Below are 72,089 nucleotides of genomic sequence, written 5' to 3' on the forward strand. Positions count from 1 at the left end.
GGAGGATATCGTCTAGGTATCCCACGATCGCGATCCCACGTTGCCATAGAAACGCCAAAACTGGAGCCAATACCTTGATAAAGACTTGGGAGGGCTGGTGCCAGACCAAAAGGAAGAGCCACAAACTGGCAGTGGGCTCCCCCGACTGCAAACCGCAGAATTTTTTGATGCCGAAGGCATATGGGTATGTGCAGGTATGCATCCTGGATGTCTAAGGACGCCAGGGAGTCCCCTTAATGGAGTGCAGCGACTACTGAGCGAACTGATTCCATTCTGAACCTCTGCACTTTTACAAAGTGATTGAGGGCTTTTAGGTCCAAGATTGGACGAACCCCTTCCTTCTTGGGAACCACAAACAGATTTGAGTATAATCCCTGGAAGCGGTCTGATTCCGGAACAACCAACCCACGATTCAGCAGGTCCCTTACTGCCCCCAAGAGGGCCTCCCGGCCAGCCGGGGATACGGGTATGCTGGAGGGGAAGAATCTGTTTGGCGGCCAAGAGAGAAACTCCTATCTTGTAGCCTGTGGAAATCAGATTGCAGACCCATTGGTCGGATAACCGAGAGGACCACCAGGCTGCAAACTCCCGAAGGCGGCCCCCCACCCAAGACATGGGTGGGGGCAAACCTTTATGCGGTAGCACTTTTATTCGCAGGCTTGCAGTTCCAGGGACATTTTTGACCATCCGTGGTCGTCCTATTGGGCTGGGAACGTTTTGTCGAGTCTCCAGGCGGACGAAAAAGCTGTATTGTGAGCAGAAAAAGAGTGCCCTTGCCTACGGCGTGGCTCCTTAGCCTTCCTGGCCTGTGGGAGTAGGGTACTCTTACCACCGGTGGCATTTTTAATAATGTCATCCAAGGAGGCTCCAAAGAGCTGGTCGCCAAGGAAAGGAAGATCAGTCAGGGCTTTTTTGGATGCCTGGTCAGAAGACCAGTATTTTAGCCAAATCAAGTGGCTCAGCACCACAGCTGACACTGAAGCCCTGGATAACAGAGGGAGAGTATCCAGGGCTGCGTCACAGACTTACTTAAGGCCTTGCACTAGTTGGTCTGCTATTTCCACACAGACAGGAGAAGTTTGTTGCCCTCCCAATTCGCGGTGAAAAAGTTTTTCCCACTCAGTCAGTATCTTCGACACAAGTGCGGATGCCAGTACTGGTCGCACGGCTGACCCCACAACCGTAAACAAGGAACGAGCCACTGCCTCGACCTTCTTGTCCTTGGGATCCTTGAATGCAGGAGTCCCCTCAACCGGGATCGTGGTTACTTTATTTAACCTGGATACTGGGGGGTCCACGACCGGAGGAGCCCACCATTTTTTGAGAAGGCTCTCCTCAAAAGGGTAATGCACCGCCATGTATTTGGGGACCGAAAAGGTCCGTTGCGGGTGACCTCATTCCTTGTAAATGAACTTGTCAAAATAAGTCAGATACAGGAACACTTTAGGTGAACGTTCTGGCTTGCGGGACCCATAAGGGACCGGTACATCAGCAGAGGGATCTGCTGGCTCCTGAATCTTCAGGGTATCACGCACAGCTGTGATAAGTGCTCCAACAAGAGCTTTGTCGCGCACGGACCCGGACGGGGACTCATCCTTACTGTCCGAACGGTCCTGGTCAGCGTCGTCTGACAAGACAGCAGGAGTCACCAGCCTCAGCAGGACCAGAGTCTGCGTCAGAGCTCTCCCCAGAGGACGGGGGGGGGGGGCGGGGCAGCTTTAGTGCACCTTTCTTCCCACGCACCGCCTCCATCTTGGCAATGAATGAATTGAGCACCGCTGTCTGGGTGTCCATGGGCACTGAGCAGTCTGCAGGTGACCCAGTTGCATTTGCCTGGATTTTGGGGGAAGAAACACCAGTTTCTGAAGCCATGCTGACCCTACCCGTCTGCCACCCGAAGGGGGACTTAGGACAGTGACAGTCCCACCCTCCTTGCTGCCACTGGCTGAGGGGCTCTTTCACCACCCTGAGGAGTTCTGTGCTATCCCACAAGCAGTGCCTGTAGTCCCTGTGGGCTCCCAAAACAAAAGCTGTGTCCGTGGCAGCCGCTGCAAATAGCGATAAACCGCTCTAAAATGTGCTCAGGCTTCAATAAAATGGCCGCCCAGCTTCCAGTACAAAGACAAAAAAAAACACAGGGAAAATGGCTGTGAGAGCACATGCTGCTGCTAGAGAAACACTGAAAAAACATGTTCAGGCTTCCAGAAAATGGCCCCCAGTGTCCTGTATAGGAGATCACTAGGAAGCCCAGGAAAGCATGCTGCCCTTGCCGACACCAAAAATGGCCGCCAAGCAGCTCCATGAGGTACAGGAAGAAAGCGATGGCAGTGAACACAGCGCTGTACAAGACATCAGAAAAACCTCACAGACACTTTCCAGGGGCATGAAGAACAGGACCCAGGACACCGCTAGGAAGCGCAGCCCCCCAACCCAGGTGAGAGCCCCTGTATAGGCACACACACACACCGCTCAGCAGCCACATGCAGCATCTCCCCAGAGAGGGGGGAGGGAAGATAGGGACAGGGGAGAGAAGAAAGGGAGAGCTGTACTTACCAGTCCTGAAGATCTGGGAGACATTCCAGCACAGACCCACTCACTGATCAGTACAGGGTGGCTGCTGGCCCGGCCTACTGTGACGTAGACATCAGTAGCCTGGTCATATGTATGCCCCGGAGCATAAAAGCTCACCGACCACCTCTGGAGCTGAGGTTTCGTCGTGGCTTGTCGATTGTGTAGCTGCGGCCTGCACACACTCGATGGCCGGACTGGGGAGACTACAAGGATAAGGGTATCCAGCCTGTCACCCAGCCGGCTGTTGATAGTAGATCACAGGATTATTCATCTTGCGCAAAAATCACGCTTCTGCATAAAAAAGCACGGACGATGAGCCCGCAGGGTTCCTAGGTCCTTCTCCTTCACTAGGCAAAATAAAAGTGAGGTCTGTCTGGCAGACTGGAGGGTTGTTGCCCAAGGGACCACCCCCTGGGTGGAACTAAGAGTTCTGAGTGTTGTGTTACAACTAATGCCTAGTAATAGGGCAAACAACCCAGCGGCTAAAGAGGAGCTGTGTCGGTCGGTGAATATAAGAGAAACATTTGTTGCAGACTGTCTCCTTACTGCGCCATGTACCTATTCATTTATATAAATGAGCTGTACTCAGTAGCGTCTAGCTATCCAGCAGCATATGGCTCCCCAGTGAATGTCATAGGAATCAGAAATTATGTTACACAGCGGGCTACAGTCAGAGTGTGGGGCATTAATTACACTACAACTATACTAAAAGATATAGTTGTCTTTTAAAACGTGTGTATCTAGTGCTTCTTCATCAGATGCTCAGAGCAAGTTAAAGGGTAAGCTGCCATTTTTATTTAAGTTATATTAACTGAATAGGAGCCCATATAAAAGTAGTTGTTATCCAAACATAGCTACAGAAGAGGAAATCCATTTAAACCTTAACACCCTCTAATGAAAACCTGACTCTTAACCTAATCCTAACACCCAATCCTCTCCGCCTAAACCTCAGACTTAACTCTTAGCTCTGATGATAAACCTAACTATCCCTTAGACCCCTTTCACACTGGGGCGTTTTTCAGGCTCTTTAGCGTTAAAAAAAGTGCCTGTAAAGCGCTTGAAAGAAGCTGCAACTGCAATACCAATGTAATTGAATGAAAAAAAGAAAAAAGAAAAGAGAACTCTACGTGTGTACCTAGCCTAAAGCCTGGTACACACTGACAGCTTTGATTGGAGCCGCTGTACTGACGATCTGATGTTAGTACAGTGATCTCCCCTGCTGTTCTTTTGTGTTCTGACAGGAGGACGGCCCCCTTGCCAGAACACCCCGCTGATCAGGAGCCGGCTGGCTGCTGGTTTTCCAGGATGCTCGGCCGCCTTCCATCAGACCGTCTGCCTTACACACGGGCTGAAAATTGAACTGGCTGATGTTGCCCGACATGCAGCCAGTGTGTACTAGGCTTAAGATTTTTAGGAACTGGTTAAGAAGGGTTATGTACTTTGCCAAAGATATAGGAGGTTTATTTACTAAAGCTGGAGAGTGCAAAAATCAGGCTCACTTCTGTATAGAAATCAATCAGCTTCAGGTTTTATTGCCAAAGCTTATTTGAACAAGCCGAGGTTAGAAGCTGATTGGTTTCTATGCAGAAGTGAGCCTGATTTTGCATACTCCAGCTTTAGTAAATAAACCCCATAGGCTTTATGATGTGTATACAATAGGAGCAACTTTAACATTTATCATATGTAAATGTAAAAACATTGTCTACTTAACTATAAGAGCCAAAAGAAAAACTCTAGCCGCAAAATCTGAACACTTTTTAGTAGTCTTGATAATTTATCATGCAGGCGCACACAGTAAAAATGTTTTTTATTATTATTTTCTTATGAAAATGTCAGATCTAGGTACATAATGTTCACAATGGAGAAGGTGGTTCTGTAGCCTTTGGAAATTCTGGAGACTTTGGAATGGCCAGTTTTTTCCATCGCCTCAGCACAACTTTGTATTTGTCTGTTGATGTTTTTTCTTTTTGTACTTCCTTTAGCATAGTTCTCATAACTGTTGTAGTTTCAGCTTCACGGTTTTCTTCTACAATTAAATCCAAAATGTCTCCAACTTTAACCTAAAAGGCAGATGTGTTTTAAGGAAGAATCATCTAAAAAAAACACAAAAGATCTGAGATCTGTTCCAAAAAAAAAAAAAAAAAACTGATTTGTTTTGCAATCTTTAACCATAAAGTTTTGTTTTGGGCTAAAGGACATATGTAAATGAACCTTTGGCACAGTACTCACAGACAAATCTTAAATATACAGATATATCTTAAAAATCTGCTTAACCCCCCCCATAGAAAAATTGTTTCTACTAGTGTTAAATTAAGCACTCCCATACAGATATCTCCTCAATATTTTTAGACTGAAGGGACAATGATTTGGGGACGAGAATAATATGTACACATAATGTACAGTTAAAATGTCTGATTGGAAACGAACCATTGCGCCTCATACATCTTTACATACACTGTCTGATAGCTCTGTCTGAGTAACTACAGTTTTTAACATTTGTGTTTGGTTAGAACTCAGAGGTACAAGTTTATTACCCCCAGGAGGCCTTAATCGACTTTCATTTTCGGGACCATTTTACAATAAATAATATCAACCCGACCACCTATTTTCTAGTCATATAACCCCATACAAAGAAGTCCTACCGCTCTACTTTTCTTCCACAGCTTTTCTCCATTCAGACGAAGCTTGCCACTGTAAAATGCGTCTTCCACTTTGCTTATATATATAAAAAAAATTAAGAGTCCACGTCATTTATACTTGTTAGATTTTACTTAAAGTGTAAAGTTCACCTTTACAGAAAAATCTGTAAGGTGAACTTACACAGGTCCCCCTCCTCATGACCCTCCGCCCCCCCCCCCCACCTAGACCGCGGCAATCTCCGGTTCTAAACCCACGCCAGGAGACCGGGGCTTAGAAATCCTCTCTGCAGCCATGCTTCTTCTACATAGCTGACAGGGCGGGCTATTGCTGATTGGTCGGCGCCGCCCATGTGACACCACTGACAAATTAAATTGCTCCAAAATCTCAATCCTGACGAGGGACATTTTGGACATTCAGCTCAGAAGATTTCTAAGCTCTGGACTCCTGATGCGTATATACCAGGGCTTACAACCGGAGATTGCTGTGGCAGTCCGGTTTAGCAGGACTGGGAGGGGGGGGGGGGGGGCAAGGAGGGGGACCTGTGTAAGTTTACCTTACAGATTTTTCTGTAAAGGTGAACTTACCCTTTAAAATGAAGATACATTGCAGAAACAAAAACAATATTATCTACTTTTGTAACTTAAAGGTAAAACATATGATAAACCTAACACTAGTAACAATTACACTGTTCTGTATAAATAATATTTTTGCTAAAAAGAACACAAGAACATATAACAATCAGCCATAACATTATGACCGCACACCATAACGCGTCGAGGCATGGACTCCACCAGTGCTCTGAATGCATGTTGTGGCATCTGCCACCAGTAGCGGACCCTTTAACCACTTCCTGCCCGCAATGTACTGTGTGAAGGTGTAGGCAAAACAATGTACTTGTATGTCACAGCCCAGGCTTAGGGTGCGTGAATGCACACCTCCTGAACGGTGGTTGTACACAGAGGAAGCCTGTCAGCAAGTCCCTGCCAATGACTCACGGCAAGGACTTGCCGATTGGCTGTGCACATTCACAACACAGAGCTCTGTACAGAGAGAGTGATCTCCGTGTTGAGAAACTTTGAGTCCCATTAGTAAAAACAACACAGTTTACACACATTACACAGAGTTAGGCACACATTTAACCCCTTGATCGCCCTAGAGGGGCAGGAGTCAAAGGGACCATTCTTGTGCTGGGAGGATCTGAGAAGAAGTTGATTATATCTCGGCTCTCCAAACCCCTAGGGGAAAATAAAGAGCAGCTAACCCATGCAGTGCGGGCACAGCATCACTTCATGGGAAAATAATAATAATAATCACCTGGCGTTCAGCTTGAAGTCCTGCAAGTTGTGGGGTCTCCATGGATTTTTCCCACACATCTCACAAATGCTTGATTGAATTCAGGTCAGGAGGTCAAAACCTCAAACTCGTTGTGTTCCTCAAACTATTCTTGAATTGATCAGAACATCTTCTTCCATTGCTCTGTGGGCCAGTTCTGATGCTCACATGCCATTGTACTCTTTTGGCTGTGAGCACGGATCAGCATGGGTGCCATGACTGGTTTGTGGCTACGCAGCCCTATACACAAACTGTACCGCACAAGTATGTTACCCCAATATTTAATATTCCTGATTTGTTCCTGTTGTACCATGTACTCGTATGAAAAAAAATATCCTGTTCTCTTTGTATTACTTCCTTTGTGAGAAATCCCTGGAGATCCTGCCAGTCCCACTGCTTTCCTATTTCAAACTGACCACACTAAGCACGAGAGCCCACTCATCCAAAATAAGTCTAAATATAATTTTTTTATCTCACACACACACACACACACACACGTTTTGCCTTTCGTTTCAATTTTAAACTGAAGGGTTTGTTTTACAAGGTGAGGGTTCATATATGGTTTAACCGATTCCGGATTAGGTCGATCGGATTAGCCCACACCCGATCGGATTATCCGATAGACTGATTCCGTCTGACCTAGTCTGCCAGAAAGTCCGGTTATGTGTACGCGGCATTACCCATCTTTTCTGCTTTGAACACATCAAGTTCAAGAACAACAAGTTCATTTGCTGCCTAATATATCCCACCCACTTTCAGATGCCATGGTAAAAATAATGTTATTCACTTTACCGGTCAGTGGTCATAAAAAAGGTATGGCCGATTGTTGTGCATTATCAAACTAAAAAAAAAAAATGTTTTCTAAATTCACATATTACAGACAAAGTGCACTCACGGTTCATTCAGATATACTCTGTGACAAACCTGTGTTGCATAAAGGCAGCCAAATTGGACCTGCACTATTGTTTTTGATGCAGCTCCTCACAATGTATGGTAGCATGCTAGCCTTCATTGGGGTGCCTTTCAGAAGCACAACACAGCAATCTACATGAGCTCCTAAAACTAAACTCCAGACAGGTAAAAAAACAAGTATAGTATGTATATCAGTGCAATTAGCGGTTTTCCTTGAGTTCAGGGCATTTATATAGCGGCAACAGTTTGCGCATCGCTTTACAAAACAAAGGCAGACTTTATGGTTACAATGCAATTTGGTACAAGAGGAATCAAAATAAACATTTCCTCCCCTATGTGTAAAATGCTACTTAATACCGGTAGCAGGCAACACAATGTACCATGCCCAGAAGAACATCCTTTGTGCTGTCCGTGACCCTTTCCGGAACTGAAAAAGTTTGTAGTGTAATTGTCAATTATTGTCTGGGCAGCTACTGTGAGGTAGGCCTCCAGAGCGAACTTAAAGTGACCCATTGCTATAAACGGATATATTGAAGGGTCACTTGACCACCAACCTCCCCAGCTGCATGTACTCACCTATTCTTGCTCTGGCACTCACCAGATAAATAATGACAATTCATATATCTTCCAATTTTTTTTACATTCTGTGATTTAACAGAACCAAATCTGTCTGAAAGCTGATCTGTAGCCACTTAAATGCAGAATTTACATTCTGATGTCCCATTATAATGTAAAAAGTTAACTACTTTTTCCAGGAATCTTCCAGGACAGCTAACAGAGATAGGCTCCTCCCACCTAGCACAGGAAACAGATGATCCGCATTATAAAAGTGGAATGAGCATTTATTCCTAAAGTTGGTATCAAGGATGCAGTTTTGTATGCCTCTGCAATAGCGGACTTCATCCACCTTGCGATTGTATTTTTAGTTGCCCTTTTACCCTTGTTTGAACCCACAAACAAGCTGATGGAACATCGCCATTCCTTGGTGCTCTCTATGTAGGGTATAAAGCATCTCCTGACATCTATTTTATTAAATGCAACCTCCTTGTCATTTTTAGGATCTCCACAAAATGAAGGTATCACAATCTCTTCTGATCTATGGAAGTTAGACAGTATTTTGGGGAGAAACGCCGGGTCCAGAGAGAGGATAAATTTTGTCTTGCAAAATGATCCAGAATGGCTCAACTACTGAGCACGCCTGTATCTCACTAACGCTCCTAGCAGAGACTAGAGCCACTAAAAATCACAGTTTTCAAGGTTAGGAGCTTTATGGGCAGTTCCTCTAGTGGCTCAATGGTGATTTGCAAAGAATTTGCAACACTGTGGATAAGTCCCAGGAAGGGAACCTCCTCGACTTGGGGACCTGCTTACGACTAATGGATGTATGAAATCTCTTGACAAAGGGCTCTGCTGCTAGCCTTTGATTTAAAAAGCTAGACAGAGCCGATACCTTCGCCTTGAGGGTACTGACCGCAAGATTTAGTTCTGCTCCAACTTGGAGGAAATCTAGGTCCGCCGGGATCTTGGCTCCTGAAAAGGTTATTGAGCATGTTGCCAGGCCCCAAATGTTTTCCAGATTTTATTTTAAATTGCGTTAGTGGACAGTTTCCGGCTGCTAAGGATGGTATTGATTACATTTGTTGATAGCCCTCTGCGCTCTAACAGCTCCCTCTCAGGAGGCAGGCCATCAGAAAAAGAGAGCTCATGTCTGGATGATTCACCTTTCCCTGATATGAGGTCTGTCCTGTAAGGCAGTCTCCAAGGCTCAGTGATGCCGAGTCCTCGTAGTCCTGAGAACCAAGAACTCCTTGGCCAGAATGGTGCAATCAGGATAACTTTCGTGCTCAACACTCTTATCTTCCAGCTGATCTTTGGAATGAGGGCAAAAAGGTGGAAACGTCCACCAGGCTTGCTTCCCAGGATTGGGATAGGGCATCTAGGCTCGGACTGAGATGACCTCTCTGTAGGGAGAAAAATTGTTCCACCTGCCTGTTCTGCCTTTTAGCAAAAAGGTCCATCTGTGGGAGTCCCCACTTCTGCACTGTTTGAACACTGTTTCGATTCAAGTGCCATTCTGTCTGAGACAAAACCTCCCTGCTTAGGAAATCCGCCATACCCCTTTTAAGTGAATTGAAGACAGGGATAGAAGATTTGCCTGACTTCTTCTGCTATCCTCATAAAGGCCTGCCACTCTCGTACCTTCCTGCTTGTTGATGTAGCTTACATTGGCAATATTGTCCGAAAGGACCTGCACGCGTCTTCCCCTCAGAAAGGATGAACCACCGCTCCAAAGTAGTCCTCGAGGACTGAAGCTCTGTCTCCTATTGATGAGCCCCAGGTGCTGACCATTACACACACCAAGAGCAAACAAGCAGGACAAAACTCTGGATAGCCGCACACTGGAAAAAGACTTGAAATCTCATCTTTAATTAAAACAACGTGGGTCACATCAAAACAAGATAAAAAAAATCCACAGCAAAAGAATAACAGGGTACAGGAAAACCGACGCGTTTCGCACCGTAATCAGTGCTTACTAACGTGTGACCCACATTGTTTTAATTAAAGATGGAATTTCAAGTCTTTTTCCAGTGTGCGGCTATCCAGAGTTTTGTCCTGCTTGTTTGCTCATGGTCTTCCCCTCAGAGTCGGACCAAAGGCTACTAGAGCCTTTAGAACTGCTCTCAGCTCCCTTGCATTGGAGGAAAGGGTGGCTTCCTGCCAGCTCCAGACCCCTTGAGCCATCTGTGTGCCTAAGTGGGTTCCCCACCCCCGATCGCTGGTGTCCGTAGTAACAGAGGGTTTTGTTGGGAACAAATTCGACCTGCAGAGAGATTTGCGGGGATCAACCACCACTTGATTGAGAGTTTTACTTCCGGTGGGATCTCTGTTTGCCTTGGAAGAGATTCCTTCCTTCCATCCCAGAGAGAAAGCATGAACACCTGAAGTGCTTGAGTATGGATTTGGGCCCACTGGTCTCCTGGGATGGCTGCTGTCATCAAACCAAGGACCCTCATTATACCTTGAATTGAGGTAACTGTACATGCGCAGAGGCTGCTCACCTCTGCAATTATTGCTGCCACTTTTTCTTTAGTCAGAAAAAGTTTGTATATAGTTGAGTCTATTAAGTATCCTAGGAATACTATACTTTGAGTAGGTACTAACTGTGACGTCTCCTGATTTACCAGCCACCCCAGCTGCTGAAGGTGTCTAATAGTTCTGCTCAGGTTATGTTTCACTTTGTCTGCTGAGTCTGCAAAGATCAGCAGGTCGCCCAGATAGGGAATTTTGTGAACCCCCTTCGATCTCAGGGTCCACAGAGCTTCTGCCAGAATCTTTGTGAAGATGCATGGTGCTTACGCCAATCCGAAGAGCAGAGCATTGAACTGAAAATAGTGGGTCTTGAACCCATTCTTCACTGCAAACCTGAGATATTGCTTGGACTTCTTTCGAATGGGGACATGAAGATAGGCGTCTCTTAGGTCTAATGAGACCATGAAGACCCCGGGGGTTAACAAATCTCTGGTGGTGTATATTGACTCCATTTTGAAGCGTATCACCTTCTCCTTCAGCATACTTTGTAGGAGGGAAGACATAGCTGTTGATTTTTCCACGTCTTTCGGGAGAATTGTTGGGTGAAATTTTTGAGGGGGGCACCCCACTAGCCCTATCCTCTACCCTGACTTCAGATCGAGGATAAAACTGTTGCTGGAAATAGCCTGCCACTGTGGGAGGAATGACCCCAACCTTCCTCCCACATGGCCGGAGTCACTGGGAGGGTTTGAAAAGGAACCCCTCCTGTACTGCCACCCTCTTTTCTGGTCTTGCGTAGCTGCAAAACCTTTGTTATGCTGCCGTCCATCCCCCTGATGGTTCCTTTCTCCTGACTGCTCTAAGGGACGAAAATTCCTTTTTTTGTTGTTGTTTTTGGGGAAAGGAAACCTTTTTATCGGCCAACCTCTCTAGAACAGATTCTAGCTCTTTACCAAAGGGAAAAATCTCTAGAAAAGAGGAGGGAACAGAGTCTGGTTTTTGACAATGTGTTACCTCCCCAGGACTTCAGCCAGATAGCCCTCTTGGCTTCATTAATCAATGCTGTAGACCTGGCCAAGAACTTTACAGACTCCATGGACGCATCTGCTATATAGGCTACTGCCTTACTTAGAGCTGGAAAAGCATCCAAAATCACTTCCCTGATAGGGAAGCGTCTAGTCTGGGACACTTTTCCCACAACTTTGTATCCCCCTGCTTGAAGGGAAATTTCTTCAGATTTTCTTTGGAAGAAGATGCTCTTCTCTGGATTCTTCCATTCCTAAAGTACTGTCTCTTTTAGGGACATATCCATCGGAAAGGTTCTGGTCTCCTTAGGCTGAAGGCCTGCATATAAAAGGTCATGTACAGACAACTCCTGGTTTTCTGCTTCTTCCAGCTCCAGGGTGTCATAAATAGCGTTTAACAACTCCTCTGTTTCCTCTGAAGTAAAAATAAATCTTTGGACCCTGCTGGGTTTTTCTTCATTAAGCTCCCCTTCAGTACTCCCTGCTGGTGGGCTGCCTATGCCTGAGCCAGGACTATCGGCCTAACACCAGTACTAGTTCCAGAAGTACAGGGTATAGGTTCGGCAAGAGCTTCCTGCTCCCTGGGTTTAAAGGACTGCAAAGTCTGTTTCCTCTCCTTCTTGAGTCCATAAAACCATTGAGGACAGGTCCTGCCTCTCCCTTGATGAGTTTATCTATACAGGCCTGCCATGCATTTTTCTTCCAACCATAAGGAATTTTCTTAGTGCACATTGGGCACCTTTTTCTGGGTGTCTATGTCTTGCTATCTTTGGGCTCATGGGCTTTGTCCTGCAATAATTCAGATGACAAATGCCAGCACAATTATCAAGACACCCAGTGGAACACAATTCTAATCTAATGCCCCATACACACGATCAGAAATTCCGACAGAAAAAACTTGGATGTTTTTTCCAAAGGAATTCCGCTCAAGCATGCGTCAAATTGTTTCCGAGCATGCATAGGAATTTTGCGTGTCGGAATTTGTACAGACGATCGGAATTTTTTCCGACTGAACAATAGAGAACCTGCTCTCAATCTTTTGCTGGCTGGAATTCAGCCAGCAAAAGTCCGATGGAGCATACACATGGTCGGAATTTCTGACCAAAAGCTCACATCCAACTTTTGTTGGAAGAATTTCTGATCGTGTGTATTGGGCTTAAGGTTCTTTAAAGTACCCACATCTGGAGTCTATGCTAGTATGTCCGACACCTGTCCACCATAAGCATAAACAAAACAAGCTCTGTAAAAAACGCACCACTGTGCCCCCACCACAGGAGGATAAGAAAAGGAAAAGAGCCGCCTGCCCCCTATTTTCTTACCCTATGGCCTGATTCAACCGATTGCGCCTCCAGACCTGCTTCCACAGATCCCGGCATCTCCATACTGCTCCTGGAAGCCTTCGGTGCTATCTTCCTATCCAGGCCCCTATTTAAAGAGGTGTGGAGAATATGATAGATAACAATTGTGCTGTGCTAGAGGGCGGTGTTGGATCCACAGCGCCGCCCTCCATCACAGCATGCTTGTTATCTTTTAATTACCTTTGCTAGGACTTCATTTCCCGGTGTCCATTATTCCGTACCCCCAGCGCGGTCCGCAAGCTGAGTATAGAGAAGCCCTGAAGCATGGGGATCTCTGCAAGACAAGCAGCAAAGAGCACCTGGACCAGGCGGTGGCCCGTAACTCTACCAGGACGACACCCTGCAGTGCCATTCCGGATGGACCCCACTGGGCCACCACCTCCACACCTAACCGGTACCTTGCTGAGGCTACAACCACAAATCGGGAGAGGGGGTCCTTTATCTTCACCCCAGACTGCTTTTCCAGGTCTATGGGTGGCCCAAAATGGCTCATACCACAGAAGTATTGCCCCATGTTACACTGGGTATGGATGCCGGGAGGCCCCTGCCACCTAGCACAAAAGCCGAACAAAAAAAAATAAAACATTCTCTGGAGCTCCTGTCTGGCCGGAGGAAACACAAATAGTGAGGGGCTAATGCATGTGTGGTACTTTTTATAATATGGATCATGTGTTTCCTGTGCTAGGTGGGAGGAGCCTATCTCTGTAAGCCGTCCTGGAAGACGACTTAGGAAAAATGGGCATGCTTAGCTCTTCCAAGCATTATAAAGCTTCAGCCTGATAAACCACTGACTTTAGCCAGCTATACATGGAACACAATTTGGCTGGTTTAGAATTTGCATTCAAGTTTTGATCCATGTATGGGCAGGGTGGTTGTACAGAAGTTTATCTACCAATCGACTTTTGTACAACTGCCCTGTTGGAAAAAAAATTCTCGATCAGCTTCACCAGCTATAGCTGGCAGCGCTGATCAGTGTATTCTGACAGTGGGGAAGTTTCCCTGCTGTTAGAATACAAAACGCACAGTGGGAGAATTCTCCCATCCACATCAAATATGATGAAGTCTTTTATAAAAAAAAAAAATTAAAAAAGTAATGTCGGTCAACTTGGTTGCTGGTTTAATGAAAAAAAAAACTTGAATCATTTATGGGCTGCCTTAATTTATGTTGAAGTTGGTTAGCTCTGAAAAAAATAACTCAACATGGCTCAGAATATCTCCCATTACAAAGTGTGTGTCTACTTGTTGATTTACAGTTCTATTTCATATTGGAGCTTTATATGTTTTCTAAATTCATACAATTGAGTTGTTTTTTGTCTTTACATTATATTATCAGAAATGGTGACTTACTTCCGTGACATGTCTAATCCAGCAGTAAAGATGACATCAAAGCGAAAGGATTGCACAGCCTTTTCTACATCTTTATAGTCCTTGGGGATGGTGGGATCTTCCACTGGTTCATCGTCATAGTCGCTATCTTCTGGATCAATCTCTTTTTCATCTTCATCCTCATCCTCATCCGTGGCATCTGGTGTATTCTTTTTTTTACTTTTCTTACTTTTGTGCCGGACATTATTATATAAACAGATAGTTCCTGGGGGTATAGCCAGTAAATTGCCAGAAACCGCATGGAACAAACCATTGACTGTCTGGCTATAGTTTGTTAAATACTGTGACAGGTGTCTTTGATGTGTCCAACATGTACTGCATTGGAAAGTACTGTATGTAAACAAACCAGATTTTTGACAGCTCCGTGAATAAAAATGCAGGTTACTGAAGACCCTTAGGGATAATCTGACTCCAATCATTGCATAGCCTGCATTCAAACTGAGGAAAAAGAAGAAAGGAACAAAGTCAATGTAACCAAGTATTCTATAATGCTGTATATACATATACTTCTTTATCACTGCAGCATAAATCCCAGCGGAAAAACAGTGATCATGCAAACCAGTACTGTAAGAGGTATTATTCTGCAGAAGATTCCATTATAAATGAGGCAAAAGAACAGAATGTGTTGTATGATCACTATTACAGCTTGGTAATGATACTTAGATGATGGCATATCTAATTTATGCACAAAAGGTGGATCGTTATTTGGGACAAATACCAGCACAAAAAGGCAAAACATATTTATTTAAATCACCACACTGACTAGTTCATTCATAGTAATCAAATGTGCATCTGATACAATTACTTAATATAACTGTAAATTCACCAGCACCAATCTAATCATTTTCAACCACAAAAGGAAACAAATTATCAGTAATGATTGGATATGATCAGAAACACTTGTATTAATAATTGTATGGCCATCATAAGGCCTCATGCACACTGGGCGTTTTTACATGCTGCTATTTTGGGCGTCAGATTTTTATTTATTTTTTTAACTGTCTCTAAAATCCCCTGCATGTTATCCTATACGTCAAATGCACAAAGACTTTTAATCAGCAATTTTTTGGCAAGAGTTTACTGGTAGGAAAAAAAAAAAAACCCTCCCCCAGTGCGTTCTGGAGCAACGATGCTTTTGCAGAAAAAAAAGAAAAAAACGCTGACAGCAACTGAAATTCGCCCTTTTTTAGCGGAGGACACCAGTGTCCTTAACAACCAGTGATTAGCTGGTTGTTTAGCAGCAGGCCGGGAAGATGGTCACCACATCCTTAACAACAGATGAGTTATCAGCCATCAGCGGGGTTCCCTGCTGATAGCTGAATGTAAAAAAACAACATTGGCGGAAATAAATGGGGGGGGGGGGGGGGGAATGGCGCAAGGGTCTGCCAACAATCTATACCAGGCCCTTTGAGTTTGGTATAGATTTTAAGGGGAACCTCATGTCAAAAAATTTTTTTTTTTTAAAAATGGCATGGGGTCTCCCCAAAATCGATACCAAAACCTTATCTGAGCAAGCAGCCTGGCAGGCCAGGGAGGGGGGGGGGGGTGAGCCCCCCAAACCATACCAGGCCACATGCCCTCAACATGTGAGGTGCGCTTCTTTCCCAAAACCCTGGCCGGTGGTTGTGGGAGTCTGTGTTAACAAGAGGGCTCCCAGATCCTGGCCCTTCCCATGTGAAATCAATAGGTATTACTACTACCCCTACTGAGTAAAAAAAAAAAAACTAAATGAAAACACCACGCAAGTTTTTGATAAGTTCTCTAAAAAAAAAATATATATATATATATATATATATATGTATACGCAGATGACTTATTATTATATATAACAAATCCATAGGTGACAATACCAAATCTAATCCAGGAATTTCATCGTTTTGCTATATTGAGTAACTTTAAAGTAAACTGTGAGAAATTAGTAGCATTAGATATTAGGGGTGCACCGAATGGGTTTTTTGGTGCCGAAACCGATACCGAAAATGAAAAATACACTAGGCCGAAAACCGAAACCGATACCGAAACAGCACCGATACCGAAAATGACTGTTTTTAAAAAATATTTTTATACAGGAGGTGGTCAGAGACTGGGGACATGGTGCAGGAGGTGGTCAGAGACTGGGGACATGGTGCAGGAGGTGGTCAGAGACTGGGGACATGGTGCAGGAGGTGGTCAGAGACTGGGGACATGGTACAGGAGATGGTCAGAGACTGGGGACATGGTACAGGAGGTGGTCAGAGACTGGGGACATGGTGCAGGAGGTGGTCAGAGACTGGGGACATGGTGCAGGAGGTGGTCAGAGACTGGGGACATGGTGCAGGAGGTGGTCAGAGACTGGGGACATGGTACAGGAGGTGGTCAGAGACTGGGGACATGGTACAGGAGGTGGTCAGAGACTGGGGACATGGTACAGGAGGTGGTCAGAGACTGGGGACATGGTACAGGAGGTGGCCAGAGACTGGGGACATGGTACAGGAGATGGTCAGAGACTGGGGACATGGTACAGGAGGTGGTCAGAGACTGGGGACATGGTACAGGAGGTGGTCAGAGACTGGGGACATGGTACAGGAGGTGGTCAGAGACTGGGGACATGGTACAGGAGGTGGTCAGAGACTGGGGACATGGTACAGGAGGTGGTCAGAGACTGGGGACGTGGTACAGGAGGTGGTCAGAGACTGGGGACATGGTACAGGAGGTGGTCAGAGACTGGGGACGTGGTACAGGAGGTGGTCAGAGACTGGGGACGTGGTACAGGAGGTGGTCAGAGACTGGGGACGTGGTACAGGAGGTGGTCAGAGACTGCGAACGTGGTACAGGAGGTGGTCAGAGACAGAGGACGTGGTACAGGAGGCATCCCCCATATTGCAGCCAGTGTGTCCCCCATATTGCAGCCAGTGTCCCCCCCATTTTGCAGCCAGTGTGTCCCCCATTTTGCAGCTAGCGTGTCCCTCATTGCAGCCAGCGTGTGTAGGGAAGAGAGCCGCCTCCGCCGCCTGTTTGATCACAGCGCCGGGAACATCACAGCTTTCATTTCAATAGCTGTGTGTTCCCGGCCGCACGCCGTCACACGCAGCCCCTCCCCCTTGTCCGGGCACTTAGATAGACAGATCATCCGCAGGATTGGACGGATGATCTGTCCATCAAAGTGCCCGGACAAGGGGGAGGGGCTGCGTGTGACGGCGTGCGGCCGGGAACACACAGCTATTGAAATGAAAGCTGTGATGTTCCCGGCGCTGTGATCAAACAAGCGGCGGAGGCAGCTCTCCTGCGCTATACACCCCCCATGATGGGCGTCACCAGGGGCGGAGCTCCGCCCCCACCCAGGCCACGCCCCATTTTCGGCTCCATTATCGGCCGTTTTTCTCTTTCGGCAAATTGCCGAAAAGGGCATTTTCGGCCGATATGTTTCGGCGGCCGAAATTTCGGTGCATCACTATTAGATATCACATTATCTGATTAAAAAAAAATAAAATAAAAAAAAATGATTAATTTTAACTGGTAAAGAAATGCTATCTAATATCTTGGAATAGATATTCCTAGAGATTTTGGGAAACTTCAAGAACTTAATTACCTTCCAATAATGCAAAAAAATAATAAAGACACTCCAACAATATGATAAGGCAGTATTTTCCTGGATGGGTAGGATAAACATTGTAAAAATGGATATATTGCCAAAAGTTTTATACATATTTCAGCCTATTCAAATATTCTGAACCAACTACGCAACGCCATTGGGATTTTTATATGGGCGCGTAAACCTGCTCGAATTAGAAGAGACATAAGTAGGTTAAAAAAGGATGATAGTTTAGCTCTCCCAGATCTTTCGATATATCTTAGGTCAGCATTTATATGTAGGATTGTGCACTGGTTCCACAACACAGATTGTAAGCAATGGGTGAAATTGGAGGAAGATGTCACAGCCCTAAAATTGAAATCATTACCATGGATAACTAGAGAACATCAGCCTGCTAGAGGGGATATGCCTTCTTTGGTTGTTTCCACATTGAAAGTTTGGAGCGGATTAAGGAAGAGAGGGACAGGGTCTACATATATAGGTCCAATGACCCCACTCTTCAGTAATCCAGAGTTTCAACCAGCAATGGAAGCCTCTTCTTAAAATGGCAGAGTAAAGACCACGTAAGGGTGGCCCAGACATTAGTGGGGAATAGACTCCCCCCACTGGACTTCCTGGGTCTGGAAAACAAGACCAACTGGATGCAATATCTGCAACTTCAAAAAGGTATATACAATCTTTGATGAAAAAAGCAATATTAGATAAACCTTTGACAGAGCTGGAACAAATTCTTTTAAAAGAACAAAGACCAACCCATGTCCTATCTATTATATATAAATACCTGATCTCAAAAACTAAGGAGCAGGAACTAACTTATATAATGAGGTTGGAAGAGGAGCATGGGAAGACTTTCCCCAGAGCAAAATGGGGAAAAGCCCCAATCAAGGATCAGAGCCCCACGGAGGACCCCTTGCCCAGGTAAACACATCGCACTACAGCCCAGTCATGTAGCATCCCTCACGGGGGGGGGGGGGGGAGGGAAAACAGAGACAGGGAGAGAAGAAAGAGAGAAGAGGGACCCCCTAATCGACCTCCTAGGGAATGCCCAGCTGCTCTGTCCTACCGAGACAGGGAGAGCTGTACTTACCATCCGGACGAGCTTGAGGCATCTCATCACAGACCCACACCCAAGCAGTAGGGGGTGGCTGTGAGCCACGGCGCACTGTGACAGACATCCGTAGTCCGGTCATATGTGTGCCCCGGAGCATTGCGCTCACCGGCCTCCCTCGGAGCCAGAGGGGCATGTCGTGGCCGACCCATCGCGTAGCTAGGGCCTGCACTCGCTCAATGGCCAGGCTGGGGGACTACAAGGATCTATATTATCCAGCCTGTCACCCAGCTGGCTGTTGATAGAAGATCACAGGATCTTAAAATCTTGCGCAAAAGGCAAACATCCAGAAAAAATCCCCAGGACCGATGGTCCCGGCAGAGAGCCTAAGTCCTTCTTCACTAGGTAGAAAAGAACTGAGCTGCAGGAAGCAGGCTGAGGGGTTATTGCCAGAGGGAGAGCCCCATGGGCAGAACTGTACAGTTGTTTTTCACATGTATTACATGTTCTGCCTAGTCCTCTCCTGAAGGTGGCGCAATAACCCTACGGTCAAGATTAATGGAGCTGTGTCCATTAATGAACGAAAGAGAAAAAAAGTTTTGCCCTTAGTTGTACTCTTTTGGCCCTAAGATAGCTCACAGGAGTGCAGTTCATTCTGTATTCAGCCGACAGCAGGCTAAAGTCAGCTGACATCACTCAATCATTCCAGACTCTGGGGGGTTCCTTGCTTTAATGTTGGGATCCAACCAGATGCCCGGACTGGCAAATGGATCAACCTCTCAAAGCGCTGTTGAGACCCTGAGCCTGCACATCTCACCCCCTCTACAGCCTATTGCTTCAATGAGCACTGGAGGGGCACAGCAGAGAGCCACTGACTGACAGTTACTGGCTCACCGAGAACTGAGCAGTCAATGGTCTTTGATCACTCAGTTCCCTGTCTTAGAGGTGGTGGGGGACAGATGCTGCAGCCAACTAGGGAAGCATGTGTTTGTTTATTGTTTTAACCCGAACTTCTTTTATGCATGTTTTGAAAATCTCAACTGGAACTGTTCAGCTGTGCCATAGATGGATTAAAAATCAGATGGTTCAGCAGGAACCCACTGAATTTTTTTAATCTCTGTCTGTTTGCATTTGAGGGGAGTTGATTCCTAAGTGAAAATGTCCAAATTGGGCCCAAAGTGTCAATATTTTTTGTGGCCACCATTATTTTACAGCACTGACTTAACCCTCTTAGGCATGGAGTTCACTAGAGCTTCACAGGTTGCCACTGGAGTCCTCTTCCACTCCTCCATGACAACAACACGGAGCTGGTGGATGTTAGAGACCTTGCGCTCCTCCGCCTTCCATTTGAGGATGCCCCCACAGATGCTCAATAGGGTTTAGGTCTGAAGACATGCTTGGCCAGTCCATCACCTTTACCCTCAGATTCTTTAGCAAGGCGGTGGTCGTCTTGGAGGCATGTTTGAGGTCCGTATGTTGGAATACTGCCCTGTGGCCCAGTCTCCAAAGGGATGAGATCATGCTCTGCTTCAGTATGTCACAGTACATGTTGGCATTCATGGTTCCCTCAAACTGTATCTCCCCAGTACAGGCAGCCCCAGAACATGACACTCCCACGACCATGCTTGACTGTAGGCAAGACACACTTGTCTTTGTACTCCTCACCTGGTTGCCGCCACACATGCTTGACACCATCTGAACCAAATAAGTTTATCTTGGTCTCATCAGACCTCAGGATATGGTTCCAGTAATCCATGTCCTTAGTCTGCTTGTCTTCAGCAGACAAGTGGTTGCACACTGACAGGCTGACCCCCCACCCCTTTAACATCTGCAGAAACGAGGGCAGCACTCATACGTCTATTTCCCAAAGACAACCTCTGGATATGATGCTGAGCACGTGCACTCAACTTCTTTGGTCGATCATGGCAAGGCCTGTCCTAAAAGAAACCCGTCCTGTTACACCGCTGTATGGTCTTGGCCACCATGCTGCAGCTCAGTTTCAGGGTCTTAGCAATCTTCTTATACCCTAGGCCATCTTAATGTAGAGCAACAATTCTTTTTTTTCAGATCCTCCACCTGAGGTGCCATGTTCAACTTCCAGTGACCAGTATGAGAAAGTGAGAGTGATAACACCAAATTTAAACACAACTGCTCCCTTTTCACACCTGAGACTTTGTAACACTGAGTCACATGACATCGTGGAGGGAAAATGGCTAATTTGGCCCAGTTTGGACATTTTTACTTAGGTGTATACTCACTTTTGTTGCCAGCGATTTAGACATGACTGTGTAGAGTTATTTTGAGGGAACAGCAAATTTACACTGTTAGACAAGCTGTACACGCAGTACATTACATTGTAGCAAAGTGTCATTTCTTCAGTGTTGTCACATGAAAAGATATAATAAAATAAAAATGTGAGGGGCGTACTCACATTTATGAGATACTGTATATATGCTATATAGTTTTTTTATTTGATCATTTTTTTCCCCCACAACGTAGAGAGTTACCCTTTAAAGCAGGGCTTGACAAATTTGCTTAGAATCTAGGAGCCAGCTGAAAAAGTTAGGAGCCAGTTATTTAAATCCTCTGCCCAGCGCCCAGAACTGCATGTCTGAGGCATCGGACAATAAGAATTGTTCATGCCTGATGCCAAGAGAAAAAGACAATATTTAAAAATTAAAAAAAAAAAACTTTTGTTTTGTTATAAGATTTTGCAAATACGTTTTTTTTCTCCTTCACTGATGTGCTTTGATAGGCTGCACTAATGGGCACTGATGGGGCGGCATTGAGGTTGGAACTGATGAGCACTGACAGGTGACACTGATGGGCACCAATAGGCAGCACTGAGGTGCCACTAATGGGAACTGGCAAGTGGCACTGATGGGCAGCACTGGCAGGTGGCACTGATGGGCAGCATGGGCAGGTGGCACTAATTGGCATTGGCAGGTGGCACTAACTGGCAGGTGGCACTAACTGTCAGGTGGCACTGGATTGCACTGGCAGGAAGCACTGCTTGGCACTGGCAGGTGGCACTAACTGGCAGGTGGCACTAACTGGCGTTGGCAGGTGGCACTGAAGTGCATTGGATGGCATTGGCAGGTGGAAATGGGTGGCACTGGCAGATGGCATTGGCATGTGGCAGTAACTGGCATTGGCAAGTGGCACTGGATTGCACTGGCAGGTGGCACTGATTGGCACTGGCAGGTAGCACTAACTGGCATTGGCAGGTGGCACTGGATTGCACTGGCAGGTGGCAATGGGTGGCACAGATTGGCAAGTGGCACTGGAAGGTATCACTGGTTGGCACTGGCAGATGGCATTGTCAGGTGGCACTGGATGGCACTGATAGGTGGCACTTACTGGCAAGTTGCACTAACTGGCATTGGCAGGTGGCACTGGATTTGCACTGGCAGGTGGCACTGGAAGGTGGCACTAACTGGCAGGTGGCATTAGCATGTGGCACTAACTGGCATTGGCAGGTGGCAATAACTGGCATTGGCAGGAGGCACTGGGTGGCACTGGCAGATGGCACTGGGTGGCACTGGCAGGTGGCAATGGTTGGCACTGGCAGGTGGCAATGGTTGGCAGGTGGCACTGACAGATGGCATTGGCAGGTGGCACTGGCATTGGCAGTTGGCACTGGATTGCACTGGCAGGTGGCACTGGACGGCACTGATTGGCACTGGCAAATGGCACTGGTTGGCACTGGCAGGTGGCACTAACTAGCAGGTGGCATTGGCAGATGGCCTTGGCAGGTGGCACTGACATTGGCAGGTGGCAATGGTTGTCATGTGGCACTGGCACGGGTTGGCACTGATTGGCAAGTGGCACTGGATTGCACTGGTTGGCACTGGCAAATGGCACTGGTTGGCACTGGCAGGTGGCACTAACTGGCATTGGCAGGTGTCACTAACTGGCATTGGCAGGTGGCACTGGATTGCACTGGCAGGTGGCACTGGATGGCACTGGCATTGGCAGGTGGCACTAACTGGCATTGGCAGGTGGCACTGGATGGCACTGGCAGGTTTCGCAGCCAATAGTGTAACTGTGAAACTGAATGCTCCCTGCAGTGCTGCACTGTGTGAAACTGTATGGAGAGAGAGGAGCTGACAAATTCAGCGTAATGTCAGAGGTGGGCGGGACCCGGCAGCTATCCAGCCAATGATTGGGCTGCTTAAGAAAGGGGAGGGGCCACATACACGTATCGGCCCGCCCAGATCCCATCGGCTGGTGTTGGAAAGCTGGGTCCCGCCCACCCCGACATTCAAACTCAATTTTGACAGCTCCTCTCTACACACAGTTTCACACACTGCGGCGCTGCTCTGCCAATAGTGTGTGGATAAGGGAGGAGGATGTCGGAGGCTGCTGAGCTGCTCTCTTCCTGCTCCATCCCGACTACCAGACAGTGCTGTGTGTCTGGAGGCACCTGTTAGTGACAAAAACCCAGGCGCCAGGACACAATTTCTAGTCGCAAAGGCGACCTGGCGCCTGGAATTTGTAGAGCCCTGCTTTAAAGTATATCTAAAGGAGATCAAATTATCTTGAACAGGATGATGTTAAATTTTTTTTCTCCAGTTAGTGGCAATTGTTAATTAACCCCCTAACTTCCCCAAGGGGTTAACAATTTTGTACAAAGTCGCATTTGTGGTCAGTCACAGTATTTATTAACCGCGGGTTCGCTATTAACCGCTATTACTGCATAAGCTGGCACCAATACTAGGTGTTAGTACTGCATAACTGGCACCAATACTAGGAGCTATTACTGCGTAAATGGGCACCAATACTAGGGGCTATTACTGCGTGAACTGGCACCAATACTAGGGGCTATTACTGCGTGAACTGGCACCAATACTAGGGGCTATTACTGCGTAAACTGGCACCAATACTAGGGGCTATTACTGCGTAAACTGGCACCAATACTAGGGGCTATTACTGCATAAACTGGCACCAATACTAGGGGCTATTACTGCGTAAACTGGCACCAATACTAGGGGCTATTACTGCGTAAACTGGCACCAATACTAGGGGCTATTACTGCGTAAACTGGCACCAATACTAGGGGCTATTACTGCGTAAACTGGCACCAATACTAGGGGCTATTACTGGGTAAACTGGCACCAATACTAGGGGCTATTACTGGGTAAACTGGCACCAATACTAGGGGCTATTACTGGGTAAACTGGCACCAATACTAGGGGCTATTACTGGGTAAACTGGCACCAATACTAGGGGCTATTACCGGGTAAACTGGCACCAATACTAGGGGCTATTACCGGGTAAACTGGCACCAATACTAGGGGCTATTACCGGGTAAACTGGCACCAATACTAGGGGCTATTACCGGGTAAACTGGCACCAATACTAGGGGCTATTACTGGGTAAACTGGCACCAATACTAGGGGCTATTACTGGGTAAACTGGCACCAATACTAGGGGCTATTACTGGGTAAACTGGCACCAATACTAGGGGCTATTACTGGGTAAACTGGCACCAATACTAGGGGCTATTACTGCGTAAACTGGCACCAACAATAGGGACTGTTACTACATAAACTGGCACCAATACTAAGGGTTTGTTCTGCGTAAACTGGCACCAATACTAGGGTCTATTACTATGTAAACTGGCACCAATACTAAGGGTTAGTACTGCTCAAACTGGCATACTAGAGGCCATTTCTGTGTAACAAAGAAAAGATATACCTGTGCTCAAATCCCAATAGCTTGTACATGTATTTGAACTATTAGGTCCTAAAGGGGTGTGACCACATATTAATAATACAAATTCTGGACGGACCCTCTGCACACTGCTACACCCTTTCCAGCAAACTATGCAATGAAAAACGGGGATATTCAGTTCACATGTATTGCAATACATGTTTAAGCTGACCAACTACATCAAAGTAATTCCTCTTCAGACCAGTCCTACACTACCTTGTAACTGCAAGTGCTAAGGTGGACACAATGCCAACATGGGGCATAAAGACCCAAAGTGGGGGAGAGATAGGTTCAGATCTGGTCACTGACCTGCACCAATACTAGGGGCTATTACTGCGTAAATGGGCACCGATACTAGGGACTATTACTGCGTAAACAGGCACCTATACTAGGGACTATTACTGCGTAAACAGGCACCTATACTAGGGGCTATTACTGCGTAAATGGGCACATATACTAGGGGCTATTACTGCGTAAATGGGCACCTATACTAGGGGCTATTACTGCGTAAACTGGCACCAATACTAGGGGCTATTACTGGGTAAACGGGCACCAATACTAGGAGCTATTACTGAGTAAACTGGCACCATTACTAGGGGCTATTGCTGCGTAAATGGGCACCGATACTAGGGGCTAGTACTGCGTGAAAACAAAATGCATCAAAAATGTGCATGCAGACATGCATCTTGAATGCAGTAGTGTGAATGGCTCCTCATGGCGATTGTACAATCAGATTGTAACACATCTGGGCATATTTAGAGAGCACAAGCCCTTCTGAGTGCTCCCTTTAGGATGTCCCCCTGGATGTGTTCCCAGCATAGCAGCCCAGACACCACTGGCAGGATGTCCTAGAGGCGAGTCCTGCCCACATGTCTAGCAGAAAAGAGTGCGTGCATGCTGGTCAGGTCAGTACAAACCATGCCTGTCCATCTACACACATGCGCAGTCTTATCTTCTACTGTCACCTCCTAAGGCAAAAATAGAAGTGCAGACTCCTTCTATAGAAAGTGACAAGTGTCACCCCTCCCCTACCGCACCATGACTGTCACCTCACACACAAGTAGAACTATGCAGGCCAGTTTTATAGCACTCTGCTTCACACACCTTATAGTTTACTTACCTATTTGTCAGCAAAGCACAAAACGCCGCTCACCCTTCACTCCTAGGCTGACCTCAGCCCAGCTCTGCGAACCAAGCCTCACTCTGAGATCTCGCCTTTCCTCTTCCGTCTGTCACTGTCTACCCTACCGCAAGCCAGGGTTGTGGGCGACACCTAGCGGCACACCTCGGTAGTACCGTTTCGTCTCAGCCACGTTAGGAAGGAGAACATGTGCCTGGTTTATTAGGATCCTAATAGAGGAGGGCTGGAATTCCTGTCCTTCTGCAGCTCAGTTTTAAATTAACATACTCTATGCAAACATGATAATAGTGAAAAAAACATTTTTGCTTGCACATAATTGGATGATGGCAGTCAGCAGAGTGTCCCCTTATGTACTTAGCTCTGTGCACTTTGTAATTGCGGTTGCTCCAGTCTACTTGCCTTTAGTAAATAAACCCTATTGCATTAAATAGTAAGATGTGTTATGCATGGGTGTATTTTTATGTAACTGAGTGTATATAAAGACATGGGAAGAAGATGAAAAAGAAAAAAAAAATATTTTAATATTTTATTGAACACTTTGATTTTTGTTCAGAGACTTGACACATTTTGCTCTATATTGTGAATGGTAGTTTATTTCTTCTGCGATAAAACCTTCTTGCTCTAACTTCCTCCTTGCAAGATAAACTCCAGTGTATTCACTCATCGGCCACTTTATTAGGTACACCTTGCTATTACTGCGTTGGGCCCCTACAGTATATGCCTTTAAAACTGCCTTCATTCTTTGTGGCATAGATTCAACAACATGTTGAAAACATTGCTCACAGTTTTTGGTCCGTATTGACATGATAGCATCACACAGTTGCTGCAGAACCATTATGCGAGTCTCCCGTTCCTCCACATCCCAAGGAGCTCTGTTGGATTAAGATCTGGCGACTGTGGAGGCCATTGGAATACAGAGAACTCATTGTCATGTTCAAAGAACCAGTGGTGAGATGATTTGAGCTTTGTGACATGGTGCATTATCCTGCTGGAATTAGCCATCAGAAGATGGGTACACTCAGTGCCAGAACAAGATCCTCCAGTGCCCAGGGAAAAGATGGCAAATTGCACTCCCCCCTTCATTATGTGGGGCCTTATAAGGAGGAGAGAGAGCACAGCCTGCACCTCTTCCTGACTCTCTCCTTTTTGTCTCACTGCTTCCAGCGCTGGGCTGACAGAAGTAGTGATGCTGCTGTCACTATACCTGTGAGCTCTATAGTAGGAGGATCTTGCGGCGCCTTCATCCCTACAATACACTTTGCGCCCCAAGCAGCCGCCCCTTGCGCCCAGGGCAGCCGACCCTTCTGCCCACCCCTTGTCCTGGCCCTGGGTACACCATACCTCCCAACTGTCACAGATTCGCCGGGACTTGCAAGCAAATCTCACTGTCCCACGAATCCATGCTGAATCCCGCAGCAGAGCCCAGTACGGGACAAGTTCCCGGACTCCACTAATCCTCCTGCATGGAGTGGCCACGCCGTACTGTAGCTCCAATGCAATACTCCCAACGCACACGTTCCTGCACAAACGACTGTATCTTAAATTGGGTGCTGAAATGACCGTCTGGAACCGACTGCAATCATGAGAAGGAAATGTCACTAGCACACCAAGATCTCCAAAATTTTAATCACATAGTATCAAAAAAATAAATAGAAGCAACGTTTCAGAGCCACGCAGGACCCCTTCATCAGGCATATGGCAAAGTGTGATACAAGCATTCCACTATTTTAAGAACCATTCACCAATCAGTGCAAAGAGGAAATAACCCCCAGCCCGCCCCTTGACATCAAATTACATAATATCCCATCCATAAACCTGCTTCCTATTTACATAAAACAGCCATCAGGCTGTCATAACCACTTTGGTCAAAGTGGATCAGTGTACTAGTATTCTGTTCATACTAAAATGAATCCTATTTGCACAGAGAACTAACATGCAATTGCAGCCTCATCAAACATGTCTGTTCCTTTCCTTAATTGTGTACCTCCACCTTGACCATTAGGGGCTTACCTTTCTACTCCAATCCAGCGACACGCTATGCACATGTGCCCTAGGGGTCCGGGGATCAATATGTCAATGCAGATGCGGCAGTCTGCAATTAGACAGGGAGAACTCTGGGGCTAAGTGAAAAGAAGAAGAAGAAGAAAAAAAAAAGATGAAAACCGAGTGTGAAAGTGAGTCATGGCCTATGCACCTTGAACATATGGAAAGTGAAAAAAAGCTGAAAATTCAAATAAAATATAAAATAAAGGAAAAGAGAAAGAAAAAAGAATAATAAAAAGAAAAAGAAAAATACTCAAGTTATAAGAAGGAAAAAAAATTGAAATGAATCTTCTGGGCCAATCACACATTATTCTATCACCAAAAACCACCAAATCAGCGTTTCTTCATCCAATAGATATATTCTCCCTTCAATGGATTTCCACCAATCACCCAAAAAGGAAATGACAATGTCATCGCACAACACGCTTTTATTAATAAATCCCCTTTAGAAGCTCCTCCCACAATCTATATGTTTCCACATTCCAGTGCCCAGACCGGTGTTCTGGCATATTCAGTCCGGCCATCATATAGTATCCGCCCAGTATTGCGCATGCGCAGCGCTTGCGCAGTACGGAGCAGAAGAAGCTTCGGAAAATCTCCGAAGATGAACGGCGCCTGCGCCGTGAGTCGAGGGGGCAGCCCCACCATCCAAGCAGACATAGGGCTGGGAAAATTAGAGGGCCCCTCGCGGGCTCGCTTCACTCGCCACGCCTCGGGCTCGGCCTCACTGTGCTCGGCTCTTTTATATTCCAACTCTATGTCCACTTGGATGGTGGGGCTAGAACCTGGACTCACAGCGCAGACGCCATTCATCTTCAGCTATTTTCGGAACCTGTGTGTGCTGTGTACTGCACATGCGCAGTACACAGCGGACACTATGCGATGGGGGACTGTATATGATAGGACCCCGGCACCAGCTCCATCAGCTGATATCTATCCATTAATATCCTCCAAGTAATTCCCTCAGCACCGCCTCCCACCATCTTCCCTCTCTATACAAACTATTCTTTTTTCACTCTCATTTCTCTCTTTTGGCTTTTCAATAAAATTACATTTAAATATAAAATGGCCCAATGAGTAAAACTGCTTGTCTTTGGCAGACTAAGCCCTTATACACACAGTCGGACATTCCGACAACAAAATCCGTCGGATTTTGTCAGACGGATTTTGTCCAAAACTTGTGTTGCATAAACACGGTCGGATAAAGTTGTCGGAAAATCCGATCGTACGCAACGTGATGACGTTATTTCGTTACGACGGAACTACGTTCAGACTAGTAGCCAATAGCTTTGGTGTAGGAATTTGATCTGAGCATGTGTGGCACTTTGTCCGATTGGAATTCTCTACACACAATCGGACAAAGTCCAATCGGATCATGTTGTCGGAAAGTTTTATAGCCCAGCTCTAAAACTTTGTCCGTCGGATATTCCTAGGGAAACAGTCCGATGGAGCCCACACACAGTCGGATTATCTGACAACACGGTCCGATCTGACATTTTCCGTCGGACAAGGGCTAAGATGTTCCTACGAGTCCAGCTTAATCCACATGCAGTGCAGCATAAGAACTGTTACATTGTACAGAAACATACAACAAGAAGCTGCAGTCCCACCACCTGTTAGAGGAATTAAGTGGTTAGCTCTTCTGCCTAGCAGCACCGGGGTCATCACTTCAATTCCCAACCACAGCGCCACCTGCCTGGAGTTTGCATGTTCTCCCTGCACCTGCGTGGGTTTCCTCCGGAGACTCCAATTTCCTCCCACACTGCAAAGACATGCAGGGGGGTACATTGGCCCTAGTATGTGTATGAATGTGAGTTAGGGAGCTTAGATTGTAAGCTCCTTAGGGGCAGGGGCTGTTGTGACTGCACAATATACAGGATCTATATATAAAGGTGGGGGGCTGACATATATACAGGATTAAGGGGAGGTTGAGTGCGTATACGTAAGGTGGCCGGTGTGTGGATTTGCCCATGAGCAAGCCCTGGGGAATGTTGGCGGTCAGGCTCAGGGGGGCCCAGGCCTAAAGCTGTGTAAGGGGCCCAGAAATTTCTGATGGTTGCCCTGCCAATGACTGACAGTCACCAGCTCTCTGCTCACTGAGCTATGAGAACCGAGCAATTAGCAGTGCTTGATCACTCAATTCTCAGAGTTAGAGCTGACAGGGGACAGATGCAGCATCAGTCCGATTCTGCATCCAGCTATGTAAGTATGATTCACAAACAAAAGTGAATCTCATACTTCTCTTTTAAGCCCCTGTCATGTTTGGGCTGACCCACTTTTTGGATTGGGCGCCGCAGGTCACTATCTCCCAAAAATGTCCCTCATTCTCAAGTTCAAAAGTTGGGAGGTGTAAATATGTATTCAAATCAGTCAAGCTTCATGGTATAGTTAAAAGAGAATAGTGGTCTCCTAATTTTAACCATAAACAGGGTTTCCCTATATTAAGGACACAACTGAAAATAAACATTTTCTAATAAAGTAAGGAGGTATAGGGTGATATACGTTTGTATTTATTTCAGATAAAGGTTTTTTTTTTTAACCCTTGACAGTTTTCTGCGATTTGATGACTTTGTATTGTGAAGGTGATTGCCACTACCTAACTTTCATGGGAGGAGGGCATGTTAGGGCATATATGAACCCCTACCAGTTCAATGCATCCAGTCAAGCCCACTGATAGTGGTGTACAGGTTGTCCACCTGTACCAGGCCCAAGCCTCATCGGGTCAATTGAGGGGAGCTGCCATATATGTCCCCATGATCTTTAGTGATAGCCCCAGGAATATTGTGGGAAACATTTCTAGTGGAACTCTCCATCACCCAGTAATTATACCAGATCATCAGATTGTTTATGATCAGCTTTAATTTCTCTATCTTCAATCACAACACTTGAGAAGCAGGTGTAGAAATACATTTTAAATAACATGTGAATCACTAGCAAGGTTCAACATTAAAAAAAAGCCAGCATAAGCATTTGTGTAAACAGGCCATCCTATGCTAACTCAATTTCAGGTGAACTTGTGGCCAGACATTTGGACATTTAAAAGAGGAGTGTGGGATTTAATAAAAATACAAACATTCATATTCATGGGTTTGATGCTGCATCTGTCCCCCCGCTGCCTATAATACCAAGGACCGAGTGATCAAAGACTGCTGATCACTCAGTTCTTGGTCTTCAGTGAGCAGGGAGCCAGTGACTGTCAGTCACAGGCTCTCGGCTCTGCCTCTCCAGTGCTCACTGGATTGCTGGGCTATGGAGGGGACGGAAAAGGCTGGCTTAGGCTCTCTGCTGCTGCCAAGGCATCTGGGTGGATCACAACATTAAAGTCGGGATCCCTGCAGAGCCTGGACCAGCTGAGTGAGGTCAGCCACTGTCAGCTGAACATGAGTCACAGGAGTGCAGAACTAAGTGCACTCCTGTGACATACAGAAGAAGTGGACCAATATGTTGTGGCCCTGATTCTTCTTTAAAGTGGGGTACCCCCTAAAAAAAAAAAATTAAAAGTCAGCAGCTACAAATACTGCAGCTGCTGGCTTTTAATAATCGGACACTTACCTGTCCCGGGTTCCAGCGATGCGGGGGAACGAAGCCCCCCCCTCGCTCCCCGCTCCGCTCGCGGCGCCGTCATGCATACTGTGGGCACCCGGCTGTGGCTTCACAGCCGGGCACCCACTGCGCATGCGCGAGCGGCGCAGGGCGCCGTGATACGCCGTACAGTCACCTGGGACACGTGACAGGTCCCAGGTGAATGTGCGGCGCGAGGGGAAGTGATGTCACCAGCCCGGGCAATGAAGAAGGCAGACTACGAGGGACCCCCTAGCAACCGGTATTTAGAGGTGAGTAAAAAATTTTTTTTTTGCCAATTATTTTTTTTTGATTTTTTTTAAGATTTTTAAGTGGTTTTATTTTTTGGGGGGCAACTCCACTTTAACTTATTATGCGCTCTCACATTTTGAAAATTGCGTGGTCATGCAGCACTGTACCCAAACAAAATCTTTATAAATTTTTTCCCACAAATAGAACTTTCTTTTGGTGGTATTTGATCACCTCTGTCATTTTTATTTTTTGAGCTACAAATAAAAAAAGACCGAAAATTTGGAGAAAAAAAGTTTTTCTTCGTATCTGTTACAAAACTTTCTAAATAAGTAAGTATTCTCCTTCACTGATGGGCACTGATGAGGCTACATTGACAAGCACTGATGAGGCAGTAGTGATTGCTACTGATGAGGTGGCACTTATATGCAGCACTAATAGGCATTGATAGGCGGCGCTGATAAGCAGCACTGGTAGGTGGCACTGATATACAGCACTGATGGGCACTGATAAGTGGCACTGATGGGCACTCATAGGTGGCACTGATGGGCACTCATAGGTGGCACTAATAGGTGTCACTGGAGAACACCTATAGGCAGCACTGATGGGTACTGATGGGCGGCACTGATAGATTGCACTAATAGGCAGCACTGATCAGAGGCGCTGGCAGGCATCACTGTTGGGCACAGAGTGCCATCCCTAATGGGCAATGATTGCCATCCCTGGTGGGCTTTAGTGGGCTTACCTGGTGGTCATGGATGGACATCCCTGGTGGTCCTGGGTAGGCATTCTCGGGGGGGCTGCACTGATAATCAATCAGTGCAGACCCCCCCTGTCAGGAGAGCAGCCGATCGGCTCTCCTCTACTCGCTTCAGTCGCGAGTAGAGGAAAACCCAATACATGGCTTTTCCTGTTTATATTGTGATCTATTGTGATTGGACACAGCTGATCACGTAATAAAGAGCCTCCATCAGACTGACACACCACAATCGCCACACTGGGTGCTCCTGCGGGCGAGCGATCTTGGCTTTTTCTGTTGGACGCCCAGTCAGGATAACTGAACCACTTCCTGGCCATCATTCTGCTATAGGCTGGGCAGGAAGTGTTTAAATGTTTTAGAAAAAATTAAGTTACAAAAATAAATATGAACAACTTTATCAGTGCCTATCAGTGCAGCCTCACCTGTGCCCATCAATGCAGCCTCACCTGTACCCATCAATGCAACCTCACCTGTGCCCATCAATGCAGTGTGACCAGTGCCCATCAATGCAGCCTGACCTGTGCCCATCTATGCAGCCTCACCTATGCCCATCAATGCAGCTTGACCTGTGCCCACCAATTCAGCCTCACCTGTGCCCATCAATTCAGCCTCACCTGTGCCCATCAATGTAGCATGACCAGTGCCCATCAATGCAGCCTGACCTGCGCCCAGCTATGCAGCCTCACTTGTGCCCATCAATGCAGCTTGACTTGTGCCCACCAATGCAGCCTCACTTGTGCCCATCAATGTAGCGTGACCAGTGCCAATGAATGCAGCATGACCAGTGCCCACCAATGCAGCCTAACCTGTGCCCATCATTGTAGCTTAACCAGTGCCCATCAATGCAGCCTTACCTGTGACCATCATCGCAGCCAGAGCTGGTACATAGGGGGGTGGAAGGGGCGGATGCCCTGGGCGGTACAATTTATAAGGGGTGGAGAGGCACAGTGAAGTGTCCTTCTAAAACAGCCATCAATAGTTTGCTGGGACCGCAGGTTTCCCCAGCAACCAGTGACGCTGCGTGCGTGCGCTCGCCCCCTGCTCCTCACCGCAGGTCTCGGAGTTGAGAGAAGACCAGCTCGCACTCACAGGCCATGAGTAGGGGTATGACATCACATGCGTGCCCCGTACCCTGTCCCCCTGCTACTCTTGCAGCTTCCGTCCCTTCGGTATTTCATTTGTACCCCCCTGCATTCAAGGTATGTGGGCAACATGTTAACTAGTGATCACTAATAGTGATGGACGAACTTCCGATGGGACGTTTCGCGAACACGGACCTCGTACGCGGCCCGCGTACGCGGCCGATAGTTCGCGAACCGTAACGTTCGCGGCGGGCCCCATTGACTTCAATAGGAGGCAAACTTTGCAAACCTACAGGTCAAATTTGCAGCCACAAAATAATTACTAGCTGTGCAAACATAGTCCCACCACATGGCCAATGACATAACACATGTATGAGGTGAATCTGGGATCGACAACTACAAGCATTCTTTTTTTATATGTGAAATTGTGACAATTCAGGACTGTGGAGCACATGAAGGCAATGGAGGAGAGGGAAGGTCAGGGTAGGCAAAGAAGAGGGTGCAGGAGATGATCACCAGCAGCGTGACATACAGCAATGACACCTGCACCATGATAGAGTCAGCTGACACCAGCACCGTGATAGAGAGCACTGACATCAGCAGCGTGACATACAGCAATGACACCTGCACCGTGATAGAGTGATCTGACACCAGCACCGTGATAGAGAGCACTGACATCAGCAGCATGACATAAAGCACTGACACCATCACCATGTTATACAGCACTGACACCAGCACCGTGATAGAGAGCACTGACATCAGCAGCGTGACATACAGCAATGACACCTGCACCGTGATAGAGTGATCTGACACCAGCACCGTGATAGAGAGCACTGACATCAGCAGCGTGACATAAAGCACTGACACCAGCACCATGATATACAGCACTGACACCAGCACCGTGATGGAGAGCTCTGACATCAGCAGTGTGACATACAGCAATGACACCTGCACTGTGATAGAGTGATCTGACACCAGCACCGTGATAGAGAGCCCTGACGTCAGCAGCGTGACATAAAGCACTGACACCAGCACCATGATATACAGCACTGACACCAGCACCATGATGGAGAGCACTGACATCAGCAGCATGATATACAGCAATGACACCTGCACCGTGATAGAGTGATCTGACATCAGCACCGTGATAGAGAGCACTGACATCAGCAGCGTGACATAAAGCACTGACACCAGCACCATGATATACAGCACTGACACCAGCACCGTGATAGAGAGCACTGACATCAGCAGCGTGACATAAAGCACTCACACCAGCACCGTGATATACAGCACTGACACCTGCACCGTAAGGAGCCCCAGGAGGAAGTCAGCATAGCACAGGGATGGTGGGAGCACCTCATAATGAGCATAGCACAGGGATGGTGGGAGCCCCTCATAATATGCACAGCAGAGGTACAGCCCCAGGAGGAAGTCAGCACAGCACAGGGATGGTGGGAGCCCCTCATAATAAGCAGCCCCAGGAGGAAGTCAGCACAGCACAGGAATGGTGGGAGCCCCTCATAATAAAGCCGCGTACACACGGGCGGACTGTATGGCCTACTTAGTCCGTCTAAACACATTTCAGCGGACAGTCCGCTCGTGTGTGGGCTTCAGCGGACTTTTTCAGCGTGCAGTCTGGCGTACTAAGTATTTCGGAATTTCCGTAATACTGTCCGTCATACTTTGGTTTCAGCGGACAATCCGCTCGTGAGTAGGCTAGTTCGACGGACTAAGAATGGCGCATGCTCAGAAAGGATTTACACGGCGGAAGGTTGCATTGCTGTGTATTGGACTTCCTATTTCTAGTCCCGTCGTACGTGCTGTACATGTCATCGCGCAAGCTTTCGACGGACTGTTTGTGCATCCGTGTGTGGTCAAGTCCGTTCATTCGAAAGTAGGACGGACTGTCCGTCGGATTGTATGACGGACTAAGTAGGCCATACAATCCGCCAGTGTGTACGTGGCTTAAGCAGCCCCAGGAGGAAGTCAGCACAGCACAGGGATGGTGGGAGCACCTCATAATGAGCATAGCACAGGGGTGGTGGGAGCCCCTCATAATATGCACAGCAGAGGTACAGCCCCAGGAGGAAGTCAGCACAGCACAGGGATGGTGGGAGCCCCTCATAATAAGCAGCCCCAGGAGGAAGTCAGCACAGCACAGGGATGGTGGGAGCCCCTCATAATAAGCAGCCGCAGGAGGATGTCAGCATAGCACAGGGATGGTGGGAGCCCCTCATAATGAGCATAGCACAGGGATGGTGGGAGCCCCTCATAATATGCACAGCAGAGGTACAGCCCCAAGAGGAAGTCAGCACAGGGATGGTGGGAGCCCCTCATAATAAGCAGCCCCAGGAGGATGTCAGCATAACACAGGGATGGTGGGAGCCCCTCATAATAAGCAGCCCCAGGAGGAAGTCAGCACAGCACAGGGATGGTAGGAGCCCCTCATAATGAGCATAGCACAGGGATGGTGGGAGCCCCTCATAATATGCACAGCAGAGGTACAGCCCCAGGAGGAAGTCAGCACAGCACAGGGATGGTGGGAGCCACTCATAATAAGCAGCCCCAGTAGAAATATGACACCACTCAACCTCTTCAAACAGGAGGGTACGGGCATATAGTACGGTGTGCTTTTGTCGGACAAGGAAGTGAGCCAAATGAAGAAAGAAGGTCTGTGTGCTCGATTAAAAAAATAGTTTCTAGACATATACATGGTCTACTGGTCACATGTGTTAAATTCCTCCGAGATCCATGCCTCATTCATTTTTAGAAATGTGAGGTAGTTAACACTGTCGTGAGCTAGGCGAGTCCGCTTATCGGTCATGATCCCCCCTGCTGCGCTGAACGTCCTTTCTGACAGGACACTGGACGAGGGGCAAGCCAACAGTTCGATTGCAAATTGGGCAAGCTCTGGCCAGAGGTCAAGCCTGCCCACCCAGTAGTCCAGGGGTTCATCACTCCTCAGAGCGTCCACATCGGCCGTTAACCCGATGTAGTCGGACACCTGACGGTCTAGGCGTTCCCTGATGCTGGATCCGGATGACACCTGTCGATGGGTCAGCTGAAAGAATGACCTCATATCAGAAGTCACCAACACATCTTCAAACCGGCCTCTTCTTGCAGGCGCTGTTGGATTGGTACTCGCAACTCCTTCTCTGGGAGTGGAAATTGCTCCTCTGCCAGCGCACGCAAAAGCAGAATGCAGCATTTCGCGAAGCAAGGCCTGGAAGTGCTCCATTCTGACAGCCCTCTGTGACGGCGGTAACATTTCCGCCATTTTGTGTTTGTACCGGGGGTCTAAGTACGTTGCCACCCAGTACTGGTCCTTGACCCTTATGCTTTTTATACGGGGGTCCCTGTTAAAACACTGGAGCATGAAGGCCCCCATTTACACTAAACTGGAAGCGGTGTGGTGGCCTGGCTCCTGCTCATCATCCAGGATAATGTCGTCCTCTTCATTCTCCTCTCCCCATCCACGCACAACAACAGGGATCCCAGAAAGGTTTAAAGCATGCTCTTCTTGCTCCTCCTCATCCGCCCCAGGACCATCCTCCTCTGACTCCTCTTCAGACTCCTGTTGTTCACTTGTCTCAGATAGAGTAGCCCCCCCTGGGAATTCATCCAGCATTGCGACTTCCTCATCTTCCGGCTCCTGCTCCTCCACAGCTTGATCAATGACACGACGCAATGCATGCTCCATAAAGAAGGCATAAGGTACCATGTCACTGATGGCGCCATGGCTGTGACTGACCAGTTTGGTGATCTCCTCAAATAGCCGCAGAAGTCTGCATGTGTCGCGCATGAGCAGCCACTGGCGCGGTGAAAAAACCCCCAGCTCCCCAGAACCTGTTCTGCCGCAGAGTTCATACAGGTAGACGTTAACTGCACGTTTCTGCTGAAGCAGCCTATCAAACATATAGAAGGTTGAGTTCCATCGCGTCAGGCAATCGCAAATAAGACGTCTGACTGGCAGATTGTGTCGCCGCTGAATGTTGGGAAAGGCGAGCCATGGCCGTGTAAGATCTTCTGAAATGGGCCGAGATTTTCCTTGCCTGCCGCAAGATGTCCTTGACCCCAGGGTATTTGACAAGGAATCGCTGCACGACCAAGTTTAAGACGTGTGCCATGCATAGCACGTGCGTGATTTTGCCCTGTTTCAATGCTCTAAGCAGATTGGCACCGTTGTCACACACCACTTTACCAACTGTCAAATTGAGCGGTGTTAGCCACTGATCTGCCTGTGAATGCAAAGCTGAAAGGAGTGCCGGGCCAGTGTGACTCTTGGCTTCCAGGCACAACAGACGCAGCACGGCATGGTATGGTAACGCCTCACCTGGCATGTTGAATAGGTTCTGGGGTGCTTGGGCGGTGCAGCGGAAGAGACGCTAGCAGCGGAAAAGGAGGAGTCAGCCGAGGAGGAGAGGGAGGAGGATGGAGTAGGAGGAGGAGGAGAAGAAGAGTCAGGCCTGCATGCAATCCGTGGCAGTAAAACCAAATCTACACGGGTGCCACGGGTTACATGCTTGACGGCCGTCAGAAGGTTCACCCAGTGGGCAGTAAAAGTGATATACCTTCCCTGTTTGCTAGACCACGTGTCTGTGGTCAGATGTATCTTGGCACCGACACTGTGTACCAGAGATACATTCACTTGCCGCTGAACATGGCCATATAGCTCTGGGATGCCCTTCTCTGTGAAATACTTCCTGGGACCTTCCATTGTGGTGTTCCAATGGCCACAAATTTGCGTAAGGCCTCCGAGTCCACCAGTTTATATGGCAGTAGTTGGTGGGCTATGAGTTCTGACAAGCCAGCCGTCAACCATTGGGCAAGAGGGTTATCCGGCGTCATCATTGTTTTACGCTCGAACATTAGGCCCACGGAAGCCTGCCTTTTTGCAGAAAAACGTGAGCTTGGCGTGATGGAAGGTGGAGTGGAGGACAATTGTGAGGAGAGAGGAGAAGGAGAAGTAGAAGACGAGGCTGGACGGTGAGAGCCTGGAGTGTGGCTTTGTGTGTTCCGTTGCTCCCACTCGGCTCGGTGATGGCTGCTCATGTGCCTTCTTAAGGCGGTCGTCCCTAGGTGAGTGTTGGGCTTACCGCGACTAATGCGTTGACTGCAAAGATTACAGATGGCAACGCTATTGTCAGCAGCGGACACGTTAAAAAAAGCCCACACTGCGGAGCCATGTGCCGGTGTCCTGGGAGCGCCAGATGTGACCGTACATGGTCGATGACTCGCTCCTGATACATTTGCAGTCTGCTTTGTCCCTCCTGTGCAATGTAAGTTATTCCTGCTTCTCCTCCCTATCTGCTGGTCCATATCTCCCTCTGAACTCCCCTCCTCTTCCTCTCTTGTGGGCACCCATGTGACATCACTAGACACGTCATCGTCGACGTCACCTTCTCCACCGCTATAAGTAGAGATCTCGGAGTAGGCAGAAACACCGGGGACCAACCTCCTCCTTGGGCTGATCTGGGTACTGTCGCCAGACTGCTGAGTAGCGGTTGTTGCTACCTCCTCTTCCTGATCCAATACCAAGAGTGGCTGCGCATCAGAAATGTCTTGATATGGATCTGAAAATAACTCCTGTGACTAAAGCGGAAGGTATGTGGTGGTGGTGGGGGTGGTGGTGTTGTTGGTGGTAGTGTCTTTGGGGGTGCACATAGCAGAGAGTGAAGAAGAGTGTGCAGATCGAGAGGATGAGGAGGGTGCAGAAGAGTAAGGCTGAGTGAGCCACTCAACCAAGTCTGGTGCGTCCTTTAAAGTAATTGAACGCACCTTCTGCAACTTCCCACTTTGGCTCAAGCCTGTTGCTCCTGCCCTACCCCTACCACCCCTGCGGAAGGGCCTGCCTCTTCCTCTGCCTGTCATTTTTTAAATGACCCTGTGACAAAACTCTCAGTCCCTATACCGATGAAGGACTGCTGCAGTATAGGGCAGCGGTCAGCAGTAGTGCACCTCAACCCTATGTATTGTGGACCTATACCAGTCCTTATAGAATGGCAGACTGTACCTCACTCAACCCTATGTACTGTAGTACCCTATACCTTACCAGTCCTCATAAGGACCTTTGTGGAACAAGTAGCTTGTGTGTGAGTGATTAGCAGACTGTACGTCAGTCCCTATACCGATGAAGGACTGCTGCAGTATAGGGCAGCGGTCAGCAGTAGTGCACCTCAACCCTATGTATTGTGGACCTATACCAGTCCTTATAGAATGGCAGACTGTACCTCACTCAACCCTATGTACTGTAGTACCCTATACCTTACCAGTCCTTATAAGGACCTTTGTGGAACAAGTAGGTTGTGTGTGAGTGATTAGCAGACTGTACGTCAGTCCCTATACCGATGAAGGACTGCTGCAGTATAGGGCAGCGGTCAGCAGTAGTGCACCTCAACCCTATGTATTGTGGATCTATACCAGTCCTTATAGAATGGCAGACTGTACCTCACTCAACCCTATGTACTGTAGTACCCTATACCTTACCAGTCCTTATAAGGACCTTTGTGGAACAAGTAGGTTGTGTGTGAGTGATTAGCAGACTGTACGTCAGTCCCTATACCGATGAAGGACTGCTGCAGTATAGGGCAGCGGTCAGCAGTAGTGCACCTCAACCCTATGTATTGTGGACCTATACCAGTCCTTATAGAATGGCAGACTGTACCTCACTCAACCCTATGTACTGTAGTACCCTAGACAGACCAAGTTACCAGTCCTTATAAGGACCTTTGTGGAACAAGTAGGTTGTGTGTGAGTGATTAGCAGACTGTACGTCAGTCCCTATACCAATGAAGGACTGCTGCAGTATAGGGCAGCGTTCAGCAGTAGTGCACCTCAACCCTATGTATTGTGGACCTATACCAGTCCTTATAGAATAGCAGACTGTACCTCACTCAACCCTATGTACTATAGCACCCTACACCAGGTTATTACCTTACCAGTCCTTATAAGGACCTTTGTAGATTGTGAATGATTAGCAGACTGCAGCAGAAGGGCAGCAGTCAAGTATAATATTCTTTCTATATTTGGAAGAAAGAATATTATACGTGTACAAGCCTATTACCATACCACTGATACCAGTCCTGAAAAGAACCTTTGTGGACCTAATATAGTAACAGCTACTGATTAAACTGACCCTCACTGCCTCACACACTGCTTCCTGCCTGTCCCTATATAAACTGACAAAACAGAGGCTACTGGAACAATAACTGGAATAGCACTTTTGTGGACCTGATAGTAACAGCTAATGACTAAACTGACTGTCCCTACAGCAGACACACCGTCCTGTCCCTTTCTCTAAACTGACAAAAGACACTCAGGCTGCTGCAACAATCAGTAGCACAGCAAACCTATATACACCTAACACCTATACCAGTCCTGAAAAGAACTTTTGTGTACCAAATAGCTAGCGATTTGGGTCACTGCAATCTCTCCCTGCTCCACACAGCAACCTCTCCCTATAGTGACAGAAGAAAGAATGTAAAATGGCCGCCGGATCGGGTGTATTTATAAGTTAGGGGGAATGTCCAAGTGTCCATTTGCTGTAATGTCTCAATTGGCTGTCCTGTACCCCATGATGGATGTGTCCTCATAGGTCAAAGTTCTTTTACACAGTAAACACGGAAGTCGAACGGGCGGACCGCGAACAGCCGAAAAATGCGCTGCGAAACGACCGCCGGCCAAACCGTTCGGCCTTCACTAGTGCCCATCATTGCAGCCTCACCTGTACCTATCATTGCAGCTTCACCTGTGCCAATCATGGCAGTGTGACCAGTGCAGAGGAAGAGAGAGGGCGGCTGGATCATCACAGAGCGGGGATTGCCCACCGTAACAGCTTATATTAGAAATGCCATCCGCTTGCGTTCACACACAGCTCCGCCTCCTGATCTGGTGCCTGTGACAGACAGAATGACGATCCAATGCTGGGATGTGTTCTGTCTGTCACAGGCATCGGGTCAGGAGGCGGGGCTGTTTGTGATGACGAGCAGACAACAATTGAAATGTAAGCTGTTACAGTGGGCAATCCCCACTCTGTTATCCAGCCAGCTCACCTCTTCCTCCACTCTCTCTTCTCCCGGGGGTGATCACTTGGAGAACAGCTCTCATTCAACCCTCATTCAATGGTGCTCGCCCCCCCACTCAGAGGCATCCCACGCTTGCCAGGAACCATTTTGCACTCACAAAAGTGGGCAAGTGGGCGAGTGGGAGATTTGAGGGCTGTTTTAAACTTGATGCATAGCCATTTTTTTTCTTACATTTGGATAAAGTATGGAAGGATTTTTTTTGTGTACCATTACTTATATTTCCCTTCACTTTCTGTCCCAGAGATAGAATAGTAAGTTTAAGGAAATCTCTCAAAGTGAGAACTCCCATCTAGGACAGTTGTCCCCAGAAGATTTGCCTCTATTGGAAGCCTGGATGTGACATCGCTTCCTCAAACTCAACCTATCCAAAACTGAGCTCATGATATTTCCTCCCCCACATTCCTCTTCTGCTGATTTATTTCTCAAAATCAACGGCTCAACTATCAATCCGCCCCCCCATGCCAAGGTCCTAGGTGCAATCCTGGACTCTAAACTATCCTTTTGGCCCCACATCCAGTAGCTGTCCAAAGCTTGCCACCTCAACCTCTGAAACATCCCCAAGATATGCCCCTTCCTAACTAATGACACCACAAAGCTTCTAATCCACTTCCTGGTCATCTCTCGTCTTGATTACTGCAACTCCCTCCTTATTGACTTACCTTTAAATAGGCTATCACCCCTTCAGTCCATCATGAACACTGCTGCAAGGCTCATCCACTTTACAAACTGCACGGCATCTGATACCCCTCTTTGCCAATCCCTCCATTGGCTGCCACTCAGCTGACAAATTCAATTCAAGATACTAACCAACTATCTCCAACTCTGTCCACTTTCAGATGATCCCTGAAAACACATCTCTCCAGAGAAGTCTATCTGGCCCCAGCCTAAAAACTATACTTTTATTTTCTCCATCAGCACATCCCCCCACAGTTAATACCTCTTGTATCTCTTGACCCTCCCTCTTAGATTGTAAGCTCTAAGAAGCAGGGCTCACTGATTCCTTATGTTTTAATGGGTATTGTAGCTTTACTGTCTACCCTCAAGTTTTAAAGTGCTGCGTAAACTGTCGGCACTATATAAAGCCTGTATAATAATACTCCTCTTCTTCTTGTTCTGAGAACAATGCTAACATGGATTTCCACTCACTTTGTTTCTCAATGATAATGGTCACCAGTCAAATAGAGGGGTGAATATACCGAATGGGGACACAGACAGATGGCCTAACTTTTCCCCAGTCTAACATTGAAAAATATGTTTTTACATAGAGGTACACTTTAAATCAAAATAATTAATGTGGAATACCCAGAGTATTTCACACCCAGGGTAGATCATTTTGTTACCAACTTTCTACAAAATGTTTCAGTAAGATTCTTGAAAAACATAATCAACTGCAGAAATTAAATACAGTCAGTAAAAATGATGGTGTCCTCTAACAGTGGTGGTCAGTACAGATATGAGCCTTTACATTGTTGATTAGTGTAAAATTGCCACTTTGCATCTCATCAGAGTGCCCCTTACATAAAATGTCCACATCAAAGTGCCCCCATACATCAACTTTCCCTCTCAGAGTGCACCTTCTCATCAATTGCCTCATTAGAATAATGCCCCTTACATCAAATATCCTCATCAAAGTGCCCCCTACACTACATGTTCCCATCAGAGTGTCCTCTTACATCACATCATATGTCCCCATCAGAGTGCCCCCTTGCATCAGATGTCCCCATCAGAGATCCACTTACATCAGTTGCCCCATCAGGGTACCTAAAGTCACATGGATTAGTGGGTGCACTCTCAGATATCTTGGGGTTGGGCACATCCCTCCCAGCACCCCCTAAATCCAGGACTGTAGGTGGGGGATCAATTCACCACTGCTCTCTGTTCAAGAGACCTCAGGAAGAACCCTAATTGAGAAACACTATGTAAAGTATTAAAGTAGACCTCACCCTAGCCTAGAGGCTAAACATTTTTTCCATTTTGAATAGAGTAAGGGAGGGTTATAACCCCTATAATGCTGTCAGCTTTATTTTTGCCATCTGTGTCTCACTGGGGATATTTCCCTTCACTTCCTGTCCCATAGCCAAAGCAGGAAGTGAAAGGAAAGCCATCCAAAGTGCTGGAATCCCTGGTTGTCACCAGTATAATGGGAACTAGAGTCACTATTGGAAGAGTTCCCCTCTGTTCCTATACTGGTAACAACCCAAAATTTGGAGTTTTCTTTCACTTCTCAATTTTTATAACATTAACCACTTCCCGACCAGCGCACGACGATGTACGTCGACAGAATGGCACGGGCAGGCATATTGGCGTACAGGTACGTCCAATATTCGATGCCGCCCTGCCATCGGGAGCGCGCCGCCGGCGGCGAGCTCCCGCGCTGGTCGGGACCCCCGTGAGTCCGGTCGCGGGACCCGCGGACTCGATCGCCGCGGGCATCCCCGCGATCGTCTCACGGAGCGGCCGAATAGAGCAAATGCTGTGTAAACAACATTTGTCTATTCTGCCTAGCAACTAGTGACGCTGATCTCTGCTCCATTTGATTGGAGCAGAGATCAGTGTACACTAAATGAAAGCCCAACCCCCCCACAGTTAGTAACACTCCCCTAGGAACACTTAACCCCTACACTGCCACCCACTGGTTAACCCTTTCACAGCCAGTGTCATTTACACAGGAATCACTGCATTTATATAGCAGTGATTACTGTATAAATGACAATGGTCCCAAAAATGTGTCAAAAATGTCCGATGGGTCCCCCACAATGTCGCAGTCACAATAAAAATCGCTGATCGCCGCCATTACTAGTAAAAAAAAAAATAATAAAAAATTATTAATAAAAATGCTATAAAACTATCCCTATTTTGTAAACGCTATAACTTTTGCGCAAACCAATCAATAATCGCTTATTGCGATTTTTTTTACCAAAAATATATAGAAGAATACGTATCGGCCTAAACTGAGGGAAAAAAATGTTTTTTTATATATTTTTGGGGGATATTTATTATAACAAAAAGTAAAAAATAATGCGTTTTTTTCAAAATTGTCGCTCTATTTTTGTTTATAGCGCAAAAAATAAAAACCGCAGGGGTGATCAAATACCACCAAAAGAAAGCTCTATTTGTGGGAAAAAAAGGACATCAATTTTGTTTGGGAGCCACGTCACACGACCGCGCAATTGTCAGTTAAAGCGACGCAGTGCCGAATCGCAAAAAGTGGTCTGGTCTTTGACCAGCAAATTGGTCCGGTCTGAAAGTGGTTAAACAGGACAAATAGAGAGTGTGAATGTCCCTAATGGACACAGACAGCAATAAAAATCTGACAGGTAATCTAATCCCTCTCTACTCAAAACTAAAAAAATAAAATAAAATATTTTTTTTTCCTTTAGTTATATTGTAATAATACCTGAAATGTCCATTTATATTTAATCATGTGATATTATTACATATTGTAACATCACTAACTTGAAATGATACATTTCACATGTGGTAAGTATTATGATGATCAATGACTGAAAATAACAGAGAGCCTCTTCAGTACTGAAAATATCCAGCAGATGGTAGTATAAATCTGCTCTCTAATCACAAAATATCAAGCAGTAATTTGAGCAGCATGATAAAAGCCAGTGCATCAGGACTACTAACTAGTGCATCTGTTCTAAAATAAGGAAAAGCTTATTATCAATTCAGTTATTTTTTGGCATCTTGTGGAAAGCATACCAGGTCATAACTCCCAACTGTCCCTCATTTTAAGGGACTGTTCCTTTTATGGAACCAAATCCCTCTGTCCCTCTTTCTTCCTCAGTTGTCTCTTTTGGCCTGATTTTAGAAGCTCTATAAAGAAATATATTGTTTAACTGTCAGCAGTAAGCGGATTGCTGCACTAGACCTTTGATTTAACCTTTAAATTCTATTTCTAATTTTGAAAAGCCAAACATAAGTAGTAATAAAAAAAAGTAATCCTTGTGGATCAGGTTACTGAAGCATGGCAGGGGTGTGCCACTTGCTTACTTCATTCTATAATGTGTCCTTTTTTCCCATCTCACAACGTTGAGAGGTTCGCAAGACGACTTGATTAAAATCCCGATTTTGACAGATCTAACTCAAGTTAATATGAACTTGCACTTAAAGTGATACTAAACACACAGGGGGTTATTTACTAAAACTGGAGACTGCAAAATCTGATGCAGCTCTGCATAGACACCAATCAGCTTCCAGGTTTTATTGCAAAAGCTTACATGAACAAGCCGAAGCTAGAAGCTGATTGGCTACCATGCACAGTTGCACCAGATTCCGAGTGCACCAGTTTTAGTAAATCTCCCCCACAGTATACATTGTCCCTTCTATTTCTGCATATGGATGACGGTGCTGTAATTATATATAAAAAAAAAAAAAAAAAAAGACACAGCTCTTTCCCAGCCTGTCTGCAGGGAAACATAAGCAGGAGGAGCCTCTAGTCCTCGGCTGCTAGTCACATGTTAAAAAAATCAGCCCTTGGAATACAGAGTAAAAATATAATATCAATAAACTGTTTTAAATTGTCATACATTTATATTTGAAATCACATTTTTATTATTTTGAGGAAATAACATGGTGTGGATGGATTTCTGCTTCACACTTCTCCAGCCTGTGTCTTAGAATAAGAGGGAGGTGAAGCCACCATTAATCTACATGTAATATCCCACCCCCATTGTTATTAGCTGGTTAGTGTGCATGGAGTAGGGGGGAGGGATTGGGCTGTCATTTACCACTGTGTATTTACCCCCATGTGTGACTTTATATTCACATGGGCTGCTCAGGATTGATAGGGAAGAAATGCTCAGCATAGAGACTCACTGAAAACTAAGCATGTGCAGAGCTGCCAACACAGCTGCAAAATCCCTAGCTGAACAGGGGACATGAACAGAAGGTGGAGAGCAGCAGGATCAGCCAGGTTTTTTTCACAATTCAGAAAACAAATCTCATAGTAACTGAGTATGAACAGCATATAATTGAGAGGTTTTTATAATGTAGGTTTAGTGACTCTGAGAGTTTAGCCCCTGCGTATGGGATTCTGCTATTTGTGTGGACGCCCGGAAGGAAAGCAACCTGCTTTCCAGGCATTTGTCCCTGGGTGTACCACTCTGTGCACCACTTAGCCCTGTACAGACACAGCTGCTTCCAGCCTCTCATACAGTGCCTTAAAAAAGTATTCATACCCCTTGACATTTGCCACATTTTCTCATGTTACAACCAAAAACGTAAATGTATTTTATTGGAATTTTATGTGATAGACCAACACAAAGTGGCACATCTTTGTGAATTGGAAGGAAAATGATAAATGATTTTCAAAATGTTTTACAAATAAATATGTGAAAAGTGTGGTGTGCATTTATATTCAGCCTCCCTGAGGCAATACTGTGTAGAACAACCTTTCACTGCAATTACAGCTGCAAGTCTTTTTGGGGATGTCTCTACCAGCTTTGCACATCTAGAGAGTAACATTTTTGCCCATTCTTCTTTGCAAAATAGCTCAAGTTCTGTCAGATTGGATGGAGAGCATCTGTGAGCAGAAATTTTCAAGTCTTGCCACAGATTCTCAATTGGATTTAAGTCTGGTCTTTGGGCCATTCTAACAAATTAATATGCTTTGATCTAAACCATTCCATTGTAGCTCTGGCTGTATGTTTAGGGCCGTTGTCCTGCTGAAAGGTAAACCTCCGCCACAGTTTCAAGTCTTTTGCAGGCTCTAACAGGTTTTATTTTAAGATTGCCCTGTTTGGCTCCATCCATTTTCCCATCAACTCTGACCAGCTTCCCTGTCCCTGTTGAAGAAAAGCATCCCCACAACATGATGCTGCCACTGCTGTGTTTAATGGTGGGAATGGTCTGTTCAGGGTGATGTGCAGTGTTAGTTTTTTGCAACACACAGCATTTTGCTTTTAGGCCAAAAAGTTAAATTTTGTTCTCATCTGGCCAGAGCACCTTCTTCCACATGTTTGCTGTGTCCCCCACATGGCTTCTGGCAAATTGCAAAAGGGACATCTTATGGCTTTCTTTCAACAATGTCTTTCTTCTTGCCACTTTTCCATAAAAGCCAGATTTGTGGAGTGCACGACTAATAGTTGTCCTGTGGACAGATTCTCCCACCTGAACTGTGGATCTCTGCAGCTCCTCCAGAGTTACCATGGGCCTCTTGGCTGCTTCTCTGATGACCATGTCTTGGTAGGTTATGTTGTGCCATACTCTTTCCATTTTTGGAGGATGGATTGAACAGTGCTCCATGAGATGTTAAAAGCTTCTCCACAACTTTATTCCTGACCTGTCTGGCGTGTTCCTTGTCGTCCATCATGCTGTTTGTTCACTAAGGTTCTCTAACAAACCTCTGAGGGCTTCACAGAACAGCTGTATTTATACTGAGATTAAATTACACACAGGGGGACTCTATTTACAAATTAGGTGACTTCTGAAGGCAATTGGTTCCACCAAATTTTGGTTAGGCACATCAGAGTAAAGCGGTCTAAATACAAATTCACGCCACACTTTTCACATATTTGTAGAACATTTTGAAAACCATTTATCATTTTCCTTTCACTTCACAATTATGTGCCACTTTGTGTTGGTCTATCTCATAAAATCCCAACAAAATACATTTTGGTTGTAACATGACAAAATGTGGAAAACTTGTATGAAAATGTTTTCAATGCACTGTAGGCTTTTACAGGCTGCTAGCAACAGGACTGGATGACACACCTGTATCTTCTACATGCATGAAAAAGCCTGGTACTCATGCACAGGGACTAAAAACCCAGTGTGCAAGGGGCCTAAGTTGAACTTAGTAAAAATAGAAATTAATTAAAGCGGTAGTAAACCCAGTTTCAAAAAACACTTACATTCCCGGCATGCCGGAAATGCTAACTTTCACATTGGTTGTGCTCTCAACCAAAATTTCAAACCATCCAATGGCTGGTTTCATAACTGATCACATGTGCAGCATTATGGCAGTTAAAGAATCATTAGAGGCCAAGATGGCAGCTTCCTTGACTGAAAATGATAGAAGGGTTTACTTCCACTTTAATACTGTGGGTTCCACAATACCAGCCTAGCCCTTATTTTTCGCCTGGTAATGTCTAAAAACATCAGACCTATTTTAAATCTTCTGTTAGCAGGCAATAATCTGATGTTCTCTGAAATCTTGATCTTGAGCCTGTGCCTCTGTACGGATTTCCAGTCAGCAAGGAAGAAATTATTTACACCTCTGCTCACCTTTCAGGACATCCAGCATTACACACAGAAAAAAGTATAGAAGTGAATAATTGGTAATAGGCTGCAGTCCCACTTAGATGCACAGTAAGGGCCTGTGTTGACTGATTTTTTTATTTATTTTTTGCTTCAAGAGGGTTTTGCATTGCTATACAAGTTTACAGGAATGAAAATCTCACTTGAAGCAGGTCGAATGTAGACTTGGAGGTCCATTGCAGGTCAAATGCACCCAGCAAAGAATTGTGAATTATCTCAGAAGCGTCTCAAACTGATGCTATACTGACACAAGCCCAGAGCCCATCAACAGAGCTCCTAATAGTCCTGATTGATCTGGCTGCAAGGGATCCTAGGAAAGTGGTATAAAACTGAGATTAACATGCAGTATACAGTAGTACCTTGGATTACGAGCAAAATCCGTTCCAGGAGAATGCTTGTAATCCAAAGCACTTGTATATCAATGCAAGTTTCTCCATAGGAATCAATGTAAACTCAGATAATTAGTTCATCAGCCACTGCTTGTCTATGCAGTACACACATGAAACACTCGGAAAAGCACAGAGACACTCCAGAACAGAGTGTTACCGAGTGTCTCCGAGCGTCACTGGCGCCCCCACCTCTGACCAAATGCAGCACTGCACACCCCAGAGGCTTGAATCCCACTTGTCTTGCCAGACAATATTCGCAAACCAGGATTAAAAAAAAAAAACAGCTCGTATTGAGAGACGCTCATAAACTCATTTTTTATATTTAAGCACAGTTGCAATGTTTTTCTGAATTGCATTAGCAGTCCACAGTAATAATTAATATATTCATTTAATTTCACTGCAAATTAAATGTGTGGTAAATCAACATATTCAGCAATTTAATAATAGCAAATATCATCACAACATTGTGTGCTAGTTAATCAGAATTGCCTAACTCTTCTAGAGAGTTCTGCTTCATGTCATGCTGTGCACCTAATTTAATGACTCACAATTTTTTTTTTTACCAGGAAGCTAACACTCACACTAATGTGACTCATAAACACGACTCAATAGTGAATTTACAGAAAACACAAAGTCAATGATAAATGTTAATGCTGACTTTTCCTCTACAAGCTTTTATTATGCATTTTGAAGACTCAGGATTTGATAAAGCAATGCTTTTTGATGATAAGCGTCTTATTTCTGTTAACCCTTTCCATCCAGTAAGAGCCGATCCAATAAAAGGTCATACCCCCAAAGGCGTTACCTGGGCTTCTCGGCCATGTGACCACTGTGCAGTGTTGCCAACCTAGCCGAGCGAAGTTTACTAACACAACACTAAAATTTACAGGCATAGCCTAGTTTTTACTGGAATTTACAAAAGGTACAAAATTACAGTTTTAAGTGAAAATTTTAGTATTTAGACTACAAACAAGTACAATATGGTATTATCAATGTGATTTAAGGTAGATATTAAGGCAAAAAACATATTTTTTTATTTTACTTTTTATATAGTAAGTAGCTCAGGGACAGGACAGGAGGGCAAGAAATTAGAATGGGCAGGCAAACACATGGAATTGACTTTCACAGTGACACTGACAGCAGTGACAGTCACAGACACAGACAAAAAGTCACAGTGACAGTCACAGACACAGACAAAGAGTCACAGTGACAGTCTCTCTCCACACCAGGTGGTTCCTTCAGTCCGCTCCAGTCCAAACAGCACTGACAGTCCTGCTCCTGGCTTGCCTTGCTCCCATCCCACAGACCTGCACACAAGACGCCGTTTGGCTCCCTTGAACTATAACATCACACGACACGCTCAGGCATTGCCTCCGCCAGACCCTCTTTGCTTTATTTTTACCTTATGATACTGTTAGTAAAACGTTTTGTTGTAGGGTGACGATGAACATTCACTCTGCTGTATCTATGGAGAAGCATCATCCTAGAAAAGTACCATTGAACATATTATTGATATGTGGGGGGGGGAGTTGTTCTCTAGTTCTGGGAGGGGCAAACAGATCAGGGCTGATCAGACTGTTTGAAATCTGACTACAGAGTGCACAGGACAGCAATTAATTTATGGAGGATTCAACAAGAATTGTTTTGCACTTACACAGTTGCCAGTACATGGACACTTTTTTGCTATGCCATAATAGAGAAAATGTTCTTTAATTAGGGGTGGGGCATTCATTTAAAATGGGTGTGGTCCTACAAGAAGCATATTGTAAGCTATTATAAAATTACATTTTCAAATACTGTATATACATGGGGATTTATCATAACAAAAACACCGCCAGGAGGGTATTATTCATTATATGATTATGCATTTGTTTAGCTAGCTACAACTAGGCCTCATGCACAAAAGTAGAAAAAAAAACACTTTTAGAGGTAATTTCATTATGATAGAGAACAGAAGGAGCAACCAGAGTTTTTCCAGAATACAGAAAATGAATCTCATAGTGACAGTGTGTGTGAACAGCATGTACATACAGCATTTATTGGTAGTTTTTTATAATGTGGGATTAGTGACACTTTAAGACTCCACTCTAGTCCCGAAGTGGCAAGGCGCAACCTGCTGGGTAGAGTAGAAACTACACATACCAACCTGTCAGATTGTCCACTTCTCCTCTCTGTAAGGCCATTTCCCTCACTGTCAAGCACTAAAGGATAGGGATCTGTTGAACCCAGTCATCCCTACTACGTCTAATGCCACGTACACACGACCGGACTTTCCATCAGAATAAACTCTTTCTGACGGAGTTCCGAGGGATTTCCGCTGAAACGGACTTGCCTACACACGATCACACCAAAGTCTGTTCCTTTAGAATGCGATAACGTATGACGGGACTAGAAAAGGAAGTTCAATAGCCAGTAGCCAAGCCCTTGCGTCATATTTGTTCCGTCGGAATAGCATACAGATGAACGGTTTTCCCGATAGGAATTGATTCAGTCAGAAAGATTTAAAACATTCTATTTCTAGGTCCATCAGAATTTCTGAAAAAAAAAGTCAGATGAAGCCCACACATGATCGGAATATCCGGGGAAATGATTCAGTCTGACCTTTTCTGCCGGAAAGTCCGGTCATGTGTACGCGGCATAAGAAACATAATACTACCTCCCAATAGATTTGTTTCTACACACAGTAGTCCTATTTGTATGTTATGAGTCTGAGTCTATCTGAGTCTGAGTCTATCTATGCTCTTTTTCTATTCAACACCCAGGTCTTTGGCATCAGTTCAATTCATCGTCAGTGCTTCAAGGCCTCGTGTGTTGCCCTCAATGGGATCCATTTTTTTTTTTATCCTAGTCTGCAATAATCAGGACCTAACAAAAGTAGTCCAAGGAAGAAAAAACGGTGAACTGATGACAGGGTTATAGCCGGTTCACACAGGGGCAACTCAGATCCGACTTCAGGTCGCCCCTAGTCGCCTCAGGTCAGACAACATGTAAAAATCAATGTAAGTGAATGAGAGCCGTCTTAATGCACACTACTGAAGTCGCTCCGACTTCAGAAAAGGTTCCTGTACTACTTCAATCCGACTTGTAGGCGACTGGTACCCGTTGATTTCAATGGAGGTCGCCTACAAGTCGGATCTCTGTCTATACGGAGGCGACTCTCACGGAATTATCAGCTCTGAGAGCCAGTTCACACAGGGGCGACACGACTTCCAGGATGACTTTGTGAGGCAACTTGGAGACGACTTGAACGCGACTTAGACATGACCTGGGGCGACTTACAACACGACTTTAAGTCGCCCCAGGCCAGGCGACTTTTGTCGTGGCCAATCGGAGAATGAGCTCTGAAGGGGGAACTCCACGCCAAATTTATGAAAAAAATTTGGCGTGGGTTCCCCCTCCGAGAGCATACCAGGCCCTTAGGTCTGGTATGGATTCTGAGGGGAACCCCCTATGCCGAAAAAACAGTGTGGGGGTCCCCCCCAGATCCATACCAGACCCTTATCCGAGCACGCTACCCGGCCGGCCAGGAAAGGGGGTGGGGACGAGCGAGCGCCCCCCCTCCTGAGCCATACCAGGTCGCGTGCCTTCAACATGGGGGGTGCATTGGGGAAGGACAAGGGCCTCTTCCCAACAACCCTGGCCGCTGGTTGTCGGGGTCTGCGGGCGGGGGGCTTATCGGAATCCGGGAGCCCCCTTTAATAAGGGGGCCCCCGGATACCGGCCCCCCACCCTATGTGAATGAGTATGGGGTACAATGTACCCCTACCCATTCACCTGTGAAAAAAAGTAAAAATAAAACACAACACACAAGGGTTAAAATAGTTTATTGCACAGCTCCGGAGGTCTTCTGTCCGTCTTCGGGGGTCTTCTCGCCGGACTCCTCCGCTATCTTCTGCTAGTTCTTTTGCTAGCGGAGGAGCCCGGCTTTCTTCTTCGCCGCCACCCTCTTCTTCCAACTTAGGGGGTCTTGTCCCCTTCTTCGGTTCTTCTTGCCGGGCCACCGCGCCTCCTTCTAGCTCTTTTACAAGCGGTGGTCCAGTCTTCTGTCGCCGCTGTCGCCGTCTTCTGTTCTTCTCTTCTTCTCTTCAGATGTTGCCACGTCGTTGCCTCCGGTCACAATGACCTATTATATAGGGATATCACCAGATGATGTCCCCGCCCATTATGATGTCACAGTCCCAGCATCCTTAGAATCCATACCAGACCTAAGGGCCTGGTATGCTCTCGGAGGGGGAACCCACGCCAAATTTTTTTCATAAATTTGGCGTGGAGTTCCCTCTTGAGAGCTGATAATTCCATGAGAGTCGCCTCCGTATAGATGGAGATCCGACTTGTAGGCGACCTCCATTGAAATCAATGGGTAACGGTCACCTACAAGTGGGATTGAAGTAGTACAGGAACCTTTTCTGAAGCCGGAGCGACTTCAGTAGCGTGCATTAAGACGGCTCTCATTCACTTACATTGATTTTTACATGTTGTTCGACCTAAGGTGAATAGGGGCGACCTGAAGTCGGATCTGAGTTGCCCCTGTGTGAATCGGCTCTGAAGGGGGAACTCCGCGCCAAATTTATGAAAAAAAATTGGCGTGGCTTCCCCTCTGAGAGCATACCAGGTCCTTAGGTCTGGTATGGATTCTAAGGGGAACCCCCTACGTCAAAAAAAGGGGTGGGGGTCGCCCCCCAGATACATACCAAACCCTTATCCGAGCACGCTACCTGGCCGGCCAGGAAAGGGGGTGGGGACGAGCGAGCGCCCCCCCTCCTGAGCTGTACCAGGCCGCGTGCCCTCAACATGGGGGGGTGCCTTGGGGAAGGGGGGGCGCGCGGCCCCCCCACCCCAAAGCACCTTGTCCCCATGATGATGAGGACAAGGGCCTCTTCCCGACAACCCTGGCCGTTGGTTGTCGGGGTCTGCGGGCGGGGGGCTTATCCGGCGGAGGAGCCCGGCTTTCTTCTTCGCCGCCGCCCTCTTCTTCCAACTTAGGGGGTCTTGTCCCCTTCTTCGGTTCTTCTTGCCGGGCCACCGCGCCTCCTTCTAGCTCTTTTACAAGCGGTGGTCCAGTCTTCTGTCGCCGCTGTCGCCGTCTTCTGTTCTTCTCTTCTTCTCTTCAGATGTTGCCACGTCGTTGCCTCCGGTCACAATGACCTATTATATAGGGATATCACCAGATGATGTCCCCGCCCATTATGATGTCACAGTCCCAGCATCCTTAGAATCCATACCAGACCTAAGGGCCTGGTATGCTCTCGGAGGGGGAACCCACGCCAAATTTTTTTCATAAATTTGGCGTGGAGTTCCCTCTTGAGAGCTGATAATTCCATGAGAGTCGCCTCCGTATAGATGGAGATCCGACTTGTAGGCGACCTCCATTGAAATCAATGGGTAACGGTCACCTACAAGTGGGATTGAAGTAGTACAGGAACCTTTTCTGAAGCCGGAGCGACTTCAGTAGCGTGCATTAAGACGGCTCTCATTCACTTACATTGATTTTTACATGTTGTTCGACCTAAGGTGAATAGGGGCGACCTGAAGTCGGATCTGAGTTGCCCCTGTGTGAATCGGCTCTGAAGGGGGAACTCCGCGCCAAATTTATGAAAAAAAATTGGCGTGGCTTCCCCTCTGAGAGCATACCAGGTCCTTAGGTCTGGTATGGATTCTAAGGGGAACCCCCTACGTCAAAAAAAGGGGTGGGGGTCGCCCCCCAGATACATACCAAACCCTTATCCGAGCACGCTACCTGGCCGGCCAGGAAAGGGGGTGGGGACGAGCGAGCGCCCCCCCTCCTGAGCTGTACCAGGCCGCGTGCCCTCAACATGGGGGGGTGCCTTGGGGAAGGGGGGGCGCGCGGCCCCCCCACCCCAAAGCACCTTGTCCCCATGATGATGAGGACAAGGGCCTCTTCCCGACAACCCTGGCCGTTGGTTGTCGGGGTCTGCGGGCGGGGGGCTTATCCGGCGGAGGAGCCCGGCTTTCTTCTTCGCCGCCGCCCTCTTCTTCCGACTTCGGGGGTCTTGTCCCCCTCTTCAGGGTTCTTGTCCCCACCTTCGGTTCTTCTTGCCGGGCCACCGGGCCTTCTTCTAGCTCTTTTACAGGTGGTGGCCCGGTCTTCTGTCGCCGCTGTCGCTGTCTTCTGTTCTTCTCTTCTTCTCTTCAGATGTTGCCTTGTCGCTGCTTCCGCTCACAATGGCAGGGAAGCGGCGCGCGGCGACTTATATAGGGACATCACAGGATGATGTCCCCACCCATTATGATGTCACAGTCCCAGAGGATGCTGGTGATTAGATGATTTTAGACACCCTTCTTCTAGTCCGCAATCACTAGTCCCAGGGCCATAGATACCAAGAATGCTGCTAAAAGGGTTTAGGAATCTCATTTAAATTATTTTCCAGATCCGAAGCAGGGGTAAGATTTCTCAAAAAAACCTTCCCACTCAAAAACAATGTACTGGAGAAAAAAATCTAAGTAAATCATCAAAATATCTATTCCCAGCTGAAGAAAGAGAAGAACTAATTAAAACTATATAAGCAATGGAGTAGATACCAATGGGGTAGGCAACCTTTTGAGCACAGTGTGCCAAAAAATGTTTTCAAAGAAACTGAGCGTGTTGATTTTATAACAAAAAAAGTCAACTTCACACTCTCAATCACGAAAAGGATTTTTTTATAAAGTAAATGCTGTAAACTACTTGAGTAGAAGTGAGAAATTAACATCCTGCACTTTCACGCCTCAGATCAGACCCAATTCCTGCAACTCCACACTTCAGATCAGCCCCAATTCCTGCAACTCCACACTTCAGAACAGCCCTAATTCATGCACTTTCACACCTCAGATCACTGTCCCCCCTGCAAATCTGCCCCATCACTGTAACCCCCTGCACATCTGCCCCACCACTGTAACCCCCTGCACATCTGCCCCACCACTGCAACCCCCTGCACATCTGCCCCACCACTGTACCACCCTGCTCTTCTGTCCCACCACTGTAACCCCCTGCTCATCTGCCCCACCAATGTACCCCCTTTCCCGTCTGCCCCACCACTGTAACCCCCTGCACATCTGCCTCACCATTGTAACTCCCTGCACTTCTGCTCCACCACATCTGCCCCACCACTGTACTACCCTGCACATCTGTCCCATCATTATAACCCCCTTTACATTTGCCCCACCACTGTACCACTCTGCTCTTCCATCCCACCACTGTAACCCCCTGCTTATCTACCCCACCAATGTTCCCCCTTTCTTAGCTGCCCCACCACTGTACCTTCCTGCACATCTGCCCCAACGCTGTAACCCCCTGCACATATGTCCCACCGATGTTCCCCTTTTCTCATCTGCATTGCACATCTGCTCCACCACCATATCTCCATGCTCTTCTGTCTCACTGCTGAACCATCTTCTCATCTGTCCTAGCACTGAACTTATCTGCTCATCTGCCCCACCACTGTAACCCCTTTCTCATCTGCCCCACCACTGTACCTCCTGCACATCTGTCCCACCTCTGTTCCTTCTGGTCTTCTGCCCCACCTCTGTCCCTCTGCTCTTTTGCCCAACTACTGAACCCCTCCTGCTCATCTTTCCCACCACTGTAACCCCCTGCTCATCTTTCCCACCACTGTAACCCCCTGCTCATCTGTCCCACCACTGTAACCCCCTGCTCATCTGCCCCATCACTGTACCCTCCTGCTTTTCTGTCCCACTGCTGAACCCCTTCTCATCCCTCCCACCACTGTACCTTCTACACATCTGCACCACCACTGTACCCACTTGCTCTTCTGTCCTACCACTGTAACCCCCCTGCTCATCTGCCCCATCAATGTACCCCTTTTCTCATCTGCCCCACCACTGTACCTCCCTGCACATCTGCTCCACTGCTGTATCCCTATGCTCTTCTGTCTCACTACTGGATCAGCTTCTCACCTGTCCTAACATTGAACCCTTCTGCTTATCTGCCCCACCACTGTAACCCACCTGCCTTACTAATGTACCTCTTGCACATCAGTCTCACCTCTGTACCCCCCTGCGCTTCTGCCCTGCCTCTGTTCCCCCTGCTCTCCTGCCCCACCACTGTATCCCCCTGCTTTTCTGTCCCACTGCTGAACCCCCTTCTCATGCCTCCCACCACTGTACCTCCTGCACATCTGCACCACCACTGTAAACCCTTGATATTCTGTCCCACCACTGTAACCCCGTGCTCATCTGCCCCATCAATGTACCCCTTTTTTCATCTGCCCCCTCCCCCCCCACTGTACCTTCCTGCACCTCTGCTCCACTGCCGTATCCCCATGCTCTTCTGTCTCGCTACTGAATCACCTTCTCATCTGCCACAACACTGAACCCCCCTGCTCATCTGCCCCATCACTGTACCCCCTGCTCTTCTGTCCCACTGCTGAACCACCTTCTGCACCACAGCAAACATTGGGTGTGATTTTCGCTGAATACTGGTTGTGGCTTAAAGGGATACAGAGTGCAGGAGTTCAGTAGTAAGTGACGCAAAGGTTCAGGAATATTTTCAACAAAGTTCCCAGAAGCTCAACAATAATTCCACAAACTGTCACCTGATTGTGGTTTTCTCAATCAGTGAAATCCCTTCTCTCTGAGATTGGTTGTGGCAACCAAGCGAGTCATCTTCCTCCAGATGGTGGACAGGGCTAGCAGGACTGTGATTGGCTTTAGCAGTGGCCAATGACAGTCCTCCTCCTCCTGGAAACAGGGACCCCCCCCCCAGAACTGCACCCAATGTCTTCCTCATCACAAAAGCTGACAATTGCAGCTACAGCAAAGTAATGTCGCATACACATGATCGGGCATTCCTACAACAAAATCCATGGGATTTTTTCTGATGGATGTTGGCTCAAACTTGTCTTGCATACACACGGTCACACAATGTTATCGGAAATTCTGAACATCAAGAACTCAGTGACGTACGACGAACCGAGAAAATTGAAGTTCAATAGCCAGTGCGGCTCTTCTGCTTGATTCCGAGCATGCATACATCTTTTTGCGTTGGAATTGTGTACACACGATCGGAATTTCCGACAACAGATTTTGCTTGTCGGAAATTTTGAGATCCGGATCTCAAATTTTGTGCGTTGGAAATTCCAATGAAAAATGTCTGATGGAGCCTACACGCGGTCAGAATTTCCGACAAAAAGCTACCAACGAACATTTTCCATCGGAAAATCCGACAGCGTGTACGCGTCATTAGACACATCTTTTACACTGTGCCTCCTCCTCAGTGCAGGTATGGCATGGGGAATTCTGAACTTGGAATGTATTAGTGTCTCATTGACACTTCCCTGCACTGCTCTGCTGATGGGGAGGGAGTCGAGTGCCAGCAAAAGAAGCTTCGCTATAACACTATACGCCTATGCGTAATTGTATAGAGTTTCATAGCAATACTTTGAAGTACTCTGCTCTGTCCCTTGGCTCTCTGCCAGAGGAAGCAGTTCACTCCTTATCACCCCATGTGGTACAGATTCTCCCTGTTTAGACCCCTGATATTCCACCAAAGGCCCCTAACGGGGTTCCTAAAAATGTGAAATAATGAATTAAAAAATAAATTTGTAAAAAATAATAAACAATTAAAACTACTGACACTGTCCACTGCCCTACTAACACCAATCATTGCCCTACTGACACTGTCCACTGCTTTACTGACACTGCCAGTATATGCACACATACAAGCATACAGTATGCGATTAAGCTTTGGGGTGCCTAATGCAATAGGCTGTGCAGACCTATGCAATTACTATAAAATTATTAATCATTAATAAGGCTTAAAAAATGAATACTATCTCCTGTGCATGTGTGGTATTTTTGTACTGAGGACAAATGAGAATGTCTGTTTTGTAGAAACAGTTGTAGCATAATTGGTGCATTCATACAAAAATCAACTGCGAAGTTATTAGCTTTTGAACCTACACATGTCAGAATAGAAAATTGTACTTTGATTATAGAGAGATAAAGTAGCCCTGGCCTTAGAGGACTTAAAATATATTTAGGCAGTGTAAACACCAACACCATTAATAAAAGTCTGATTGTAATCATTTGAAGTTTTCAGGCAGATATATAGAAATGAAAGTGGTTGTAAATCCCTACATATACCCAGTGAAAGGGCTGTCCTCAGGTAATACACAGAGATGAAATCCTCCTACATAAGTTGTACCTGTTTACCTGCTGTTTTCTCTTCTCTACATCGATTCAAAGTGCTAAATTTATAAAGCATGTCTGAGAGTTCAGAAAAAAGGGGGCAGAGAGCTGAAGTTTCACTTTGCAGAGCTCAGTGAGGAGAGCTCTAAGAGCTGATTGTAGGGAAGAGATTCACTGCCCCCTTCACACAGCACACAGGAACAGAGCAGAGACTGTCAATCAGCTGGAGCTCCCTCCCATGTCACAATTTTTCCCTTGGTGTAAAGAAAACATGTCAGAAGTGATTGATGCTGATAAGTGATTGATGCTGATTCATGCAGAGGAACAAAGCAGCAGACAGAAATGACACTTAGCGCTCCTAATTGAGACAAGTACACAGTGTAGAGCAGGGGTCTCAAATTCAAATTATCTGAGGGCCACAGGACAAATTTTCACATCCAATGGGGGCCGCATGCAATCTGTCCTTTCCCCCGGCATTGGTGTCAGCGGACGCACTATTAACCCCCAGCACTGGTGTCAGCGGACACAATATTAATCCCCAGCACTGGTGTCAGCAGACACAATATTAACCCCCAGCACTGGTGTCAGGGAAGCAATATTAACCCCCAGCATTGGTGTCAGCAGACACAATATTAACCCCCAGCAGAGGTGTCAGCGGACGCAATATTAAACCCCAGCATTGGTGTCAGCGGACGCACTATTAACCCCCAGCACTGGTGTCAGTGGACACAATATTAATCCCCAGCACTGGTGTCAGGGGACGCAATATTAACCCCCAGCATTGGTGTCAGTGGAAGCACTATTAACCCCCAGCACTGGTGTCAGCAGACGCAATATTAACCCCCAGCACAGGTGTCAGCGGACGCAATATTAAACCCCAGCATTGGTGTCAGCGGACGCACTATTAACCCCCAGCACTGGTGTCAGTGGACACAATATTAGGCCCCAGCACTGGTGTCAACGGATGCAATATTAACCCCCAGCACTGGTGTCAGCGGATGCAATATTAACCCCCAGCACTGGTGTCAGCGGATGCAATATTAACCCCCAGCACTGGTGTCAGTGGATGCAATATTAACCCCCAGCACTGTTGTCAGCGGACGCAATATTAATCCCCAGCACTGGTGTCAGCGGAAACAATATTAAACCCCAGCATTACCCCCTACACTCCACAAATACTCCCCCCGCTCCCCCCCCCCACACACACACTCCACAAATACCCCCTCTTCATACATTTCAACCCCAGTCACACAACTAAGGACTTTGCTCAGCCTCTGTGTGATGGCTTACTTACCTCTCCTCCTGCCAGTCAGCTGGTGGCCTGATCTTCTGCCTCCGAGTCCTCTCCTAGTGGCAGGGCACCCTGAGAACGGCACAATCTTCCACCCTGAGGTGGCAGCAGGACCCTGGATCTTGGGGCCAGTGTTCTGCGAGAAGTGCCCGCTATCAAATATTGCCCGGGACAAACTGCGTATGCGCCATATGTAATAGCACAACAGCTGATTTTATAATCAGCTGTTGTGTCGGCGAAATGGCGCCTGCGCACAATAGCCAACTGAAGACATTTTTCAGTCAGATTGTGCCTTGCGCTGCCGAGGAGTGTTCATGTAGGTGAGGAGCCAGATTTAACATGAAGGGTGTGGAGGTTTTCAATGATGGCTGGTGCTGCAAAGATGGGGGTGGAATTTTTAATGATGCCCAAACAAATCTGCTAAGCAAATCTTTATCTGCTATTCTTCCTGGAGGGCCTATTTAGCTAGCTAAATGGTTAAAATTCTGCCCCCATCTTTGCAGCAGTGGCCATCCTTGAAAACATCCACCCCCTTCATGTTAGATCAGCACTGGCCTTCAATGAAAACATCCACCCCCTTCATGTTAAATTCCTCCCCTTACCTACATGAATGTGCCTTGGCAAAATCTGACGGAAAAATGTCTTCAGTTGGCTATTGTGCGCAGGCGGCGTCTCGCCGACACAACCGCTGATCATAAAATCAGCTGTTGTGGTATTACGTACGGCACATGCACAGTTTGTCTGGGTGTTCTGTCAAGAAATGCCCCCATCGAATAGTGCCCAGGCTGAAGGGCGCATGTGCAATGCATACGCTGTACGTAACATCACAATCAGCTGTTGTGATGGCGATACGGCGCAGGTGTACAACAGCCGCTTGCACCGCCTCGCTGTCACAACAGCTGATGGTAAAATCAGCTGCTGTGATGTTACCTATGGCGCACGTGCCCTTCAGCCTGGGCATTTTTCGATGGGGGCATTTCTCGACAGAACAGGTGGGCGGTGCAATGGGTGGATCCTCCATCCCCTCTGCTCTCCTGTGTTGTGCACTCTGGAGCAGCAGCATGCGGGGGAGAGGAAACACAGAGAGAGAAAGCTCCCAGCCGCTGCCACCCGCCTAGGATCGGCTCTGCCTGCGGGCCATTTGTAACTGGTCTGCAGGCTGCAAATGACCCGCGGGCCGGTACTTTGAGACCCCTGCTATAGAGGGATATGCTTTGTTCATATTTAATGTCTGAGGTTTACAACCACTTTAAAGCTGGTCTGGTGGCTTATTTTTTGCCCCCCTTGGATATTTTGTTAATAGGTGTTATGCCATTTTTATTTTGTAAAAATATGTTTTTCCTAAAATATTGGCAGCCATTAGAGCCATCAGTCATCCTGATTTTCCAACCTGCACTATGAAAAGTAGATGTGGCACCTGCCAAGTTTCCATGGGAAGTGACCTATTTCTTTTCCTTTCAGTTTTGGACATGAATCCCTCGTTTCCTAAATGGTTAGCCTATATAGCTGGTGTACAAAAACACAGACAGATAGTTTTCTTTCTTTTTTTTTTTTTGAAAGATGAAACAGAATTGATTACTGGGGACAACTGCTCCCCAAGTACTACAATGTTCTTTAATCCTCTTTACTGGACCCTCCGCACAATGAACATCTCTTACACCACACACTGAAACGTGTTGCAAAGCACATAAATTATGTATATAATCATGTAGCAACTTCTATTAGTTACATTTGTCCCATGTTAAAAAAAATCCACTGTTAAATAAAATCTATCTATCTATCTATCTATCTATCTATCTATCTATCTATCTATCTATCTATCTATCTATCTATCTATCTATCTCACTTAATCTCTCCTGCTCCCCTTCTTTTATTTCTGTATCATAATCCATCTGTCTATTCATTCTTTATTTCCCTTTGTCTCTTTATTCTTTTTTTCCTTTCTTTTTTTTTTTCTTTTTTGTTTTTTTATACATATGGCTATATAATACGTTCAACAAAGGTCAAAAAATCCTCTGTAAACAAGGACAAAATAAATAAAAAGAACACAAAAGAGATAGATAGATAAACAGAAAAGTGGCTGGATGTATACGAAGCAAGCAGGAGGTAGAGGGAGGGGGAGTACCATGAAATGGTTGAGGGAGGGGATATGCTTATCAGTGGTGTGAAGGTCTCCTACATAGCACATAAAAACCCAACCCAAATCAGTCAACCTTCTCAACTGGACACAGCTTTTGTCGTGTGAATCAAGAAGAGCCATAGGCTAGTAACTATTATCCTAAAATCAGGGGGACACAGCAACAGCTCTAAGCAAGATGAGTCAAATCATTACCTTATGCCTAGGAATTGTCATACTGGCTTTGCTTATACCCAGTCAGGTGAGAATTTCTATTTATTATAAAAACATGAATTGAATGAGTGATTAAGTGATGCGATAGTATTTGCACAAATTACTTTTTATTTATTGAACTAGAACCCCCGCGTTTTTACACTTTTGCTTATGTAATGTCACTCGGGGGGTGTATATAATAAATAAAGATTGATGCTTTTTGCTGCGTTTCTCTTTTTGGCAGTAAAAGTATGTTATCACCTAGCCTTAACAATTTAATAAAAATTACTAAGCAGACATGACAGCAGTATATCACCAATATTGATCTTCATTGCCAATGATGTGGCATAATCATGATTTCTTTATTCTTTTGTGAATTATTTTTTCCTGATGTTTACTGCATCAACAATTTGTCATCCCTGAACACAGATTTCAAGCTGTAGTTAAGTGTACGGTTGTTTCCTAAGGAGTTTTTGGGAGTATTGTAACATTTTAAGCGTACTTTTATTATTCAACACTCCCACTGATGGATAGTACAACTTAATTTGAGAGTATTTCTTTAACGCAAATAGTAAATAAGTTATGCTTAATATATTTCCTTTAGTCTTATAAACGAAATAAAAGGCAATCAGCCAAGTTCAAGGGATCGCATTGGGTGTGCCCTAGCAAAAAATCGTATCTATTATGTTTTCCGATTATTGCCATCATGAGTTACGCAGACATTTTATATACAAACTGATTACAGTAACCAAACAGTTTTCAGCAGAACTATTTTATGTATATACGTTATGCATTCTATAATACTGCACATGTATTATGTTGGGAAGATACACTTACTGCTTGATGTGTGGTTTAAAAGCCTCCAGATATAAAGTGATTCATCAACAGAATGCAGAGCCAAAGAAGTATCACAACTTTGAATATTTTTTTTAGCTTGTGATGAACAATAATTTCATATAACAATAACATTTCAAGGCTAGTAGCAACTTGTTTGTCATCTGAAGACATGAAAGACCTAGACCCCAGAGGAACAATCTATAGATCAGGACCCCATAAAGAGATTTGAGTAATGCTTGGGGTGGCCAGTAAAATAAAATTATTGGAAAATGTACTGGAATGGTCAAATTACTACTCTGCAGTCAGTAAAGATCTTTAGGGGAAAGGATATAGCCTCAGTTGAAGTACTTGGGGAGATTTACCAAAGCTGGAGAGGGCAAAGTCTGGTGCAGCTTTGCATAGAAACCAATCAGCTTCCAAGTTTTCTTGTCAAAGCTTAATTGAACAAGCTGAAATTAGAAGCTGCATCAGATTTTGCACTGTCCAGTTTTAGTAAATCAGCCCCAATGTTTGTTAAGGAGGATAGTGTTTTGGAGACATCACGTTCCTCTACTTGTGTAGACTGGGACTAAGCCAGTGTAAGGTAATCAGAAGCCTCCACAAGTACACAAATACCATGAAGACCTCAGTGGTTCTATTTATAAACAATTGCACCCTCAATTTGCACAGACTTCACCCAACATTCACATTTTTGTAAATTAAGCTTATGTATATCCTGAGTGAATTTCTGGCAAAAACATCACTAAAAAGACTTCTAGATTTCCAACAACAGTACAATAGGGAAGCCAGCACAGAAACTATCCAAACTCAGCCACAAAGGCGTGGCTATACTATTTTCCTTAATGGTACTTATTCCATTGCTGTGGCCAACCTATCAGTGTCAGCCACCTAGATCACTAACCTAATACAGGCATACCCCATGAAGACTTCAGTGGTTCTATTTATAAACAATTGCACCCTCAATTTGCACAGACTTCACCCAACATTCACACAGTTTTGTAAATTAAGCTTATGTAGATCCTGGGTGAATTTTTGTCAAAAACATCACTAAAAGGACCCCTAGATTTCCAACAACAGTACAATAGGGAAGCCAGCACAGAAACTATGCAAACTCAGCCACAAAGGTGTGGCTATACCGTTTTACTTAATGGTATTATTCCATTGTTGTGGCCAACCTATCAGTGTCAGCCACCTAGATCACTAACCTAATACAGGCATACCCCACTTTTAAGTACACAATGGGGTTTATTTACTAAAGCTGGAAAGTGCAAAATCAATTCTGCATAGAAACCAATAAGCTTCTAACCGCAGCTTGTTCAATTAAGCTTTGGTAATAAAACCTGGAAGCTCGTTGGTTTCTATGCAGAAGTGAGCCTGATTTTGCACTCTCCAGCTTTAGTTAATAAACCTCATTGTGTACTTAAAAGTGGAGTATGCCTTTATGTAGTTTTTTTTTTTGGTTCTCATAAGCTAAGGACTTTTAATGTGGAATTTGGATCTCACTTTTCCATGATTCAAGAAGAGACTTTTTTTGTTTAAAAATTATATAATCTTCTTGATTTTTATATAGTTGCCTCTGATATTCGCCCATAACTGTGCCATAAAGTGCCATAAACATCAATAAAACTTAAACAACAATGGAAAAGTATAGTATAGTGGCATTTTTCTAATAATATGCAAGTCGTAAGTTAGTGTATTTTGGCTCTACAGTACATATGAAACTTCTTTATGTGTAATCAGATTTTTTTTTTTATTGTGTGCGACTCTGGGTATGGTTGCCACCATCCTTATTAACTATATCTAGAAAACTACTATTGCTCTGATTAGGATTTTGAATGCATCTTCTAACCAAACAAATTATAACACTTATTGCTTCAGTTTTAAAAGTTGTAATCACATATATTGCATCACATGTTATATAATACATAGTATAAAATATTGTACAAAATTTACAACATCAAGGAATGTGGTCCAAATGGTATCCACTACAGCTGATGATTAGCTTACAGTTATGGAATTACTGGTTAGCCCACTCAGTTTAGGGACTCCAAAACATTTCAAAATGTTTATAACAATTATCTTCTTCAGGGATAAGATACCATTATAGTTTGTTGTATCATTCCTATATTTAAAAGAGAAAGTCCAGATCCATATGAGTAGACATCCAAGACATCAGGATGCCCATTGATGCATGCAAAGACCGCCTTTTATTACATTGCAAGCTAAAAGCATAGAATACTGTGTTTATGGCCTGGTTCCATCTGTTTTACACATCCAACCTTCAGTATGCCATATACATTTACAGATTTTTTTTTAAACTCAGCCAAACTTGTATTCAATTTGGGATAACATGGGTAAATGGTTGAATTTAGGTCATATTGCTATCTGGGACCTTTCTGGGGAGATTTTACTCCTTTTCCCATCACCTCTGAAATTCTACCGGTTCCCTCCACTTCTTAGAGAATTAAAAAGAGCTTTTGATGCTGTTTATGCTTTTATAATTCACCGTGCTTGTAGCACATTGCAAGAAGTAAGTAGATTTCTCTCAAGGGACCCAAAGAGCAGTTTAAACCCGACAGAGGTTCTACCCCTACCACACTCTATCCAAATAGGGAATGCACCTTTTGACCAATGTTGGATTTTAAAATTATACACTTCATTGGAAAGATTTCTAATAATATTCATTGGCAAATAAATATTTCTTGAAGAAAAATGCCGGAAGGTAAATGTAACATATCAGGCTAGTGGATGCTTTCCTTGGTTATAAAAGCATCACAAATTCTTGATTCTCTCAGAATACCCACTCAACAGTTTTGTATACATCTGGTAGTTATAATCACCATCTAAAATTACACCAGGGCAACAAACTCAGAGAGGCGCTCGGAACTTTTAGACTTGCAAGTTGTAGTCGGATGAGGGAAAACTTGCTCAATAGCTCTGGTGAGGTGGCTCCCACACAGCAAATCTTCCTTTGATGGGCATCCAACAAAGCTTAAGCCATTAAAATACAGTGCCAGAGAAAAGTTTGATCATTTAAAGTGGTGATAAAAAATTTATAAAAACATCCAACCCATTTTGGGGCAACACTAGTAGCTCTGATGAAGGGGAAAACACATTGGCTTTTTTTATATGACTTTTTTTTATCAACAGTTAGAATGATCTTAGACTCTTTCGTCCAATTTTAGTTTGGCGCTACTTTCTTAATTCTTCTGGTTTAGGCATCTAAAATGATACTGGTATTTATGCAAAAGTCAGCTTTAAGAAAGTCTTAATTGTTAAAATGATTTATTTGGCTATGGATTCTTAATACTAAGTACTCCGATCCCCTTGTCATATCAAAAAAGTAAAATAAAACTTGCCTTTCATACAATATATGTCATATTTTTGACTGTATTTTTTGTGTGTCTGAAAGATACATTCGATTAGTAGTTTCTACCTCCTATTGATTGCTTTCATTTATTCTTATCAAAGCTGTGTAATAAATAATATTAAAACGCAGCTTGAAATTGTCTTAGATTGTATTGATAATCTGAGACTTACCAAGACTACTGCGTATGTGGACACCTTAGTACTATAGACAGAAAAAGAATGTCGTCTTCTTCAAGGCAGATTTTTTTCTTTATATAACTTCCTGGGTTCTCGATACACTGTTGGTAGACTTTCTAATAACATATTTTGCCATTTAGAGCAATTTTATTTTTCTAACATGATTTCCTGTTTCCTGTTATAACCCCCTGCTCATAGGCGTGTGCAGGGGGCGTGTTGGATGTGCCTGGGCACACCCTAATCACCCCATGCAGCGCAGATTCCTCCTGCTGATATTTACCAAAGCTCCTAAAAAATGTTTAAAAAATAATAAAAAAATTAATAAAATTGTATAAAATAATACAAAAATTAAATAATAAAATGTAAAAAACTACTGACACCGTCCAGTGCCCTACTGACACCAACCTCTGACCTACTGACATGTCCAGTACTCTACTGACACCGTCCGCTACCCTACTACATGTGTATATATACAGTATATATAGTACACAGTACATATAGTATACAGAATATATATATATATATATATATATTATACAGTATATATATATATATATATACTACTATACAGCAATATATACACATGCATGTGTGTTTAAGTTTTGGATTCAATAATGCAATAGGCTGCACATACCTATGCCCCTGCTTATTGGACCAATGTGCTTCCCTGTCTAATGAGCGGGCTGGAGATGGAGAGAAGAGGTAGACAGCTCAGTGACTTTTAAAATGCAATGTTTAAATAGCTAAAAATTTTAACTGGATTGTAAACAAATATTTTACCTTCACTTGGAGTTAATTTATAAGAAGAACACAGGGACTAATAAAATTCCAAACTCCAGTTTCCTTAAGTTCCTATTTCATGATAGAATTGTTGGTCAAGGACAACCTGTTCATGATTAAAGCCTCGTACACACGGTATGATTGTTGGCCAACCAAGCATCTGATTTTTGTCAAAAGGGCGTGTGCCAGGATCTTGTCTTGCATAGTAATGGTACACAATTGTCATGCCACAAACAGGAACATAGTGACGTACAAAATTTCAGCTCTTCAGCGCCACCCTTTGGGCCCCTTCTGTTAATTTCGTGTTTGATGAGCATTGATTCCGAGCATGTGTGTTTGTACATTCGACTTTTGTGTGATGGAATTGTGTACTGACCTCATGAAAATCTGACATCAATCAGTTGTCCGCCAAAAATTTACTAGCCTGCCATCCAACATTTGTTGGCCGAAAGTTGGGCAACAATTGTCAAAAGGAGCATACTAATGGTAAGATTTTAGGACAACAGTCTGTCAACAGACAATTCCCTGCCAACAATCGAACTGCATATACGAGGCTTAACTGTTCCCCACAGCTTTATACACTTATTTTTTTGTATAGGTAGCTCTGAGCAATGTAGTCTAAAGAGAAAACAGCATGATTCCTTAAACTTCAGTGTTTTGTAAGGCCATGTTTCTGACAGGCACCCTCCAGGCCACTTTCCTGGTGCCAAGCACATCATAATTTATATACAGTATCGCTCAGTTTCCAGCACACTACATATGAAAACTAAGATGCAATGTACATAACTGAAGATAAAATAACTTATGTATCGCACTTTAGAAAAATTACCCGGCAGACCACTAAAACTTCCGATAACTAGATAGTGTAGTCTATCTATACATCGGGCCAAAATACCATATAGAATGTTAAGAAAATACATTATATACATACATTGCCGTGAGCTTGAATGTCATTGATGCTTGGCCAATGCAAAGTGCAGGGTGAGTTCACAGGCTGGAGGTGTGTCCAGAACAAATACCTTTTATGAATTTGATTTCAGTGTGGACCAGGGTATTTACCTTTTCTTGGGGTACTTGAAAGCAGACTGATCTAATACATTTCAAATGCAACTGAACACAGAAAGTTTGAACCTTTAGGAAAAAAATTGATCCATGGACCTATGTGTTTTACAATTCTTCATATCATAATATGAGAACTAATAAACATAACATAACATAACAATAATATGAACAATAATGATATCAAAGATGTGCAATTTAGTGGCATTGATTTTTTGCAATTAAAATTTTAGTAAATTATTTTTTATTGGAAACCTCTTCCTAGTATACTCCATGTCTGTTGTTTAAAAAAAAAAAAAACTCAGTTTGACCCATGGTAGGCTACTCTTTTATCCTACATAGAAGATTTGAAAAAACTTTTTTTATCAAAAATAAAAAGAAGAACCCTACAGAAGAGAAACAGTAAGTCTGACTTGTGTATCATGTGCTCAATCAATTCTAAAACAGAGGAAATTCATTTCAAAATTATAGCTAGATAGTTAGTTTAGTGAATTAGTTAGGCTGAAAAAAACACAAGACAGTCCATTCCAACCAATGGAAAAATAAATAAATAAATTAAATAAATAGCAAACCTTCATATGCAGAACCCTATACCCATAGTTGATCCAGAGGAAGACAAAAAAAACCTGTAAAGCATGTTCCTAATTACTCCAGCAGTGATCCCTTAAGGCAATAATATATTCCCTGGATCAACAATCTATGGTGGTAATATATTTTGTGCATTTAGGAATGCATCAACCTTTTTTTGTAAACAAACTACCTAGCTGGTCAGCTAGAAGTTCTAGATTCAACCTTATCCACAAATAATTTAACCCATTCTTCTGGAAATGCTAAGGGCACCTGAACACCTTCAGCCATATCTGGTGCCAATAGCTAATTGACCACACTTGTGGTACAATGTTTTCTACAAAGTAATAACATCTGAAAAGTTTTAGGTCTATGGTCTACCCATCGTTCATGTTATTTAATATTTCTAGTTAATTTCATTTATTATATGTTATTTCACTTTTCTCCCTGGGGGTTTAAAGCACTTTTATCTGCTGTTGGGGTAGATTATCAGTCGGCAAGAAGAAAGGATTTCATACTAGAGACAATTTCTTTTTAGACAGAAACCAATTACCTTATTTACTATGTATCCAAAGCACAAACGTATTTTATTATTTGAATTGAAGAATAGTTTGTCTGTTGTTTTTGTTCTTGTCCCAGAGACACAAAAGAAAGTGTGAGGAAATCTTCTAAAAGTGAGGAGAAACCCCATAGGGCCTATATTGCCTTTTTTTGTGTGTTGTACTGCTTTCTTGTTGTGTCACATGTTAACCCGTTTTGCATTAAGGCAGTCTGTTAATTTTGAAGGGGTTGCCAATGCACAAGAACAGAACACAAAACAGACATGCATTATTTTTTCAATGTACTACACACAATGCATGGTAGCTTGTTAGACCCCTTTCACACTGGGGCGGTGCGGAGCGTCTGCAGTAAAGTGGCACTATTTTTAGCGCCGCTTTACTGTCGTTTTAGCGCAGCTATTCGGGCCACTAGCGGCCGAAAAAAGGTTAAAACCGCCTGCATGCTTTGCCGGCGGTATAGCCGCACTGCCCCATTTATTTCAATGGGTAGGAGCAGTGAAGGAGCGGTGAATACACAGCTCCTTCACCTCTTCAAAGATACCGCTTCAGTGTGAAAGCCCTCCGGCTTTCACACTGGAGTTAAAGGAGCCGATTTTTTCAGGCGCTATACAGGCGCTATTTTTAGCGCTGCAGTGAAAAACGCCTCAGTGTGAAAGGGGCCTGTGCTCTGTAGTATGCTGCAATGGGTTGCCTTAGTGCTGCAATAGTATTCCAACAGCTGTGCTTTCAATTACAATGTCAGACACACATTTCTGAAGGTCTAAAAAGAGATTGTGCTACAGTGCCTGATCAGTTCTCCCTGTTATTTAACAGTAGCAACAGCTACGTTCCCTTGCTGTTCTTCCTGCTTCTAGCTATTTTATCATTCCCAAGCTCTACACTAGCACAGATAGGACTTCGGCTTCAATTTTCCTGAGATTTTCAACCTTTCCTCCAGTATATAGAGCAGGAACTTTATACATAGTAACAAAATGTAAATCAAAACAAAAAAAGCATAGTGTAACACCGATTTATTTTTAAACAAAGGTTTTGATTTACCAAAACTGGAGAGTGCTAAATCTGGTAAACAGCTCAAGAACCATAAGCGAACCCTTTTTTTAGTCTAACCTTTTTTAGTTAGGATACACTGGGGTGGATTTACTGAAACTGGAGAGTGCTAAATCTGGTAAACATCTCAAGAACCATAAGTGAACCCTTTTCTTAGTCTAACCTTTTTTAGTTAGGATACTCTGGAGTGGATTTACTGAAACTGGAGAGTGCAAAATCTGGTGCAACCGTGCATGGTAGTCAATCAGCTTCTAACTTCAGCTTGTACAATTAACCTCCCTAGCGGTAATCCCGAGTCTGGCTCGGGCTGGGATTTTAGTACCATAAGCGGTAACCCCGAGCCAGACTCAGGATCGCATCGCTGGATACAGGGAGGACACAGGGAGAAGTTACTTACCTTGTCCCCTGGATCCAGCGATGTCCTCTGCTCGATTCACACAGTGCCCGAATGCCACCGAGCTCCGTTCCCTGCGAAGTTACGACGCACGGTAGTGGAGATCGGCGCCAAATTCAAAAAAGTAAAAACACACAAAACACACACAGTACTGCAATCTTACAGATTACAGTACTGTATATAAAAAAATTACACACCCCCTTTGTCCCTAGTGGTCTGTGCAGTGCCCTGCATGCACTTTTATATTATAAATACTGTTTTTTCTGCCTGGAATTTGGAGATTGTCCATAGCAACCAAAAAGTGTCCCTTTATGTCAAAAGTGATTTTAGACCAACTAGAAAACAGCGATAATAAATTATAATCACT

At 45.3% G+C, this 72,089-nt stretch overlaps 1 protein-coding gene and 1 long non-coding RNA gene across 2 annotated transcripts in view; one reads left to right on the forward strand and one right to left on the reverse strand.

The window, feature by feature from the left end:
* Positions 1-4,361: 4,361 nt before the first annotated feature.
* On the reverse strand, positions 4,362-25,856 carry MTRES1 (mitochondrial transcription rescue factor 1). The gene is made up of 4 exons (XM_077487167.1): positions 25,709-25,856; positions 14,216-14,692; positions 5,214-5,286; positions 4,362-4,631 (listed from the first exon to the last, which is right to left on the reverse strand). Exons 2-4 carry the CDS (start codon positions 14,671-14,673, stop codon positions 4,425-4,427), a joined length of 738 nt encoding a protein of 245 aa, XP_077343293.1. The 5' UTR covers positions 14,674-14,692; positions 25,709-25,856; the 3' UTR covers positions 4,362-4,424.
* A 36,782-nt stretch (positions 25,857-62,638) lies between these two features.
* The window catches only part of LOC143987959 (uncharacterized), an 11,616-nt gene continuing 2,165 nt past the window's right edge, over positions 62,639-72,089 (forward strand). Inside the window, exon 1 of the long non-coding RNA XR_013276722.1 lies at positions 62,639-62,981. This is a non-coding gene — a long non-coding RNA (uncharacterized LOC143987959). The remainder of the gene's footprint in view (positions 62,982-72,089) is intronic.

The sequence above is a fragment of the Lithobates pipiens genome, unplaced genomic scaffold (genome assembly GCF_037356315.1).
Source record: "Lithobates pipiens isolate NorthernLeopardFrog02 unplaced genomic scaffold, aLitPip1_a1.2 Scaffold_18, whole genome shotgun sequence".
Taxonomy (NCBI): domain Eukaryota; kingdom Metazoa; phylum Chordata; class Amphibia; order Anura; family Ranidae; genus Lithobates; species Lithobates pipiens.

What these genes read in the sequence shown, in the direction of transcription:
- MTRES1 (XM_077487167.1), bottom strand. Translation starts at nt 14,673, where the DNA reads ATGATTGGAGTCAGATTATCCCTAAGGGTCTTCAGTAACCTGCATTTT. An exon ending in GGATTAGACATGTCACGGAA is followed by an intron (nt 5,287 to 14,215) that starts GTAAGTCACCAT and finishes TATATATATAAG; the next exon opens with CAAAGTGGAAGACGCATTTT. An exon ending in TGTGGAAGAAAAGTAGAGCG is followed by an intron (nt 4,632 to 5,213) that starts GTAGGACTTCTT and finishes TCTGCCTTTTAG; the next exon opens with GTTAAAGTTGGAGACATTTT.